Source organism: Belonocnema kinseyi, chromosome 2 (genome assembly GCF_010883055.1).
Source record: "Belonocnema kinseyi isolate 2016_QV_RU_SX_M_011 chromosome 2, B_treatae_v1, whole genome shotgun sequence".
Taxonomy (NCBI): domain Eukaryota; kingdom Metazoa; phylum Arthropoda; class Insecta; order Hymenoptera; family Cynipidae; genus Belonocnema; species Belonocnema kinseyi.
In genome coordinates, this window is record NC_046658.1 from 179,568,370 (window position 1) to 179,640,458 (window position 72,089).

A 72,089-nucleotide genomic window follows, 5' to 3' on the forward strand; every position below is an offset into this window, starting at 1 on the left:
AAAGTCATTTCTTTGGTTAAAACGTTAATAATTGATTGAAAATTAGTCTTTTTTGGTTGAAAATTAATTTTTTAACTGAAAATTTCACTATTCCATTTTTGGTGAAAACTTAATTTTTTTAGTACAAAATTTGTGTTTTGTTGAAAATACAACTGTAAATTATTCTTTTTGGTATAAAATTCATTTGCTTGGTTAACAATTTTAACCATTCATTGAAAATTAGTATTTTTTGGCTGATAATTAATTTTTTAATGGCAAAATTTCACGATTCCATTTTTCGTTGAAAATTCGTGTTTTTTGGTAAAAAATTAATCTTCTTGGTTTATAGTTTATCTTTTGGCTAGAAAATTCAACTGTTTGGTCAAAATTCTTCTATTTTGTTGAAAATTTGTCGTTTCGGTAGAAAATTAATCTTTTTAATTAAATTAAGATCAGTTTTTTTAAAGTAATGTTATTAACTGAAAATTTTGACTATTCCATTTTTGGTGGAAACTTTATTTTTTTTTAGTAGAAAATTTATGTGTTTTGTTGAGAATACAACTATTTTGTAAAAAAATCATGTCATTTCGTTGAAAATTAATTTATTTTTTTGAACATTTAAATACTTTTATTGAGAATGAGTAGGTTTTTTCTCTGGAAATTAATTTTTTTACCTGAAGATTTCACTATTATATTTTTGGTGGCAAATTTATCTTTTTTAGTTATCAATTTCTGCGGTTTGTTAAGAATTCAACTAGTTTGTTTAAAATTCTTGTCTTTGGGCTGAAAAATAATTTCTTTGTTTGAAAATTTAAATGATTTAATTGGAAATTGGTCTATTTTTTGGCTGCAAATTAATTTTTCTAACTGAATATTTTACTATTCCAGTTTCGGCTGAAAATGGATTTTTTGCAATTAAATATTGATGTATTTTGTTGAAACATTTGTCATGAATAGACCATTTTTAGGTTGAAAATTCATTTATTTGGTTAAAAATTTAAACAATTTATGGGAAATTAGTTTTTTTTAAATGAAATTTAATTTTTTAACTGGAACTGTCACTATTCTATTTTTTGTGGAAAATTGATATTTTAAGTTAAAAATTGATGTATTTTTTTGAAAATTTTGTCTGGTCGAATTTTTTAATGGAAAAGTTAATCGTTTTGGTTAAATATTCATTTTTTTTAGTAACAAATTTAAATAATTGATGATAAGTGTTTTTTTCTTGTTGAAAATTAATTATTTTCTTTTAATCAACTGTTTGGTTAAAAATTGATCTATTTTGTTCAAAATGCAAAACTTTTACGTTATTTGTTTAAAATTTGTATTTTTTTTTCGTTTAAAATTAATCTTTTTCGATAAAAATTTACCTTTTGCGTTAAAAATTCAACTATTTGGTAAAAATTGCTTGTCTTTGTGTTGAAAAATCATTTCTATGGTTAAAACTTTGAATACATTTATTGGAAATTATCATTTTTTTTTGGCTAAAAATTAATTTTTTCAACTGAATATTTCACTACTCCAGTTTTGGCTGTAAATTGATTAACTTACAATTTCACTATTTCACTTTAAGTTGAATATTGATCTTTTTAGTTAAAAATTAATTTCTTTAGTTAAAAATTTAAATAATGTATTAAAAAAGTGTGCTTTTTGAATGACGCTTAATTTTCTTAACTTAAAATTTCATTTTTGGTGGAAAATTGATCTTTTTTTAGTTGAAAATTTATTTTAATTTCTGATGATTTAAATACTTTTATTCGAATTTGGTCTATTTTTTCGCTAAAAATTAATTTTTTCATCCGAAAAAATTCCTTTATTTTGTTGAAAATTGGTCGTTTCGGTAGAAAATTAATCTTTTTCATTAATTTAAAATATGTTTTTAATTAATGTTATTAACTGGAAATTTCACCATTCCATTTTTGGTCGAAACTTTATTTTTGTATTAGAAAATTTATGTCTTTTTGAAAATTAAACTTTTGGTAAAAATGTTTTGTCATTTATTGAAAATAAATTTTTTATTTAATTGAAATACTTTTATTGCAAATGGGTCGGTTTATTCGCTGGAAATTAATTTTATTAACTGAAGATTGCACTGTTTTTTTTGTGGAAAATGTGTATTTCTTACTTAAAATGTATGTATTTTTTTTAATTCGTCGTTATGGTAGAAATTTTCATTATTCTATTTTTGCTGGAAACTTTATTTTTTATTTGAAATTTATGTGTCTTGATGAAAATCCAACTTTTGGTAAACATTTTTTTTTCATTTCGTTAAAAGTAAATTGTTTTTAAATTTAAATAATTTTATTGAAAGTGGGTCGGTTTATTCGCTACAAAATTACTTTTCTCAAATGAAGATTTCACTATTCTATTTTTTGTGGAAAATTCATCTTTTTTAGTTAGAAATTTATACGTTTTTTTATTAAAAATTCAACTATTTGGTTTAAAATTCTTGTCTTTTGGCTGAAAATTAATTTCTTTGTTTGAAAATTTAAATACTTTCCATTGGAAATTGGTCTATTTTTTGGCTGAACTTAAATTTTTTTTAAATCAATATTTTACTATTCTAATTTTTGCTGAAAATTAATTTTTTTAGTTAAAAATTGATTTTTTTTTAAATTAATTTTTTCGTTTAAAAATTCATTTCTTTGGTAAAATTTTTTAATAATTTATAGGACATAAGTCTGTTTTTTGTATGAAATTTAATTTTATTAACTTCAGATTTTATTTTTGGTGAAAAACTAGTTTATTTTAATTGAACATTTATGGGTTTGGTTGAAAATTCGTCTTTCCTGGCTTAGAATTAATTTTTTATTTTAATTTTAAAAATTGATTGTAAAAGTCTTTTTCACTTTTTGTGGAAACTTAAATTTTGTATTTAAAATTGAAAAATTTGTTTAAAAAACTGGCCAAATCATTGAAAATTAATTTCATTGTTTGAAAATTTTAATATTTTAATTGGAAATATTTGACTAGAAATTAATTTTTTTATCACAAATTTCGTGTTTTGTTGAAAAATCGTATTTTTTGGTAGGAAAATAATATTTTTAGTTGTAAATTATTTTTTTTTTGTTGAAAATGTATCTGTTTGGTTTAAATTCAAAAACTTCATGTTAAATTATTCTGTTTTTTGGCTGAAAATTCAACTACTTAATTAAAAATTCCTGTTTTTTATTGATTTTTTTTCTTTTGGGGTTGAAAATAAATCTTCTTGTTGTCCTGTAAGCTGTAAACTATAAATGTGACACCTCACAAGGGAAATAATCACAAAACTATACACAATATTAAACTTTATGGCATTTATTTTTAACAAAATGAAAGATACAAAAGGATATTAAATAATACTCTTATCGCCTATAAATTTAGCATTTCCATTTTGATTGCATTTTTTTTCTTTTCTTTGAATATTGCCATAAATTTGAAATGTACGTTGGCGTGTTACAAAGAGTTTTGATTAATTATCTTATGTACAAGAATTTGATTTCTAGGGAACTTAAGTTTCAATCTATTTTCCTTTACAGACACAAATACACATAATAAATGTTGGTTTTTTTCTCAGACGCATACTTCTTACAATCGATTTGGCACTTGGGTCAATTTACTATGACTATCCGCAATTAAAAAGGTGAACGGATGAAAGCAATCGAAATATTCCCTCAATAATATTTCAAATCAATCTAAATTTATGGAGAAAAAAAATTACAATTAAAACGGAAAATTCTCAAGCAATAATTATATCAATTATAAAACAATATCAATATCAATACGAAAAGTTTAAATTAATTGAAAGCACCTATCAATTCAAGAAACTACAAAAATGTGCAATATTTCTTTTTTTGTTGTTGTTTCGTCTTCTTTTTTTCTTTTTTCAAATTGCAATTTTCACACATTCACCTTTTCAATTAAATCACAGGTCGTTCGGACCTGCGCGAAATATGCGACGTCTTTCGAGTATTTGTTTTTCAAAAATCGAATATCGAATTATCCACCGAAGAAAAGACTACAAAATAAATATAACCGCGCGCGCAAAAACTACATCGTACTCTTAAATTGAGCAATTTCAGATTCGTTAAATTACGCGAATAAAAGATAAATAAAGTCGTCAACCAGAATGCCAAGCGCGAAACACAAGAGTGTCTTCGATCACGCAGGTCCTTGGACTTTAGTTTCTTTTTTTTTTTAATTTTATTTTTATTTTATTTTTTCGTCCTCACCCGAGATATCATCACCCGAGCATCTATCTTTTCGAGTTCATTTACACTGCCTGCACAGCCACATTTTCTCTTTAATTTCATGTTTAACAATAAATGCTCTGTTATCACGTTAAATTCATCAAAAACAAAAAAAAAAAAAAACAAAAAAAAAAAGCAAGGGACTAGTGAGCGGAAATGTGAGATAAAAAAGTATTTCCACTCGCACTTAATATATACCTATTTACATACAAATTTATAAATATTGCAATCAATCAAAAAAACAAAAATATATATATTATTTTAAACACTTTTTCTCGAGATTTAGGAATGTGCAGACTGCTATTTTATTTATTTTTTTTTCAAATAGCACGAGCAGACCTTTATTGATTTTTAGTAGGATCAACTCTAATTTTTTTCTTTTTTTTTTCTTTTTGCTAAAATTAAATGAGCAGCATCTACTTACTTTTTGGCACCGGCTAAAGGGAACAATAACGTGTCGGCTCATATTTTTCTGTTTGCAAATATACATTATCATGGGGGGAATGGCTCTTAAATAATTCGAGCGTACCCACGATCGAAGTTTTAATTTTCTCCCTCACAATCACAAAAACGTTTCCTGAATTTCAGAATTATAAGTAGCGGCCGGATCTTAAAGAGGCCCCTCTCTCTCTCTCTCTCTCCTCATCCAACATCAGTAATATTAATAATTATAATCGCTTTTACACATCCGTCATATTCACACTATAAAGAAAATAATACTAAAAAAACTTAATTAACAATACGCTTTTGACATTTTTTTTTTGTACACGGCTTTCGTTTCTCTCAGCAAAACTTTTTTTAATATTTTTTTTTCTCTATATTTTTATTTCAATTGAGTATCTTCTTCTCTCTCTCTTCATTAATTTTAACAGCAAAGAAAAATGCCGCAAGTTGGATGAAAAAAAAAAGATAAATAAAAAATTATCATTAAATATTCTTTTTCAACGGATTAACGAGATATTAAAATTTGTCTACACACTCATTTATACATAAAAAACAGTTAATTATACTTTTTCTTGGAGAAATTAACGAGAAAAATCAATCATTTTCACAAAGCGATATGTGATGTAGTAGCGACTAAACCGATCTCTATTTTATTTGCCATCAGTTGAAATACTGAAGCTACTCTCTAATCAATATTGTTTTTTTTTTCGTTTTTTTTTAATCTAGTCTCTGGTAATAGTCTTGTCAGTATTTTTAAGCTTACTTTTGTATTTTTTGAGTGTTTTTTTTTGTTTGTTTCAACCATTATTTTTTGTTTTCTCTAGCTAGAAATGAGGAGTTTTAGCTTGACGTGGAAAGAAATGACGAGAAGGCACCTTGTTACGTTTTTCGTTGAAGGACAGACATTCACTAGCATTCACGAGCGTTAAGACGACGACAACAAACAACAACAGAAAAATTATACCGAAAATTTTGCACTCTCACCTCAAAAACAAACAACTCCACAACTTTTTTTCACTCGCACTATCTTTTTTTTTTCTTTCTTTCTTCTTCTCCTCCTCATACTTTATTTATTAATTCATTTATTTATAGCTATCTATCTATATATATTTCCGTCATCCTGTTATCCTCGACTCGTTCACACCCTTTGAGATTATAATTAAATAGTCATTGGAAACTAATAGCACCTTTAATTTACCTCACACTTTGTACTAGATTAACGTTGCCGCAGGAGAAAATCTATTGCACCAGATTTTAGAGATATCACCCGAGATATATATATATATATATGTACATACATGTAAAGTATCACCCGAGCATCTATCTTTTCGAGTTCATCATCATTATCATGAAATGACGGAACGATATTCGAGAATCTTTTGAGTGGTGTAATCAATCATCTTTGAGAGCAGGCATTTTTTCGTTTTTTTGTTTTTTTTTTTTTTGCAGTTCCTTGAAAAAGGAGATTTCTCTACTCGATTGTGATATTAAGTAGAGGACGAAAAGAAGCTCGAAAAAGAAGCTCGAGCATCGTTTTTTGTTTTGTGGTTTTTGCATTGATTTTTCTCAAAGTTGAGCCCTAATCGATTATTTCAGTCGTAAAACTTTGAGAAACGCACGCACGCACGCACACTTTCCGGAAAGTAGAGGCGAGGCGTTTTAGGAATACATAATACATAAATAATTATGCTAACTAATGCCTACTCAGTGCTAGGTCAGAGCACGAGGTTACGTGGGCGCGAGGGACGGTTTCGACTTCACCTCGAGTTTCACGAAAATGCTTGAGAGCTTACGGGTCTCGGTCAGTCGCTGATAACTCAGCTTGAAGACCTGCTTGATCCTCACAAACACTTCCGGATCGTAGACCGACCTTGCTGTGTTCGTCTGATCGAAGGGCTCTGCAAAATTACGGTTTTTTTTTCGTTTCTTTTTTTTTCTTCATTTTCGAAAGGTTTCGAATTTTATTCTCTGTGATTTTAAGAAACTTGGATTTACAAAATCTAGCCAAATCAAATGATTTGATTTATTTTTTTTAATATTTTACAAGGATTTAAAAATTTCATCAGAATTTCAAGAGATTTCTATGGATTTAAGATTCCCCATAGATTTTCATTTCAAGATTTCAAAATATTTCACAGATTTCAGAAAATTTTCAGACTTTAAAATATTTTAAAGATTAAAAAATGTCCAAGATTTATACAGATATGAAAGATTTCAAAGGATCAGATAATTTTAAACTTTCATGTATTTGAAAGCAAATAAATCAGTAAATTTGGTTTATTACACAAAAATTGCAAAGATTTCAAGGATTTAAAGATATTTCAAAGATTTCGCAAATATTGAACAAAGATTGAAAAAATTCAAAGTATTTCACAACAATTTATGAGATTTCTAAGGAATTTCGCAAAGTTTTCAAAGATTTCAAGAAGGTCTAGAAGATTTCATATGGATTTCTAAAGTTTCAATATTTTACAAGAATTTAAAACATTTTGAAAAATAAAGATTTCACAAATATTTCACAAAAATTGAAAAACTTTAAATATTTCTAGCGATGTGAAGGATTTTTAAGGATTTAACCAATTTCACAATATTTCTGAAGATTTGACAAAAATTTCAAGATTTTAAAAAGATTACCCAAAATTTTAGGAAATTTGAATTTCTTTTTTTAATTTCAAATATTTCACAAAAACTTCAGCAATTTTCTCAATATTTCAGAAGAATTTGCAAAGTTTTCAAAGATTTTAAAAAGATTTTACAAAGTTTGCAAACATTTCAGAAACATTCTACAGAATTGAAAAATTTTAAAGATTTCTAACGATTTCAAAGATTTCTGAGAATTAAAAAATTGTTATTGAATTTCAGATATTTTACAAAGTTTTCAAAGATTTCACAAATATTCAATAAAGATTTAAAAGTTTCAAAAACAAAAATTCAAAAAAGTTACGAAGAATTTGAAAGATTTCAAAGATTTCAAAAGATTTTCAAGTTTTTAAAACGATTTCAAAAATTTTACTGAATTTCAAATATTTTACAAACTTTTCAAATATTTCCCAAATATGCAACAAGGATAGAAAATTTTCAAAAGATTTAAGAGATTTTAAAAGGATTTAAAAAATTTTACATAAATATCAAACATTTTTACAAATTTTGCAAAGATTTCACAAATATTCAACCGAAATTGACAAATTTCAAAGATTCCTGAGGATTTAAAAAATGTCTCAATATTTCCGAAGATTTAAAAAACAAATTCAATATTTTACAAAGATTTCTAAAAATTTAGTAAATTTTTTCTCTCGTTTTTAAATTTCAAATATTTCACAAAAACTTAGCGATATTCTCAATATTTCATAAGAATATGCAAAGTTTTCGAAGATTTCAAAAGAATTCAAAGATTTTAAAAGGATTTCCAAAATTTTACAAGGATTTCCATGATTTAAAAAATTTCAAGGATTTAAGAATAATTTCAAACATTTGTACAAAGTTTGCAAAGATTTCACAAATGCTCAACAGAAATTGAAAAATTTCAAAGATTTCTGAGGATTTAAATTTTTTTACTGAATTTCAGATATTTTACAAAGTTTTCAAAAAATGCACAAATATTCAAAGACTTAAAAAAAAATCAAAAAAATTACAAAGATTTTCAAAGATTTTAAAAGGATTTTAAAAATTTCAGATATTTTATACAAATTTAAAAAGAATTTGAAACATTTTATAAAGTTGACAAACATTTCAAAAAGATTTTAAAATTTCAAAAATTTTACTGAATTTCTGATATTTTACAAAGTTTCAAAGATATCACAAATATTGAAAGACGATTGAAAAATTTCAAAAAAAAAATCAAAAAAGTTACAAAGATTTTGAACTATTTCAAAGATTTCAAAAGATTTTAAAAGGATTTCAAAAATTTTACATGAAATTCAGAAATTTTACAAAAATTTAAAAAGAATTTGAATCATTTTATAAAGTTTGTAAATATTTCAAAAATATTTTAAAGATTTTAAAATTTTACTAAATTTCAGATATTTTACAAAGATTTCAAAAGATTTAAAAGTTTTTAAAAAGATTTCAAAATTTTTCAATGAATTTCAGATATTTTACAAAGAATTTCCAAGATTAAAAAAATTTCAAGGATTTAAGAAGAATTACAAACATTTTACACAGTTTGCAAAAACTTCAAAAATATTTTAAAGATTTTAAAAGGATTTCGTAGGTTTTGAAAGATTTCAAAAGATTTTAAACGGATTTCAAAAAATTTACATGAATTTCAAACATTTTGACAAAGTTTGCAAAAATTTCACAAATATTCAACAGAAAGACTGAAAGACTTTTAATATTTTTAAAGGATTTCCACAATTGTACACGAATTTCAGATATTTTACGAGAATTTTGAAGATTTAAAAAATTGCAAAATAATTTCAAATATTTGACAAAGTTTGCAAAGATTTCACAAAAGTTTTAAGATTTTACCATTTTTTCAAGGATTTCATAAGATTTTAAAGATTTTACAAGAATTTAAAAGTTTTTAAAGATTAAACAAAAATATTGCAGAAGATTTCGCAAACTTAAAAAAAAAGTCAAAAGATTTTAAGGATTTCTCATAAATTTCATATATTTGAGAAGAATTTCCAAATTTTTACAAAGTTAACAAAGATTTCACTAATATTCAACAAAGATGGAAAAATTTCAAAGATTAAAAAAAAATGCCTGAGGATTTCAAAAATTTCAAAATGTTTCAGCAGATTCCATTTAAAAAATCTCCAAGATTTTTTGAAAGATTTCGAAAAATTATTAGAATTTAGCAAAGTTTTCAAAGATTTCCCAAAAATTACAAAGACTTGATAGCAATTTCAAACATTTTACACAGTTCTCAATAATTTTATAAATAATCAAACAAGATTTCATAAACATTTCAGAGATTTTTAAATATTTCAAATATTTCAGAATATTTTGCAAAGTTTCTAAAGATTTCAATGATTTATTTTTTAAAATATTTTACAAGAATTAAAAAAATTTCATCAGAATTTCCAAAGAATTCTAAGGATTTAAGATTCGCGAAAGATTTTCATTTCAAGATTTCAAAATATTTCACACAATTTTTACAGATTTTAAATAATGTTAGGGATTTCAGGAAAATTTCAAAGATGTGCGAATACTTGTAAAGATTTTAAATAACTTTAGACTTCAGAAAAATTTTACAAAGTTTTGAAAGATTTCACAGTAAAAGTTTTCAGACTTCAAAGTATTTTAAAGATTAAAAAATTTCCAAGATTTCCAAAATTTTACAATATTTCAGAAGATTTAACAAACGCTTCAAGATTTTACAATATTTTCAAAAAATTTCACGAATATTCAACAACGATTGAAAAATATAACAATTTTGGATTTCCAAAATTTCTAAGGATTTAAAAAATTTCAAAATGTTACAGAAAATTCCATTAAAAAATGTTAAAAAAATTTTTAATCCTTGAAAAAAATGATATTTTAAAAGATTTCAAAGGTTAAATAAAAATTTGGAAAGTTTTGCAAAGATTTCAAAAGATTTCACAGAAATTGAAAAGATTTGAGAACAATTTAAAAATCTTTACACAGTTTTCGATCATTTTATAAATAATCAAAAAACATTACAGAATTTCTTAAAAATCTCAAAAGATTTCATAAAAAATTCAGATATTTCTAAATATTTCAAAGATTTCAGATAATTTTACAAAGTTTGTAAATATTTCACAAATGTTCAAAAAAGATTTGAAAATATGATAAAAATTTCAAAACATTTCACAACAGTTTAAGACATTTCTGAAATTTACAGAAAATTTCGTTTTAAAAAGATTTCTAAAGATTTCACAAAATTCTCAAAGATTTAACAAATTTTAAAGCCATTGAAAGATTTCAAACAAATTTAAAAAATTTTACAATAATTTCAAAGATTTTATAAAGTTTTCAAACATTTCACATAAATTAACAAGAAAATTTGACAAATTGAAAATAGAAGAGCAATAAAATTCTTAATTGTAAAATATATCTATTACCTTCGATGCAGAGAAATTTCCACTGGTGGGGGTCGTTTTTGTAAGATCGCGCCCATCGACACTCTTCTATTGGCACCTTCTTCGCTAGCCTCACTGATATCGCGTACTGGCTAAAACTAGCATTTTTAAAACGAAAATTAATTTTAACACACTTTTTCCCAAAAAATAATTTTATTCATGGAAAATTTTATTATTACATTTTTAGTTAAAATTGTTAATTTTCAACCGAGAAAAAGCGAATTTTAGCAAAATAGTTTAATTTTCAACAGAACTTATGAATCTTTGATTAACAAAAATTAATTATCAACAAACAGTGTAATAGTTGATATTTCCACCTGAATAATTAAATTTTCAACTAAAAAATACGAGTTTTCCAATAAATAAGTGAGTTTTAAACTGAAAAAGAACTATTTTCTGGCAATAATGGAACACCTACATTTTTAGTTTAAAAATCATTTAAAAAAAGCGAACTTTCCAATATAATTTTTTATATTTTTAAAGAAAGGAATTAATTTTTGTTTTTAACGAAATAAATTAAATTTAACTAAAATTATGCATCTTTATTTTAAAAAATTGTAAGCAAAAAGATTAGTTTTCTATATTTAAAAAATCATTTCTGATCAAATGTATAAATTTTCAATCACACTTTTCATTTTCTCATGGAATTTTCTAACCAATAGTTGAATTTGCAAATAAAAAAAAAAGAAAATCAAAAGAATAGTATAATTTTCAGTTAAAGAAATAAGTTTTTAAGCAGATAAAATAATTTTTTAACGAAATAGTTAAAAATTGTAACGAAACAAATAAAAATTCTTTTTTGTTATAAATTCAATTTTTGGGTTAAAAATGAAAAAATTTGTTGTTTTAAATTAAAATCATTTTATATTGAAATATCAACGATGACATTTTTAATTGAAGTCATCCTTTTGCGTTTAAAGTTTAGCTAAAAATACGATATTTTTTGGTTAAAAATTAATTTCCTCTACCTGAAATTTTAACTATTTTGTTGAAAATTCGTCCGATTGGTTGAAAATAATATTTTTTCTTAAAAATTCAATCGCTTTTTTGAAATTATTTAGTAAGAACTAAACAGTTTAATTGAAAATTATTTTCGTTTATTCCAAAATTAATTTTCTTAAATTAAAATTTAACTACCTAATTTTTTGGTAAAAATGGATCTTTTATGTGATGTACAAAAAGAGTTTTTTTTTATTTTTCTTGCAAATTTATTTATTTTTTTGTTGTTAAAAATGCAACTTTATGGTAGAAAATTTCTGTATTCTGTTAAAACTTTATCTTTTTAGTAGAAAATTATTCTTCTTGTTTGAAAATTCTACAATATTAAATTGAAATATTTTTTTCCTTGTTGACTGAAAATTTTTTTTATTAAAATTTCAACTAATTTGTTCAAAAGAACTATTTAAATTTTGCTCTAAAAAATATTAATTTTTAACAGAAAATGAAGCAGTTAAACTTTTATTTGAAAAATTAATTTTCAACTAGTTGAATTTCATACAAAAAAAATATGTTTTTTTAAACAATAAGTTTAATTTTCTACTACAAAAAATAAAACTTGTCAACAAAGTAAATGATTTTTTAACGAAATAGTTAAATTTTTAATTAAGAAGGACAAATATTCAACCAATTAGTTGATTTTTGAAATCAAAAAAAAAATTTTTAACAGAAAATGCATTAGTTACATTATTAGTTAAAAAACTAATTTTCAACATAGCTAATGAATTTTCAAACAATATGTTGAATCTTCGACTGGAATACCAGAATTTTAAACCAAAAAGTTGAATTTTCAACTGAAAAAGACCATTTTACAACCAAAAATTCAATAATTAATTTTTTGGTAAAAACATAAATTTCCAACCAAAGAGATGAATTTTTAACTAAAATTGTGGTATACGTAACTGGAATAAAATAGTTACATTTTCAGTTTAAGAAAAATAATTATTTCCGATCTAAAAAGTAACAAATTTTCAACACAGTAGTTAAATTTTTGGTAAAAAAAACTTCCTTTTCATCCAATGAAAAAACAGGTTTTCAATCAAATAGCTCATTTTTTAACCAAACAAATACATTTTTTATTAAAACGATAAATCTTTGTCCAATAAAATTAATTTTTAATAAAAAAATTTAGCCAGCAACCAAGTAATTTTATTTTCAACTAAAATGATAATTCTTGAACTGGAATGCATAAAGCGAAGAGAAGAATTTTTAAACAAAAAGATTTTTTAAATAAAATACGTGAATTTTCAATTAAAAAAGGTGAATTTTTAATCATAATGATTATTTTTTTACAAAAAAGACGAATTTTCCACAAATTACATACATTTTCAAACAAATAGTTTAATTTTTAAATAAAATATGAAAAAGATAAAAATTCAACAGATCATTTAAAAAACGGTTGAAATCAAACTTGGGACAGAATTTTTTTCTAAAAATTTGTAAAATTCCCGGGAAAAAGTAAATTCACTATCATTTCCCGGTTTCAAAAATTTACACAAAATTCAAAAGATTTCAAACGTTTTAAAGGATTTTTAACAAATTTCAGAGATTTGAGAAGAATCTCAAACCGTTTACAAAGTTTCCAAAAATTTTACGAATATTCAATAAAGATTGAAAAATTTAAGATTACATTTTTTTTAAGAATATCAAAAATTTCAAAGTGTTTCAGAAGATTTTGCAAAGTTTCTAAGTATTTCAAGGATTTCAATTTTTTAAAAGATTTTGCAAGGATTTCAAAGATTTCGTAAGAATGTCCAAAGATTTCAAATATGAAACCAAATATTTTAATTTTCAATGCAATTTTCTATCTAATAGTTAAATTTTAGATAAATTTTCAAAAAAATAAACAAAAAAGATAAATTCTCCATTATTAGATTTCAAAATTAAAAAAAAAACTATTTGTTCAATTTAAAATTAACAAAAAATGTTTAATTTTTAGTTTGAAAAATTGATTTTTATCAATAAACACAACTTTTCAACTAAAGTGATTAATTTTCAACGAAAATTATTAATATTCTTCTGGAATAGATGAATTTTACACCAAAAAAATTAATTTTTAACCAAAGAGTTTAACTTTGAACTAAACCATTTTATTTTCAACCAAAAAGATTAATTTTCAACTAAATGTTTGAATTTTGAACTAAAAATGGTCAGTCTTCTACCAAAAATTGAATTGTTTAATTTTTAGATAAAAAAATTAGTTTTCCGCAGAAAAATATACAATCTTTCAGTGAAAGCAATTAATTTTTAAACAAAATTATGAAAGATTTCAAAAGGTTTTACAAGTATTTTACAAATTTCAAAGATAACAAAATATTTCCGAAGATTTCAGAAGGTTCAAAAAAAAATTCAAAGGAGTTCAAAAATTTCACAAGGATTTCTAAAGATTTCCAAGATTTGAGAAGAATTTCCAAAAATTTTACAAAGTTTGCAAAGATTTCACAAATATTAAACAAAGATTGTTAAATTTCAAAATTTCTAGCGATTTCAAAGATTTCTAAGGATTTAAAAAATTGCACAATATTTCAGAAGATTTAACAAAAATTTCAAGACTTTACAACGATTTCCAGAATTTTGGGAAATTTCAAACTTAAACAAAAATTTTTCATATTTCACAAAAACTTCAGCGATATTCTAAAGATTTCAAAAGATTTTACAAAATTTTCAAAGATTTTGCAGTATTTCAAAGATATCAAAAGCCTTTACAAATATTTTAAAAATTTCAAAGGTTACAAAATATTTCAAAAGATTTCACAAAGTTTAAAAAAATTCGAATAATTTAAAAGATTTCACAAGGATTTGTAAAGATTTCAATATTTTACAAGAATTTTAAACATTTTACGAAATTTTCAAAGATTGAAAAATTTCAAGATTTCTGAGGATTTCAAATTTTTTGCAATATTTCAGAAGATTTAACAAAAATTTCGAAACTCTACAAAGATTTCCAAAATTTAAGAAATTAATTTCTTTTCGAATATTTCACTAAAACTGCAGCGATTTTTCTAAAGATTCCAGAAGATTTTGCAAAGTTTTCAAAAATTTTGAAAGATTTAAAAAGATTTTACAAGGATTTAAAAAATTTCTAAGATTACAAAATATTTCAGAAGATTTCAGAAAGTTTAAATAAATATTTAACAAAGATTGAAAATTTTCAAGATTTCAAAGATTTCTAAGGATTTAAAAAATTTCACAATATTTCAGAAGATTTAACCAAAATTTCAAGACTTTACAAAGAATTCTTAAATTTTAAGAAATTAAATGTTTTAATTTTAAATATTTCACAAAAACTACCGCGACTTTCTAAACATTTCAGAAGATTTTGGAAAGTTTTCAAAAGATTTCACAAGGTTTAAAAAAAATTCAAACGTCTTCAAAGATTTCAAAAAGATTTTAAATATTTCAAAGATTTGAGAAGAAGTTCCAAAATTTGCAAAGCTTTCACAAAAAAAATCGCCAAAGATTGAAAAATTTCCAGACTTATAGCGATTTGAAATATTTCTAAGAATTAAAAAAATTTCAAGATTTTACAAAGATTTCAGAAGATTGAACAAAAATTTCAAGATTTTATAAAGATTCCCAAAAGTTTAAGAAATTTGAATTTCTTTTTGAAATATCAATTATTTCACAAAAACTTCAGCGATTTGCTTAATAATTTAGATTTCAAAAGATTTTGAAAATTTTTTAAAGGATTTCAAAAATTTTACATGAATTTTCGATATTTTACAAACATTTCAAAAAGATTTTAAAAAGATTATAAACATTTTCTTCAATTTCAGATATTTTACAAAGTTTTCAAAGATTTCACAAATATTCAACAAAAAATTACAAAGATTTTCAAAGATTTCAAAGACTTAAAAAATGTCAAGGATTTAAGAAGAATTTCAAACATTTTACAAAGTTCGCGAAAACTTCAAAAATATTTTAAATAGTTTAAAAGGATTTAAAAAATTTTACATGAATTTCAAAGATTTTTACAAAGTTTGCAAAGATTTCACAAATATTCAACACAAATTGAACAATTTAAACGACTTCAAGGATTTCAAAAAGATTTAAAAGAATTCAAAGATTTGTGAAGCATTACAATATTTCAGAAGATTTAACAAAAATTTCAAGACTTTATAAAGATTTTCAAAATTTTACAAAATTAATTTTTTTAATTTTAAATATTTCAAGAAAATTGCAGCGATTTTGTAAATATTTCAGAAGATTTTGAAAGATTTACAAAAATTTAATGAGGATTATACAAATTTTAAAGATTACAAAATATTTCAGAAGATTTCATAAAGTTTAAACCAAAAAATTCAAAAGGCTTCAAAGATTTCATAAGAATTTCTAAAGATTTCAAGATTTTACGAGACTTTCAAAAATTTTACAAAGTTTGCAAAGCTTTCACAAAAAAATTCAACAAACATTGAAAAATTCCAAAGATTTCTAGCGATTTCAATGATTTCTAAGCATTTAAAATTTTTTCACAAATTTTAAGAAATTTGAAATTAAAAAAAAAATCAAATATTTGAGAAAAACTTCAGCGATTTTTTCAAGATTTCAGTAGATTATGAAAATATTTCAAGAGACTTCGCAAAGTTTAAAAAAATTCGAACGACTTCAAAGGTTTCAAAAAGTTTTTAAAGATTTGAGAAGAATTTCAAAAATTTGACAAAGTTTGCAAAGATTTTGAATAATTTCAAAAGATTTTACAAGGATTTAAAAAATGTCAAAGATTACAAAGTAATCTTTAATATTTCAGAATATTTTACGAACTTTAAAAAAAATCAAACGATTTAAAAGATTTCACAAGGATTTCTAAAGAATTCAACATTTTACAAGAATTTGAAACATTTTACAAAATTTTCAAAGATTTCACAAATATTTAACAAAGATTGAAAATTTTTCAAGATTTCAAAGATTTTTACGGATTAAAAAAATTTCACAACATTTCAGAAGATTAAAAAAAAATTCAAGACTTTACAAAGATTTCCTAAATTTTAAGAAATTAATTTTTTTCTTTTCATTTTAAAAATTTCAAAAAAACTGCAGCGATTTTCTAAAGATTTCAAAAGATTTTGCAAAATTTTCAAAGATTTTGTAATATTTCAAAGATATCAAAAGTCTTTACAAGTATTTAAAAAATTTCAAAGATTACAAAGGATTTAAAAAATTTCACAATATTTCAGAAGATTTAACAAAAATTTCAAGATTTTACAAAGATTTCAGAAGATTGAACAAAAATTTTAATATTTTATAAAGATTCCCAAAAGTTTAGGAAATTTGAATTTATTTTTGAAATATCAAATATTTCACAAAAACTTCAGCGATTTGCTCAATAATTTAGATTTCAAAAGATTTCGAAAATTTTTTAAAGAATTTCAAAAATTTTACATGAATTTCAGATATTTTACAAAAATTGAAGAAGAATTTAAGGATTGAATGTAAGGATTTTAAAAAGATTTTAAAGATTTGCGAAGAATTTCAAATATTTTCCAAAGTTTGCTGCAAAGCTTTCACAAAAAAAAAAACAAATTCAAAAAAGCTTAAAAAATGTCCACAGATATCGCAAAACATTTTCGAGACTTTACAAAGATTTCTTAAATTTTAAGAAATTATATATTTCATTTTAAATATTTAACAAAAACTGTCGCGATTTTGTAAACATTTCAGAAGATTTTGGAAAGTTTTCAAAGCTTCTGAAATATTTCAAAAAGATTTTAAATATTTCAAAGATTTGAGAAGAATTTCCAAAATTTGCAAAGCTTTCACAAAAAAAATCACCAAAGATTGACAAATTTCAAGACTTCTAGCGATTTGAAAGATTTCTAAGAATTAAAAAAATTTCACAATATTTTAGAAGATTTATAAAAATTTCAAGATTTTACAAAGATTTCAGAAGATTGAACAAAAATTTTAATATTTTATAAAGATTCCCAAAAGTTTAGGAAATTTGAATTTCTTTTTGAAATATCAAATATTTCACAAAAACTTCAGCGATTTGCTCAATAATTTAGATTTCAAAAGATTTCGAAAATTTTTTAAAGAATTTCAAAAATTTTACATGAATTTCAGATATTTTACAAAAATTTAAGAAGAATTTAAGGATTGAATGTAAGGATTTTAAAAAGATTTTAAATATTTGCGAAGAATTTCAAATATTTTCCAAAGTTTGCAGCAAAGCTTTCATAAAAAAAAAACAAATTCAAAAAAGCTTGAAAAATGTCCACAGATATCGCAAAACATTTTCCAGGGTGTGAAAATATTTCAAAAATTAAAAAAAAAGAAGAAAAAAGAAAAAAGGTGAAAACTTACTCGAAGGAGACGTAGTATTTGAAGAATTGAACTAAAAGTTCACCGAGACTCAGATGATTGGGTGGCGGCATAACATTGATTGGTATGTTCAAGTTTTCGTGGATGTCGATCGAGTGGATGTCGGAGAGAGGATCGAACTTGTGTTTGAAAATCGATTGCAGGCATGGCAAGACGGCCGGAATAGTTCCACCTAAATTCCCAGCAATTATTATTCACCCTTCAAATCAAATATGCCAATATGCTAATATGCGTAAAAAAAAAAATAATAATTAAACTTTTTAAAATTACAACTTAGAATAGTTTAAAATGAGGGGGGAAAAAAGTGAACTAACATTGCAAAAAGTGTATGACCATGAGCGCCAGAGAGTAACTCGATATGGTCATGTTCTTTGCGTTGTTAATGTTTTGACACTGTGCCCAGAGCTTCACAACGAGAACCAGAGGTCGCACTCTCCAGTCGACTAAAAATATTTTAGAACAAGAGAAATAAAAACAATTAAAAATTTATGAAAATATGGAAATTGAAAGAGACAAATACAAACTGTGGTAGACTCACTTTGCGAATAACAGTACATTAAGTGCGTATTTCTAATGCCGACCGAATTGTTGCAATTTAGATCGATATCTATGTTGTTGAACACATCGTGGAACTTGAGGATTGGTACTTTGGCTTGGATAAGTTCCAGGTTCGTTACAAAATCTGCAATTACAGAGATAAATTGCAAATCTCAAAGCACTACTATTTGAAAAAATAGTTATATTTCGGGCATTTTTTTTTTTTTTGCTCAATAAAGAGAAGAATCGAAATTTTGTAAATTGGAATTTATAATACTAATAATAATAAAGTATAGAGAACATTTTTTTTTTAATTCGCTAATGACAAAATGGCGACTGCGCAGCATTTCTCTGTTGGCGCTTTTTTTTTTAAGGTGCACTTTTGAAAATAAAATCATATTTTTTTTATTTAAAATTTAACTATTCTAGATGATAATCTTCTTGGTTTGAAATCATCTTTTTTAATTTAAAATTCAACTCTTTGGTTGAAAATTGATCTTTTATTTTATTTTAAAAGTCAACTATCCCGGTAAAGATTCATGATTTTAGTTAAAAATGCATCGATTCAGTTGAAAATTAATATTTTTTATTAAAAATTTAACTTCCATTTTTGATTGAAAATTTTTTTTTCATAAATAATTTATTTTCTTGAAATATCGTCTTTGTTAGTATAAATTAATTCTCTCGTATGGAAATTTATCTTCTTGCTTGAAAATTCAAGTATTCGAATTAAATATTCATAATTTTAGTTGAAAATTAATGGCTCCGATTGAAAAATCGTATTTTTTTCTGTGGAAAACTAATTTTTTAATCTAAAACTTAAACAATTCTATTCCTGAAGAAGATTTATAATTTTATTTGAAAATTAATCAATCTGGTTGAAAAATTAAGTTTTTTGTGGCGAATTAATTTTTTAAACTGAAAATTAAACAGTTTTTGTTTAGTTTAAATTGAACGAATTGATATTTTTAGTTTAAAATACAACTATTTAGTTGAAAATTTTTCTTTTTTAAATTTGAAAATCTAACAATTTAGTTAAGGATTAATCTAGTTTAAGCAAAATCATCTATCGTCTTAAAAATGCAAATATTTAAACTTTAAAACTTAGGAATTTGAAGCGGTTTCAGTTGAATTTTTAACTAAAATGATAAATTTTCAACTCAAAAGATTAGCTTTATAACAAAAAAGACTCATCTTTAACAAAGGAAATTAATTTTCATCTTAAAAGGAACAATTTTCAAACAAAATTAGAATAGTTGATTTTAGAAAAATAAATGTTTATCCAAAAAAAAGGAATTTTCAACAAAATAATTCAATTTGAAATCCAAAAAATGAATTTTCTACTAATAAAGATACAGTTTCAATAAAATATATAAATATTCAAACTTATTTTCAGCCCAAGAAATTAATTTTTAATCACAGTGATGAATTTTCAAAGAAAAATATGAATTTTGGACCAAACAGTGGCTTTTTCAACCCAAAAGATCAGTTTTCTATGAAAAAATCGAATTTTTAACTTAATATTTATTTTTTTCCTACCAAAAAAATGAATTCTTAACAAAAAATAGAATATTTAAATTTTCTACAAAACATAAGATACATTTTTTAATGAAAAAAATACGTTTCTATTGAAAAAGGTACATTTTCTAAATTTCCTATAAAAAATAAAATACTTAAATTTTCAGTTAGTAAGATAAATTTTCAATAAAAAAAGAAAGGAATCTTCAACACAATAGTTAAATTTTCGCCAAAAACAAATAAATTTTCTACTAAAAATATAATAATTATATTTTCAATAAAAACATTAATTTTCAATAAAATAAAAGTAAATTTTCAGCCAAATAGTAAAGTTTTCAACCAAGAAGATTACATTTTTATCAAATTTTCAGTTAAATTAATTAGTTCTAAATAAGAAAAATTTAGTTTTCAAAAAAAAGATGAATTTTTCTACCAAAATAGACAAATTTTTAACAGTACATGAATATTTAACCAAATAATTGAAATTTTAAAGGAATTTTCAACCAAAAAAAGAAATTAGTAACAAAGAAGTTTAAATAAATGCATTTTTTAAATTTTAAATTCAACTATTCCTGTTAAAGATTCATAATTTTAGTTGAAAATTCATCAGTTTAGATAAAAAATTCGTCGTGAAAAATCAATTTTGTAATAAAATTAAATTATTAAATTTATTATTTTTGGGAAAATAAAAGTATTCGAGTTAATATTTACAATTTTAGTTGAAAATTAATGGCTTTGATTGAAAAATTGTAATTTTTTTCGGTGGGAAATTAATTTTTTTATCTAAAAATTCAACAATTGAATTTTTGGTTGAAAAATGTTTAATTTTTAGTTCAAAATCCATATGTTTAGTTTAAAATTGATTTGTTTCAGTTGAAAATACATCTGTTTGGTTGGAAAATAAAATGTATTCGTTCAAAGTTAAACTCTTTAGTTAAAAGTTAATACTCATAATTTTAGTTGAAAGTTAATCGTATTTTTTCTTTGAAAATTCATCTTTTTGGTTGAAAATTAAATTATCTTATTTAAAAAATCATAATTTTTAGTTAAAAACTAATCTTTTTTGTTAAAAATAAAACCATTTTGGTTGAAGGTTAAACTATTTTGTGAAAAATTGATCATTTTAGTTTAAAATTCATGATTCTCATTCAAAATAAAACCAACTTGTTCAAATTTAAACGCTATTGTTTAAAATGCATAAGTTTGGTTGAAAATAAAATTTTCCTGACTGAAAATAAAGCTTTTTCATTCATGGTAAAAATCGATAATTTTTTAGTAAAATTTGTTAATATTTGGTTTAAAAGTGATCTTTTTTGTTTCAAAATTCAATTATGTAGTTGAAAATTTGTCTTTTTTAGTTCAAAAGTCAAATATTTCGCTGCAAATTAATGTACTTTGTTGAAAAATCTTTTTTTTTTTGGTAGAAAATTCTTCTTGTTTGAAAATTCATCTTTTCGGTTTAAAATTCATCTATTTCAGTTGAAGATTCATCATTTTAGTCGAAAATGCATCATTTTGTTTGAATTTTTTTCTGACTACTGAAATTTTCTAAGTAAAAGTTTAATATTCCATTTTAAAAAAACGGATAGTTTATTTTTTATAAACAGATTTGTAACGATTTTTTAAAATAAATTTTAATTTTTTAAGGTGCATTTTGAAAAAAAATTTAGTTTCATTTAAAAAACCGTTAGAAAATTGTTTATAAACAAAAAAATATATGCAATATAAAAAAATTCTACGTAAGTCGCTGGGGAAAGCACTTTTAAATATATTTTTAAATTTCCAGATCGATCGGTGAGGATTTGTTCGAGTATAAATTTTGTTATACTAAAAACGTTACTAATAACTTCTTGAATTTGTCTCTAAAGTCCATGAATTTAAATAATATTTTAAACAAATTTTTATTTGATCTTACACTTAAAATTTAGTTGAATTTTGAACTGAAAACAATCCTTTTTTTTTAATGGAACATTGAACTTTTTCTTCAAAAATGTAAGTAGCTATAAAAAAATTCAACAAAAGTGATGAATTTTCAACTAAAAAGATTAATGTTTGATTTAAAAAAAGTTTAAATTTCAAGCAAGTAGTTTTATTTTCAACTAAAAATATGAATATTAAAAAAAAACTATGAATCTTGACCTAAAATACCTGAATTTTCAAACAAGAAAATTAATTTTCTGCCAAAAAGATGATTTTTTAACAAAATACATGAATTTTCAACGAAATATTTGACTTTTGAACTAAACAGACAAATTTTCAACCATATAGTTGAATTTTGAACTAAAAACGATCAGTTATTAACCAAATATTAAAAATTTTTACTAAAAAATGATCGATTTTCAACCAAAAATGGAATAGCTAAATTTCTAGCTAGGAAAATTTTATTTTCAATCAAACTGATGCATTTTGAACAAAAGAGTTTAAATTTGAACAAGCTGGTTTTATTTTTGACGAGAATCGAGAATTTTAAACTAAAAAGATCATTTTTTCACAAAATAATTTAAGTTTCAACCAAATAGTTTTATTTTTAACAAACAAAAAAAATGAATTTCCAACCAAAAAGATGCATTTTCAACTGAAAAAAATCAATTTTCAACGAAACAGATGGATTTTGAACTAAAAATTATCACTTTTCAACCATAAAATTAAATTTTTTAATTTTAATGTAAAAAAATTAATTTTCCACCAAAAAAAAGACAAGATTTCAATCAAAGAAATTAATTTTCAACTCAAATTATAAATATTTAACTCGAATACTTGAATTTCCAAGCAAGAAAATTAATTTATACCAACAAAGATGATTTTTCAACAAAATAAATTAATTGTCAACTAAATAGTTGAATTTTGAACTAAAAAAAGCAGTTTTCAACCAAAAATCGAATAATTTAATTTTGATCACAAAAGTCATTTTTCACAACAAATTTTTTATCTAAAGTGGTTAATTTTTAACTAAAATGATGGAATATTCATTTAGAATTGTTATATTTTCAGTTAAAAAAATATTCTAAAAATGATAAAAAAACTTATTTGCAAAAAAACAGTTACATTTTCAAAAAAAAAGTTGAATTTTAAATTTAAAAAAACATGATTTTATTTAAGCTTTTTGTTGACTGATTCCTCTTTTTGGTTGAAAATTTATGTACTGTTAAAAATTTGTCTATTTTGGTAGAAAATTCGTCTTATTGGTTGAAAAAATTTTTTTTCTTATTTAGAATTAATTATTTTAACTTGAAATGTGATAAAAATTTAGTCTTCTTGATTGAAAACTTTACTATTTGGTTGAAATTTTACTTTGATTTTATTGAAAATTAAGGTTTGTGAAAATATATAAATTCTATTTTTAGTAGAAAATTTACTAGTTTTAGGTGATAATTCAACTATTTTGTTAGATTCCTTTCTTTTTTTATTGAAATTTTATTTTACTAATTGAAAATTTAAGACTTATTTTTGATGGGAAATTAATTTTTTTAGTTGAAAATTCACTCTAACTATTCTATTTTTTCGGAGAAAATTTACCTTTTTTAATATAAACGTAATGTTTTTCGTTAAAAAATATATATTCCGTTTTGTAAAAAATTTAAATATTCTGCTTTTTGTTAAGAATTCATTTCTTTGGTAGGAAAAAATCAATATTAAGTTAAAAATTCGATTTTTTTCATAGAAAACTCATCTTTTGGGTTGAAAAAACCACTATTTAGTCAAAAATACATATTTTTGGTTGAAAATTCATCACTGTGATTAAAAATTAATTTCTTTGGCGGAAAATGTATATATTTTATTGAAACTGTATCTTTAATGGTCGAAAATTCATCTTGTGGGTTTAAAAAATAATTTTTTTGGATGAAACAACAACTACTTTGTTGAAAATTAGGTTTTTTTTTTATTAGACATTTATTTTTCTAAAATTAAATAGTCTAATTTTGTTTCAAAATTGTTCTTTTTAAGATGAAAATTCATTTCGTTTGTTGAAAATGAGTCTTTTTTGTTAGAAAACTAATCTTTCGGGTTGAAAATTTATCATTTTAGTTAAAACTTCAATTGAAACCGTTTCCAATTGTTAAGTTTTAAAGTTGAAATATTTGCATTTATAAGAATAAACTAAAAAAGAAAAATTTTCAACTAAATAGTTGTATTTTGAATAGAAAATATCAATTCGCTCAATTTAAACTAAACAAAAACGGTTTAATTTTTAATTAAAAAAATTTATTTCCACAAAAACCTTAATTTTTCAAATAAATTAATTTTCAACTAAAATCATGAATCTTCTTCAGGAATAGATCAATTCCAAAACAAAAAGATTAATTTTGAACTAAAAATTATAAGTTTAAAAAAAAATGAATTGATTAATTTTTAGATAAAAAAATTAGTTTTCCACCGAAAAAAGACGATTTTTCAATCAGAGCCATTCATTTTTAACTAAAATTATGAATATTTAATTCGAATACTCGAATTTTCAAGCAACAAGATAAATTATCATACAAGGAAATTAATTTATACCAACAAAGACGATATTTATAGAAAATAAATTATTTATGAAAAAAAATATTTCAATCAAAACTGGAAACTAAATTTTTACTAAAAAATATTAATTTTCAACTAAATCGATGCATTTTTAACTGAAATCATGAATCTTTAACCGGAATAGTAAAATTTTAAAATAAAAAAAAGATCAATTTTCTACCAAATAGTTGAATTTTAAATTAAAAAAGATGATTTCGAACCAAGAAGATTATTTTTTTACTAAAAACAAAAACAATTTTCAACAAAATACATGAATTTTTAACTAAAAAACATAAACCGTCAATCAAAATATGAATAATGCATTCAAATATTTGGTTGAAAGTTCAGGTACTTTTTTTTTTAATTTGTCCATTTTGGTATAAAATTCGTCCTATTGGTTGAAAATTGATCTTTTTGGTTAAAAATTAGTTTTTCCTTATTTAAAATAAATATTTATAACGGGAAATACAACTGTTCAATTTTGTGTCAAAAATTTATATTTTTTCACAAAAATGTAATCTTCTTGGTTGAAAATTTACTTTAATTTGATTGAAATTTATGTTTTTTTGCTAAAAATTTCTCTGTTTTAGGTGGAAATTCAACTATTTTGTTCAAAATTTCTTTCTTTTTTGGTTGAAAATTTATTTTACTAACTGAAAATTGAAGTATTTTATTTTTGATAGAAAATTTATATTTTTAGTTGAAAATTCATCAGTAATTTTTGTATGGAAAATTTACCTTTTTTGGTTTCTTTGGTTGAAAATTCGTTTTTTTTTTTTATAGAAAATTCATCCTTTGGGTTGAAAATTCCACCAGTTGGTTCAAAATTCATAGGTTTCGTTGAAAATTCATCACTGTGATTAAAAATTAATTTCTTTGGCTGAAAATTCGTTTCTTTTTAGCGGAAGATTAATTTTTCCAGTCTTGCTTGAAAATTTATATTTTTATTTGAAAATAAATTAAGTTGCTGAAAAAACGTTTTTTTTTTTAATTTACTTTTTTTAGTTGAAAATTTATCTTTTGGATTTAAAACTTTACCATTTCTTTGAAAATTTATTTTAGTTTTAATGAAAATTAAGGTTATTAGTGAAAATTTAATTATTCTATTTTTGGTTGAAAATTTATCTGTTTCAGGTGAAAATTCAACTATTTTTTTCAAAATTTGTTTTTTTTTTGGTTGAAAATTCACTTATTTAATCCAATTTGTGCGGAAAATTTACCTTTTTTAATAAAAATATCAACTTTTTCGTTAAAAAATATATCTTCTGTTTTGTAAAAAATTTGACTATTCTTTCTTTTGGTTAATAATTTATTTTTTTGGTTAAAAACACATATTAAATTTAAAATTCTTTTTTTTAATAGAAAATTTATCTTTTGAGTTGAAAAAGCCACTATTTGGTCAAAAATTCACACGTGATTGAAAATAAATTAATTCAGCTAAAAAATCGTTTTTCTTTCATTTAAAATTTGCTTTTCTTACTGTAAATTGAACTATTTTAATGTTAGTATGTAAATTTAAAAATTTATATAATTTACTTAAACTATACCTTTTTTGGTTAAAAGTTGACTGTTGTGATAGAAAATATAATTCGTATATTTTTGTTTAAAAAATCATTTCTTGAAAAAAGACTACTTTGTTGAAAATTCGTTTCTTTCTTTTTTGCTTTAACATTTATTTTTCAAAAAATTCAACTATTCTAATTTTGGTTGAAAATTCATATTTTTAGACGAAAATTCATGAAACTTGTTCAAAATGAGACTATTTCGTTGAAAATTTACTTTGATTTTATTGAAAATTTAGTTTTTTAGTCAAATTTTAATTATTCTATTTTTAGTTGAAAATTTATCTGTTTTAGGTGAAAATTCAACTATTTTGTTGAAAATTCGTTTCTGTTTTGGTTGAAAATTTATTTTACTAACTGAAAATGTAAGTATTTTATTTTTGATGGGAAATTTATTTATTTTTTTTGAATTTTTAACTATATAGTTGTATTTTAAAATAAAAATTAACAGTTTTTAGCAAAAAATTGAATTGTTTAATTTTCAAATAAAAAAATTAGTTTTCTACAGAAAAAAGATGATTTTTCAATCACTTTTTTAACTTTATTTCTTTGGTTGAAAAAAATATAATAATTGGTTACAAATTCGTTCTTTTTTTCTAGTAGAAAATTTCTCTTTTGGAATGAAAATTCCATCAATTGGTCAAATATTTATATTTTTTGTTGAAAATTCATCACTGTGATTAAAAATTTTTTTCGTTGGATAAAAACTCGTTTCTTTTTTGTTTGATATTTACTTTTCTAACTAAAGATTCAAGTATTTTATTTTTGATAGAAAATTAATCTTTTTCGTTGAAAAGTCACGTATCATTTTTGTGTGAAAAATTAACCTTTTTAGTATTAATGTAATTTTTTTCGTTAAAAATCTCAGTTTTTTAAACTTGGTTCTTTGGCTGAAAAAAATGGTTGAAAATTTGCTTTTGTTGTTGTTTTTTTTTTTTAATAAAAAATTCATCTTTTGGGATGAAAATTCCACAAATTGATCAAAAATTAATATTTTTGGTTGAAAATTCATCACTGTGATTAAAAATTATTTTCTTTGGCTAAAAATTCCTTTCTTTTTAGCTGAAAATTTATTTTTTTTAACTAAAAATGTAACTATTCCAGCTTTGCTCGAAAATTCATATCTTTAGTTTATAATTAATTAATGTGGTTGAAAACTCGTTTTTTTGTTTTGTTTAAAATAGAAAATTCATCTTTTGGGATGAAAATTCCACAAGTTGGTCAAAAATTTATAGTTTTGATTCAAAATTCAGAATTCATTTCTTTTTAGCTGAAAATTAATTTTTGTAACTAAAGATGTTTTGCTTGAAAATTTATATCTTTAATATTAATTAATTTGATGAAAACACGTCTTTTTGTTTGAAATTTACTTTTCTAACTGCAATCATTATTATAGTTAATTATTATTCTAGTTTTTTTTTAAATTATCTTTTTTTCGTTGAAAATTTATCTGTTATAGATGAAAATTCAACTATTTTGTTGAAAATTCGTTTCTTTTATGGTTGAAAATTTATTTTACTAAATGAAAATTTAAGTATTTTATTTTTGATGGAAAATTGAGTTTTTTATTTGACAGTTCACTGTAAGCATTCTATTTTTTTTTGAGAAAATTGAACTTTTTTAATAGAAACGTAATCTTTTTCGTTAAAAAATTATCTTCTATTATGTAGAAAATTTAAATTTCTGTTTTTTGTTAAAAAATTAATTTGTTTGGTTGAAAAAACCACTGTTTGGTCAAAAATTCATATTTTTCGTTGAAAATTCATCACTGTGATTAAAAATTAATTTCTTTGACTGAAAATAAGTATCTTTTTAGTTGAAAATTAATCTTTCTAACTGCAAATTTCATTATTCTAGTTATAGTTTGTAAAATCATCTTTTTAAGTTGAAAATTTATATATATATTTTTTTTTAATTGATTATTTTAACTGAAAATTTAATTCTTCTATTTTTGGTTAAAAAATAATATTTTTTCTGTTGAAAATCAATCATTTTAGATAAAAATTCACGTCCTTTATTGGAAATAAGTCTTTTTTGGTAGAAAATTAATCTTTTCTGTTGAAAATTCAACTATTTGGGGTTAAAATCTCAATTCTCAGATCAAAAATTGATATTTTAGATTTAAAAACTCAACTAAAACGTGTTAAACATAAAAATGTGGTGTGACAACTTACTGCACTTTTTCAGACTTCTTAAAATTTGGTCTAGGTGAAAAATGGCTTCGTTTCTTTGGTCCATTTCTGTGTGTTTGATTAAAAGACACATATCTACATCGCTGCGATTTGATCCAAACCCATTCATCGTCGAACCCACCAGGAACAAGCCATACTTTGGAAATTCATTCTGAAATATAAACTTTATATGTTGAATTTAGTTTTTTCTAAATCAAATTAACTAGAATTTGATCTTCTGAGCAAAAAAAAAGGATAAAAATTCACATTCAGGGTTGCTACAAGCGTTTCAGTTTAAAAATTCCATGACTTTTCCCAGATTTTTAAATTAAAATATTAAATTAACATTAAAACAAAATTTATGTTATTTTATAGTAAATATTATCTCGAATAATTTTTTTTAAATATCATTGTATTTTTGTGAAAAATACTAATTTTAGGCGAAAAATAATGACATAACTGAACAAAAAATTGTGTTATTATTTTATTACTTTTTTAAAAAATTTACTTTATTTATATTTTTTGTGGATTTAAACATTTATTCAATTCTCATGTAAAATTGTGTGTATATTACATTTTCAACCCTCGTTTTTAATATAAAATTCGATTTTTTTTTTTTAATTTTCAACATTTCTAAAGTGGAATTTTCTATTTTTATCATTTTTCAAATAGTTTAATTGTCAAAGGTTGAATTTTAAACTGTAAAAAATTGAACAAAATTGAATTTACAACATTTAACATTTATATTTACAGTTTTATTCTATTTTTCATTTTTGATAACTCAATTTCCACTGCCGAAAAACACTGACAAAATCCAAAATTGTTAAAATATTCCAAATTTTGTTCAAATTATAATGACTTTTATTTCGAAATACCAATTTTTTTTATTAAAAACGCTAGTTTAACTTGAAATTAAATATTTTAATTCATTAAAAATTCTATGGTCCGGTTAAAAATTAATTTTCTATGGTTGAAAATTCAATTTTTTGTTGAAAATGTACAGTTTCGGGTTGAAAATTAAACACTGTAAAAAAACTGAATTATTTGGTTAAAAATCGATGTATTTTGTTAAAAAACCATCTTTGGTCAAAAATATTTTGTTTGTTAAAAAATCTACTGATTGGTTAAAAATTAATTTTCTTTGGTTGAAAATGGACTTTTTTTGTTAAAAATTCACATTTTCGGGTAAAAAATTAAAAAATTTGGTTAAAAATTGATGTATTTTGTTGAAAAATCCTAGTTTTTTGTTAGAAAATCAATGTTTTTTTGGATCAAAATGCAACTGCTTCCTTAAAATGAATCTACTGTATTTGAGTTATTAAACATTTAGTTAAAATTCGTTGTTTTTTTTTTGTTGTTCAAACCAACTTTTCAAACTTTTTTGTATAGAAAATTCATCTGTCTTAAAATGTCAACAATTTGGTACAAAAACAAATTGTACTGTAGAAAATTCGTTTTTTTTTGTATCTTTTTTTGTAGAAAGTACAACTATTTGGTTAAAAATTGATGTATATTGTTGAAAAATCGTCGTCTGCAATAAATAAATCAACTATTTGGTTAAAATTAAATTTATTTTGTAAAAAATTCGTCTTTATGGGTGAAAATTATTCGATTTTGGTTGACAATTACACTTTTTAGTAGAAAATATACGTATTTCGCGGAAAACCCGTTCTTTTAGGTAGAAAGTCAATTTTTTTTGGTTAAAATGAAAATATTTTATTGAAAATTAATCTATTTTAGTTCAGGAATCAATTTTTTTTTATTTGAATTACTCGCTTAAAAGTTCACTTTTTTTAAAGATTCATAATTTCAGTTGGAAATTCAGTTTCGTTGTAGTAGAAAAATAATTTTTTTCAACTGAAAATTCAACTATTTGACCAAAAAATTTTCTTTCTGTCTTTTAATTTAAAAATTTGTTACAAAACTAGATTTTTTTGTTGAAAATTAGTTTTTTTTATATCAAATCCTACTGTTTGGTTAAAATGTTCAACTACTTTTTTTAAAGTTGTGTTTTTTCTTGTTAAAGATTCATAATTTTAATGGAAAATTCGGTCTTCTTTTAGTTAAAATTTTTTTTTACTGAAAATTGAACAGTTCCATGGAAAATTCGTGTTTTTTTTGTCTTGAAAATTTCACAATTCGGGATAAAATTCAACTATTTGGTCTTTTGTAGAAAATTTTACTGTTTAGTTAAAAAATTTTATATGTTCTGAAAATTCGTCTTTGCAGATAGAAAATTAATCTTTTAAACTGTTTTAGTGGAGGATTCAAGTATTTTGTTGAAAATTCGTTTCTTTTTTATATATACTCAACTATTCTTTTTTTTTTATTAAAAATTTAAATATTTTTTTTTAATTAACTATTACATTTATGTAGATAAATATTTTAGTTTTGATTGAAAACTAACTTTTCTCAATGAAAATTTAAGTATGCAATTTTTGGTTAAAAATTGATATTTTCTAACGTAAAACTTCAATTGTTTGGTTGAAAAATTATGCTTAAATAGATGAATTTTCTACTAAAACTATGGAAAATTAAACTGGGTTAGTTGAATTTTCAACCAAAAAGATACATTTTGCAATAAAATTATAAATATTTTATTGGAATACTTGAATTTACACCGAAAATGATAAATTTTCAAACAAAAAGATTAATTTTATATTAAAAAAATACGACTTTTCAAGAAAATTTAGGAATTTTCAAAAAATCAGTTACATTTTTACTAAAAAAAAAAAAAAATTTCAACCAAATAGTTGAATTTTAAACTAAAAAATATCAACTTTTAGCCAAAAATGAAAAAGTTCAATTTTTAACTAAAATTATGAATCCTGTAAAAAGTTGATTTTTGAATAAAAAATATGAATTTTTAACTAAAGTGACGAAATTTAACTGGATTAGTTGAATTTTTCAAGCAAAAAAAATTAATTTCTGCAAAAAGACGATTTTTCAATGAAAAAAATACCATTTTTCAAACCAAATGTGAATAAAAATTTTTTAGTTAAGAAAAGTACTTTTAATCGAAACAGATAAAATTTTAATTAAAATTATGAATTATTCAATTGGAATAATTACATTTTCATTAAAAAAAAATAATAATAATTTTCATTAAAAAAACACGAATTTTCAACAAAATACTTAATTTTTCAACCGTAATAATTAGATTCTCAGTAAGAAACATTAATTTTTGGCAGTAGTTGATAGTTCAATCAAAAAAGTATTTATTTAAATAGATTATTTAAATTTTAGTTTAAAAAAATTAATTTCAAGAAAATTCGCTTAATTTTTATTGAAACATAATTTTATTAATCACAATTTAAATAATGATTCAATATTCAGCCAATTAGCAAAATTCAAAAACATTTTTTTTTTTTTTTTTCAGCAAAAGTAAGTTCTCTGTTTGGTTAAAAATGTATATATTTTGTTGAAAATTTGTCGTTTGCCATAGGAAATTCAATATTTCGGTGAAAAAATGAGGTATTTTGTTGAAAAATTGTCTTTTGTCATAGAAAATTCAATATTTTTGTTAAAAATTGATGTATTTTCTTTAAAATTCGTCTTTTCTGATAGAAACACAATTTTTAAAATTTTAAAATGCAATCTTTATCTTGAAAATTAATCAATTTTAGTTCAGGATTTTCGAAAACTCATGTTCTGAAATTTCTATAAAATTAAACTATTTCGCACAAAATTAAAGTATTTTGTAGAAAATTCTGTTTTGTAAAAAATGTATGTATTTTATTGAACGATAATTTTTTTTTGTAGAAAATTCTTCTTTTATCATAAGAAATTCCATATTTCTGTTGAAAATCATGTATTTTGTTGAAAAATTGTCTTGTCATAGAAAATTCAATATTTTTGTTAAAACTTGATGTATTTTCTTGAAAATGTGTCTTTTCTAATAGAAAAATTTTTTTTTTTTGTTAAAACTGCAACCTTTAGGTTGAAAATTAATTCATTTTAGTTGAATAATTTAAAAAACTTGAATGTTAATTTTTAAATTAAATATTTATCCTTTTTACCTTTATTTAAAATATAAAAATTTTGATAATGAAAGAAAAACTATGAAGTATTTTTTTGATTGAAATCCAGGTTTTTTTTCAGGTTTATAACAAATAATTCTTTTTTTTCAGTTTTTAGGGATTTAACTGATTTATTTAATAATTAAGTAATATTAAAACATAACAATTTATTTCTTGAATTTGTCTCTAAATTACCACATGATTAAATTTTGAACTGAAAAGGATCAGTTTTAAACCAAAAATGCAAGTTAAATTTTTAGGTAAAATAATTAATTTTCCACCAGGAGAAGGCAGCAAATTTTCAACCAAATTGATGAATTTTCAATTCAAATTTTAAATCTTTATCTGCAATAAATTAGTTTTAAACCAAAGAGATTAATTATTAACAAAATAGTTTAATTTCTAACCAAGTAGTTTTATTTTGAGCGAAAAAATATGAATTTTTAATAAGACGGTTGAAATTTAAACTAAACAATATCCATTTTTACCCATAAATAAAATTGTTAAATTTTCAGTTAAAAAAAATTAATTTTCAACAAAAAAAAAAAAAACACAATTTTCAACAAAATGGCTAATTTTTCAATCAAAGTGATGAATTTTTATTATTATTTTTAACTATAATGATGAATCTTTGACTGAAATAGATGAATTTTCTACTAAATCTATGGAATATTAAACTGGGTTAGTTGAATTTTCAACCAAAAAGATACATTTGCCAATAAAATAATGAATATTTTATTGGAATACACGAATTTTCAACGAAAATGATACATTTTCAAACAAAAAGATTAATTTTCTTCCAAAAAAAGAGACGATTTTTCAACAAAATATATGAATTTTCAACGAATTAGTTCATTTTTCCACCAAAATAATACGAATTTTCAACAATATGCATGAATTTTAAACTAAAAAAGATAAATTGTCAACGAAAATTCATTATTTTTGTTAAAAATTTAACAATTTAACTGCAAGTTTGACTATTGTGTTGAAAATTAATTTCCTTTTGTCTTAAAAATTCAATTTTTTGGTAAAAAATTTTACGGTTTGCTTAAAAATGTATGAATTTTGTTAAAAATTCGTCTTTTTTTGTAGAAAATTCTACTATTTGGTTAAAAATGTATAAAATTTGTTCAAAATTTGTCTTTCTCTATAGAAAATCAATTTTTATTGTTAAAAATGCAACTGTTTTGTTGAAAATCAATCTATTCTATAAAACTAAACTATTTGGTATAAAATTAAAATACTTTGTAGAAACAAATTTTTTTGTAGAAAATTCTGTTTTGTTAAAAATGTATGTATTTTGTTTAAAATTCATCTTTTTTGGTAGAATATTCTTCTTTTGTCATAGAAAATTCAATATTTTTGTTAAAAATTGATGCATTTGCTTGAAAATTCGTCTTTTCTGACAGAAAATGAATTTTTTTTTTTTTGTTAAAAATGCAACTCTTAGGTTGAAAATTAACCTATTTCTGTTGAAGATTTTAAAAAACTTGACGGTTTATTTTTAGAATAAATATTTATCCTTTTTACCTTTTTGTCTTTATTTAAAATATACAAATTTTGATATTTAAACAAAAACTATTACATTTATGGGGAAAATGTGTAATTTTAGATTGAAAATTCAACGGCTTCAAAGAAAATTCGTTTACTTTTTATTAAAAAATAATTTAATAATTCTATTTTTTGTAAAAAATGTACACAATTTGTAGAGAAATCATCATAAACAGTACGAAATTAATCTTCTTGGGCAAAAATGCATATTTTTTGTTGAAAATTTAACAATTTGATTGAAAATTCAGCTGTTCTGTTGAAAATTAATTTCCTTTTGTCTTAAAAATTCGTCTTTTTTTGTAGAAAATTCTACTATTTGTTTAAAAATGTTAAAAATTTGTTCAAAATTGGTATTTTTCTATAGAAAATCAATTTTTATTGTTGAAAATCAATCTATTTTAGTTGCGGGTTTTTTAAAACTCATATTCTTCCGTTAGAAATTCAACTCATTAGATGAAATTTGAACAACTATCTTAAAAATTCAATTTTTTTGTTGAAGATTTATGATTTTAATTGAAAATTCCTTTTTTTTTTGGCTTAAGAATTGCACAATTTGGTATAAAATTAAACTATTAGGTACAAAATTGAAATATTTAGTAAAAAAAAAAATTTTTTGTGTATAAAATTCTGTTTGTTTAAAAATGTATGTATTTTGTATAAAATTCATCTTTTACGGTTGAAAATTCTACTATTTGGTTAGAAGTTTATTTATTTTGTTAAAAATTCGCCCTGTGTGATAGACAATTTAACTATTTGGTTGAAAATCCGTATTATCCGGAGAAAGTCAACTTTTTTTTTTCGTTAAAAATGCAACCGTTTCCTTGAAAATTAATTAATTTTTTTCAGTTTCAACAGTATGGTAAAAAATTCAACTATTTTGTAGAAAATTCGTTCAATTTTTATTGAAAACTAATTTTAATAATCACAATTTAAATATTCCATTTTCAGTAAAAAGAACTCGATTTAAAAGTTCAATTATTAAAAAATTTACGTAATTTGTTTTATAATAATGTTAATATTTTAATATTTATTATTAAATGTTATAATATTTATAATAATGGCCAATTAGCGAAATTTAAAAATAATTTCAGGGAAAAATAAAGAAACAGTGGCATTAGCAAAAATTTGTGAGAAAATATTTATATATAATAAAAAAAAAAAGAGATAAAAAAAATCTAGATTTTTTTTGTTTTGAAAATGAATAGAATTTTCCTCGTTTTCGAGGCCTTGTAGCAAATCTGACTGTAAAAAGGAGAGACTGTAAAGAGAGAATTTTGAAATACCTTTATAGAAATAAACAAGTATTTCCAGAGCATCATCTTGTTGATGTAGGTCTTTTCCGTCTGCTGATTCGAGACGAACTTTTCCCACATGTCCTCGGACAGGCCGTCAAAAATCGAGTTCGTCAGTAAGTTGTCCGGCCTTTGGGTGACTTCGACGAGGTGAGACCTCTCTAAAAACCGATCTGGTGCCATTATGTATCGCGGATAAAAGTAAGTCGGTGCTATTATTTGAGAGAACTTATTTCTATTCCTTTGCATCCTCTGTTGAGGCGGACTATTCCTCCCTAAACAAAATTACAAACAAATTTCAAGCATTTATAATATTTGCATAAATTAAAAAAAGAAATCTACTAAAAGGAACTACTTTGTTAAAAATGATTCTTTTTTTCGTTGAAGATTCATAATTTTAGTTGAAAAATCTTCTTTCTTTATCAAAATTTAAAGATTTTGTTAAAATTCTTTAAATCCTATTTATTTATAATTAATCCATGTCTGGGTAAACATTTATCCTCTTCAGTTGAAAATTCAATTATCAGAATAAAAATTCTATAGAAAATTAAAGTATTAAGTTGAACATCTATGCTTTTTTTTTTTAATTATACTTTTTTCGTATAAAATTAATCTTCTACGTTGAAATTGTGTTTCTGTGGGCGAGAACAAGGGTTTTTTTATTAAAAATAAACTTCACTTACTAAAAAAAGTTAACTGTTACATTTTTGGTTGAGAAATTTGGTTTCTACTGGTTGAACATTTATTTTATTTGGTCAAAATCTCATTTCTGTGAATTAAAATTTAATAATTCTATTTTTTATTGAAAATTTATACTTTTTAGTTGAAAATTGGCCTTTTTTGTAACAATATAACCTTTTTGATTGAAAATTCAATTAAGAATTTTAATATTTGTCAAACAATTCATGTATTTTGCACAAAATTAATTTGTTTTGTTGAAATCTCCTTTCTTTGGTTTCAAAATATATTTTTTTAATTGAAAATTAATTTTTTTTTAATAAAAAGTTGACTTCAATTATTTATCGATTTTTTTACATAGAATCTTAATCTTTTTTATTACTTTTTTTTGAATTTAAAAAAATTTTTTATTGAAAATTAATTTTGTCACTAAAAAGTAGACCATTAAAAAATATTGGTATAGAAATTAAAAAATTTACCTTTCTTTTAGATAAAAACTTATTTCTCTAACTTAAAACTCAAATAATATATTTTTTGTTAAAAATTTATCTTTTTTTTTTTGGATATAAAATTAACCTTTTTGGTTGCAAGTTTTATTAAAAATTAAAATATTTTCTTGAAAATGCATGTATTAGTTTTAAAATTATTCGTTTTTGGTAAAAAAAAAATAATTTCTTTCGTTGAAAATTAATATTTTTAACTAAAAATGTAGCTATTTCACTGTTTTCGATTTTTTTTCACATTTAATCCTTTCGGTTGAAAATTTAATTATATCGTTCTCTTTTTTGTTAAAAATTTATATTTTTGAATTGAAAATTGATCTGCTTTTGTTGAAAATCTGTCTTTTTCGGTAGCAATATAATATTTTTGGTTGAAATTTCAACTATTAGGTTGAAAGTTGCATTAAAAATTAAAATATTTGGTTGAAAATTCATGTACTTAGTAAATTTTTTTTATGGAAAATTAATCCTTTCGGTTAAAATTTCATTTCTTTGGTTGAAAATAAGTTTTTGAAGGAAAAATTAATTTTTTAAACTAAAAATTTAAATATTCCACTTTATACTGATATTGTTTCCTTTATACATTTAATCCTTTGGTTGAATATATAATAATATAATATAAAATGTTTATTAGAAAGTCATTATTTTTGGTTAAAAATTCGTCTTTTTGAATTTAGAATTCAATTTTTTTCGTAGAAACTTATTTCTTGTTTAAAAATTGATATTTTAATATTGAAAAAGTCAACTGAAATCATTTTTAAAAGAAAATTCAACTATTTTCTTGAGAATGTCTCTTTTTTATTTAAAAATACAACTGTTTTAGTGGATTTTTTTTTATTATTGGTTTGAAATTTAACTTTTTAACCAAAAAGATAACTAAATAATTTATATTTACAATTTTTGACAAAATAGTTAAATTTTCAACCAAAGAAATGAATTTTCAATTTTAAAAAAGCTGAATTTTCAAAGAAGAATTTTCTACAAAAAAAAATGAATTTTCAACCAAATATAGAAAATTTCAACCGTACTGTTGAATTTTGAACCAAAAAATATAAATTTTCAAGCCTTCTTTTTGGTTTAAATTCAATTCTTAAACTGAAAATTTAACTTCTATTTTTTTCAAATTTACCTTTTTTTAGTTGAAAATTCCCCTTTTTTGGTAAAAAAAAATTTCTTGGTTTGAAATTTCATGTTTGTTGTGCAAAAATGCATAAGTTTCATGGAAAATTAATTTTTTGCCGAAAAGTCATACATTGGTTTGCAAATTTAATTTTTGTACAGAAAATTCATCTTTTACCTTGACGGTTCAAAAATCTATATAAACATTCATGTCCTTTTTGAATGAAAAATCTTTATTTATTGAAGATTCGTCTTTTTGGTTTGAAAATTCTTTTTTTTTTGTGTGCATGATTTTCCTTTTTTTCTTTTTTGAAATATAGACTATGACGCTTTTTTGTTGGGGATTTGATGAGAAAGTCACTATTTTTTGTTAAAAATGCGTCTTTTTGGATGTAGAATTCAATTTTTTTCGTAGAAACTTATTTCTTGTTTAAAAATTCACATTTTTATCGTGAAAAAGTCAACTGAAATTTTTTTTAACCGAAAATTTAACTATTTCTTTGAAAATTTCTATTTTTTATTAAAAAATTCATCTGTTTTAGTAGAATTTTTTTTTTACTAGTTAGAAATTTAATTTTTTCTTTAATTTTCAGGTAATTAAATGTCAATAAATATATATATAGATGGATTTTCAACCAAATAAAGAAAATTTTAACCATACAATTGAATTTTCAAATAAAAAAGATAAATTTTCAAGCTTTAAAAAAAATGGTTCGATTTTTAAGCAAAGAATTGATTTTTCAACCCAAATAGATTAATGTTTACCAAGAACATTCATTTTCAACGAAAGCTGGTATTTTTAATAAAATACATAAAACGTGAAACGAAAAGTTTCAATTTTTGAAGTAAAAAATATCAATTTTCAAGCAAAAGAAATACGAACTAAAAAAAAACAGTTTCAACTCAAACAATGATTTTTTTAACCCAAAATATAACTAAAATAACAATTTTTGACAAAATAGTTAGATTTTCAACCAAAGAAATGAATTTTCAAATGAAAAAGATAAATTTTCAAGAAATAAAATAAAAAAGAATTTTAAAAAATAGTTCGATTTTTAAGCCAAGAATTGATTTTTCAACCAAAATAGTTTAATGTTACCAAGAACATTCATTTTCAACGAAAAGGAAGTATTTTTAATAAAATACATCAAATTCGGAACGAAAAGTTTGAATTTTTGAACTAAAAAATATCAATATTCAAGCAAAATAAAAACGAACAAAAAAACAATTTCAACCAAAGAAATGATTTTTTAAACGAAAAAGATAACTAAATAATTTATATTTACAATTTTTGACAAAATAGTTAAATTATCAACCAAAGAAATCAATTTTTAATTTTAAAAAAGCTGAATTTTCAAACAAGAAGTATAATTTTCTACAAAAAAAAAGATGTACCGTTGAATTTTGAACTAAAAAAGATAAATTTTCAAGCCTTCTTTATGGTTTAAATTTAATTCTTCAACTGAAAATTTAACTTCTATTTTTTCAGATTTATCTTTTTTTAAATGTAAATTCCCCATTTTTGGTAAAAAAAAATTTCTTGTTTGGAAATTGCATGTTTGTTGGGTAAAAATGCATAAGTTTCGTAGAAAATTAATTTTTTTTCGAAAAGTCATATATTTGTTTGCAAATTTAATTTTTGTTAAGAAAATTCGTCTTTTGTCTTGATTTTCGGCTTTTTGTTTTTAAAATTATTTTTTTTTGTTATCGATTTTATTTTTTTGTTGAGAATTTTTCTTTTTAGTTTTGAAAATTCAACTATTATGATAAAAATTTAATTATTTTGTCAAAAAGCAACCTTTTATAATAGAAAATACATTTTCTTTGTTTAAAATAAATTTATTAATTTACCATTTTTTTTTAAATTTAAATTTGAAATACTGTTTTATTCCATTTCTCAAAGATTTCACGTTCAAATTATTACAAGATTAAAATGCTGGCTTTCAAATCTGAATTCTCAAGGAAAATGTCTAAATCTACTAGCAATAACTAGCAAGAAAATTTATAAAAACAAAAAATTACGTGCAATAATTTGTTTCTTCATGTAAATCAAGTGCGCCTCCTTAATTAAAAAAGAAAAAAAAAATTTGCAAATCGGATAGAAATTGTGGTCGGGAAAAAAATGTCGGCAGAAAATATTGGGCGGGAAATTAAAAAAAAATATTTACCAGAGTGATATCTTCTTTTGTTTTGGTAGTTTTGTACTGGCGCTCTAGGTCCCTGAATAGGACTGTGATAACAGTTGACAGGTCGCTGGCTTTGGTAAAATTGGTGGACAGTAGTGCTCGAGATAAGACCTCCACGATTAATACTACTAGAATTATGCATATGGTGGACATTGGGATGGACCTCCTGCAGACGTCTGCAAAATTCGAAAAAACTTTATTTATACTTTTCAGTTGATTCTCAGCCATTTTTTTTTCCGACGAATATTTATGAAAGAAAAAAGTTACTTAGTTCCCTGCTCTCCCTGAGAATTAATAGAATCCCTCTCGTCCGAACTTTCCGTCAGACTATCATTCTGGTGCTTGTTTGGCGTCGGCGACCGAGAACTGAATCCACTGTCGCTGTTGTAAGCTTCTTTTGGTGAAAATGATTCTCGGTTCGCGTTTCTCTTTCCCGCTTTATTGTAATTCGACTTTTTCACGGATCCTGTGCTCGCTGGTCGAAAATTCACTTGGGATGGGGGGGGCATTGTGGGCACATTTTGTGTCGGGCTCATTCGTTTTGCCCAGCTATTATTCGACGTGCCATTTCCATGCATATTACTGTAGTTTACACGACGAATTTCTTGTACGTTCACACCCATTAGTTGAATCAATTCGATTGGGTAGCATCCAGTTTGGAGGGAAGCGGCCTGAAATTTTTTTTTTTTTTTTTTTATTCCAAAATTATTCGGAATTTACACCGTTTCCATATCGGCAAGCATTCAAATAAGAAATTTTTCTATTTTAAATCAAAATGATTACTTGCTAAACAATCAGATTTCATTTGAATAATAGGATAATTTTTTATGAATTTTAGTGTTAGTCAAACAGCAACTTTTTTTCAAAAGCAGGGTGGTGGTGGCCGTTTTAATCGAGGAAAAAAAATGCCCGGTTCGCAACAAATTTTCACGGTAAATTGATATTAAAAAATCTAATTGAGAAATTAAAAGACTGCAAATTAAAACAGTCGTATCTTTATTGGAATTTAAGCTTTTAAAATTGAAACTTCAAACATTTTTAATTCAGAGATTTTCAAATTAAACGCTCAATAATTATAGGAACGAAACTGAAACTTTTCCGTTAAATTTTTAATTTTATGACTAGAGCAGTTCGAAAAAAGATTGGCCTCTTCTAATTTACAAAAATTTCCGCCAATCCAACTCTATACAAATCTTAAAAATAACCAAATTTTTCTCTTCCAATTCATATAATATTGAAAACAAAAATTCCCTCCTTTGAATCTCAACGAGAATGATAAAAATAAAAAATTATCCTTCTTTCAATTCATAAAATAATGAAAAAAAATTCTGCCTTTCTATAACAATAAAAACTTTATAAATATTAAAATGTCCATCTACCAATGAAAAAAAATAATAAAAAATATAAGTTTCCTCGTTTTACAATCAATAAAACTTTTACAGATAGCAAACGTGTCCCGTGCCTCCTCAATAAAAATGTAAATAACAAGAAAGTTTATCTTCAAATTCACAAAATAATAAAACCAAAATTTCCTTCCTTCCAAGTTTCTAAAAATCATAAAAACAAAAAATTAGCCCTCGTCCAATTAAAAAAAAATTAAATCGATATGAATATTTAAAAAAAATTATCCTTCTTTCAACTTTTAAAATATAAAATATTTAAAACAAAAATTTCCTCTTTTCCAAATTGATCAAAACTTAAAAAATATTAGTGTCCTTTTAGCAAATTCAATAAAAATTTTCTTGTTTTAAATTCAATACAAATCTTTAAAATAGCAAATTTCTCCGCATTTAACTCAATAAAAATGTAGAAAAAGTTCTTCCAATTCAGAAAAAAAATGAAACAAAAATGTTCTCCCTTGCAAGTCGCTAAAAACCATAAAAACTAAAAATTAGCCCTCTTCCAATAAACAAAAATTAAATCGATATGAAAAAAAAAGACTTCTTTCAACTTATAATATATTTCAAACAAAAATTTCCTCTTTTCCAAATTGATCAAAACTTTGAAAATATGAAATATAAAAACAAAAATTTCCTCCTTTCCAAATTAATCAAAATTTTAAAAATATTAAAGTGTCTTTTTAGCAAATTCAATAAAAATAAAAATTTTCTCGTTTCAAATTCAATACAAATGTTTAAAATAGCAAATTTCTCCGCCTTCAACCCAATAAAAATGTAAAAAAAGTTCCTCTTCCAATTCAGAAAAAAAATTGAAATAAAAATTTCCTCCCTTGCAAGTCGTTAAGAATCTCAAAAACCAAGAAATGTCGCTCAGGCAATTTAGAAAAAAAATTGAATACAAAAATTTCATCCTTACCAACTCAATCAAAACTTTAAAAATATTTAAATTTACTTTTACGAGCTCAAAAAAATCTAAACTAAAATTCCCTCGTTATAAAATCAATAAAAATGTAAAAAACATAAAAGTTTCTCTTCCAATTCAGAAAAACTTCAAACCAAAATTTTCTCCCAAGTATCTAAAAATTTCAAAAATACAAAAATGACCCTCTTCCAAGCCAGAAAGAATTGAATATGAACATTTTACCTGTTCCCAATTCAATTAGAATATTGAAAATAACAAAATTATCCTTCCAATTAATAAAATATTGAAAAAAAATTTCGCTTTTTCAAGTCGAAAAATTTAAAAATATTGAAATGTTCTTCTGCCAAATTCGACAAAAATAAAAAATGTCTGTGTTTCAAACTTAATAAAAATGTGAAAAACAAAAAAGTTCCTTTTCAAATTCAGGAAAAAATTAAATACCAAAATTTTAAACATAAATCATTTTAACTTCAATTATTAATAATTATTAAATTGTTATGTATACACCCAAATTCAATAATTTCATTTAAAAATAAATATAATTTATGGAACTGTAAAAATTGTAACGGTTCAGTTTCAAATATTTGATTTATCATTTCTCATTTGAATTTTTTTAAATAAAAAAACATTTGAATAAGATTTGAAATTAAATAAAAGCGTTTAAATACGAAAAAGTTGAATTGTCAATGTTAAAACCTGTAAATCTTTTATTTCTCAACAGATTCAAAATCATTAATTAATATATATTTCCAGTTAATCAACTTAAAACTTTTTTTACCTAAAGTTTTCAAATTTAAAAACTTCATTGAACAATTCTTTAAATTGTAAATGCACGCTTAAAAAAGAAAAATATTTTGAAAATTAGGCACTGGAAACTGGATGACTTAATAATTGAAAAAATTAAACAATTGAACTGAACATTTATACAAAAAGTGAAAATCGAACTTATTTTTAATTGCATAATATTAAATATTTAATATGAAATATTAATTTTAAATACCAAGATTTATCTTTTAAAAATTTGTGAAATTCGCGGTCAAAAGTAAATTCACTCTCATTTCCGGGTCTGAAAAAAATCCCTGTTCCGGTCCAGCGGGCCACCCTGCAAAAGCGATCAGGCCAAATTCCCGAAATTCAAAATTTTTGTTATAAAAACCAGAAAAAATGGGTCCAGGCTGTGAGGCCCGGATGAATGATGCCAAAAAATTATTTGTAAAAAGCTGTAGTAATTTTTAGTATTCTAAACCACAAACAAAAGAAAAAAGAAGTAATGTTACTTGAAAAGTGTAAACCCATGCAGTGTAAACTAAAGCATAGAAGTAAAAAAGCAAATGCAGATTTTTAGTGTTGAATCTCTATCTGAGATGAATCTATCATCCAAGTTTACTTTCTTTCAAGGACGAAGATATTTCCTCTATTTCAAATTCTGAATTAGTTGTTTTGCTAAATTTACGAGGGTACCTAAATAATTACACAACAAGTCATAAAACGAATAAAAATGATAAAATCTACCAAAAATAAGTGAGAAATAATGCGAACAGGGATCACAGCGCAAAATAGGAAATGGGGTAATTATTTTTTAAGAAAAAGTGGGATAATAGATTAAATATTTAGTTTTAAATGTCAATTGTTACAACATAAAAAAATTGAACGATTTAACATTTTTATTGAAACCGAACACATTTTAAATTAAACTATTTTAAGTCCTTTCAAATTAATCATTATTAACTGGTTATTAAATTTATATATCAAAATTTAACACTTTGATTTACAAATAAAAAATTTAGAAACTGGAATAACTAAAACTGTAACATTCACAGTTTAAATTGTTAACGATTTAAGGCTTTTTATCTTTAAAAAAAATGTTTATCATTGTTTACTTTTGGACCAATGTGTATATATATGAAGTTGCAAAGAAGAAGAATTTTCTACCAGAAAAAAGATAAATTTTCCATGAATACATACATTTTTAACTGGCAGATATCAATTTTCAAGTAAAGTACATTTTTTTAAAATAAGATTAATTTTCTCCCAAAAAAGGCACATTAATTTTCTACGAGACATATTTTCAATAAAATTCAAGAATTTTCAATTAAAAAAGAACAAAAAGATACATTAACAAGAAAATCAATTTTTTTTAAATTTACATTTTTAAGCAAAAATTGACTTTTCAACCAAAGATTTGAATTTAAAGTAAAAAAGAACAATTTTTATGCAAAAGAAAAACGAATTATAAAAAAATAAATGATCAAACATTAAATACTTGAATTTTCAGAAAAAAATTAATATTCAACAAGCCAAATCTGTAACAAAATAATAAAATGTTCAAACAAAGAAATGAATTTTCTACAAAATATATAAATTTATAACCATTCAGATGAATTTTTAACAAAAAATATAAATTTTTGAGAAAAACAAAAACAAATTTTAAAACATAGTTAAATTTTGAAGCATAGCATTGATTTTTTAACTAAAATAGATGAATTTTTACCCAGAAGATACATTTTCTACAAAAGACATATATCTTCAATAAAATACAACAATTTTTAACCAAATGTTTGAATTTTCAAATAGCAAAGATGAGTTTTTAAAGAATAATTTTCAACTAAAAAATAAAAATTTTTATCGAAATACAGAAAACAAAAACGAATTATTAAAAACATAGTCGAATGTTTAATAGAATAAATTAATTTCTAACATATAAATTATTGTTCCATTTTTAGTACTAGTCACTAATTAATTTATATTTTTAGTTGAGGTGAAAGTTCTGATATATCATGTGATGACAAATGTAATACAAAAATGTTTAGAAGAAAAAAAAATAATATTAAACATCCAAATTTTAACAAAATAGTTCAATGTTCAACGAAAGAAATTTATTTTAAACCATAAAAGATTAAATTTCATACAAGAAGAATAATTTTCTGCCAAAAAAGATTAATTCTCAAGGAAATATGTATTTTCAATAAAATATATAAATTTCCAACCAAATGTTTGAATTAAAAGTGAAAAAGTCAATTTTCAAGCAAAAGAACAATGAATTAATAAACATAGTTACATTTTCAACCAAAAAAAATATTTCTTAGCCCAAAGAAATAATTAAATCATTTATATTTACAATTGATATGAAATTTATTATATTTCAAGTGATTAAAAATTAAATACTTGATTTTTCAGAAGAAAAAGTAATATTAAAAAAACAACATTTTTAACAAAGCAGTTAAATTTTTAATCAAAATAATTAATTTTACACGAAAAATGATAAATTTTTAAACAAGTATAATAATTTTCTACTAAGAAAGATGAATTTTCAACAAAATGTACAAATTTTCAATCAAAAAAGATCAATTTTCAGACAAGGAATTTATTTTTCAACCAAAATATACAGATTTCTATACAGAACAATTTTCAAGTAAAAAACATCAATTTTCAAGGAAAATAAAAAAGAATTCTAAAGAAAAAATAGTTACAGTTTTAACCTAAGAAATGGTTTTTTTAACCAGAAAGACAACTAAACAATTTATATAACAGATGGTATAAAATTTACGACACTTCGGGTGATCAAAAATTAAATAATTAAATAACAAACAACATTTTTAACAAGATAGTTGAACCAAATAAATTAATCATCAACCAAAGAAGATGAATTTTCAAATAAGAATAATAATTTTCCACTAAAAAATATGATTTTTTAAAAAAATACAGAAATTTTCAACCAAACAGTTGAGGTTTCAATAAAAAAATTTATGAAGTAACAAAAAAACGAATTTTAAAAAATGGTTCAAATTTCAAACAGAAAATTGATTATTCAACCACAAAAGATAACTCAATAATTTATATTTACAATTAAAATGACATTTATGATATTCCAAGTAATTAAACACGGAATACTTAAATTTTCAAGAACAAAAAAAAATTAACTTCCAACAATCAAATTTTTTAATAAAACATTTAAGTGTTCAACCAAAGAAATGAATTTTCGATAAAATATATGAATTTTCAACCACATTTTTGAATTCAAAGTAAAAAATATCATTTTCCTAGTAAAAGAAAAACGAATTATAAACGATAGTTTAAAAAAATACAGTTTCAACTAAAGAAATGATTTTTGAACCAAAAAGATAACTAAATAATTTATATTTACAATTGACATGAAATTTGCGACATTTTAAGTGATCGAAAATTGAATACTTAAATTTTCAGAAAAAAATTAATATTGAACAACGAAACAGACAAAATTTTTAACAAAATAGTTGAACGTTCAATAAAAAAAAAGAATGATTATCAATCAAAAAAGATTAAATTTCAAAAATACAGAAATGTATAACCATATATTTGAAGTTTTAACAAAAAAATAAATTTTTAATCGTAGAATTGATTTTTTAATCAAAATAGATGAATTTTTAGCCAGAAGATTAATCTACTACCAAAAAGACATATTTTTAATAAAATAAATTAATTGCCACTGAAAAAATATCAATTTTCAAGTCAAAGAAAAACAAATTATTTAAAAAACTGTTACAGTTTCAACCAGAGAAGTTATTGTTTAACCTAAAAGATAACTAAATAATTCATATTTACAGTTGATATAAAATTTATGTTATTTCAAGTATTCAACAATTAAATAATTGAATGGTCAGAAAAAAATAATATTCAACAAACAAACAAACATATTTTTTTAACAAAATAATTAAATGTTCAATGGAAAAGATGAATGATTTGCAATGAAAAAAAATTAATTAAAAAAAAATGCAGAAATTTATAACGATATATTTGAGTTTTTAACAAAAAAAGATAAATTTTCAAGAAAAAGAAAAACAATTTTTCAAAAACAGTTAATTTTTCGAGCGTAATATTAATTTTTTAACTAAAATAGATGCATTTTTAGCAAAATTATTGTTCAATTTTAAGTACTAGTCACTAAATTAATTTACATTTACAGTTCATAAGAAATTTCTGATATTTCATGTGAGCAAAAATGGAATACAAAATTTTTCAGAAGAAAATAATTGATATTCAAACAAAAACGAAAAGATTTAACAAAATAGGTCAATGTTCAAACAAAGAAATTAATTTTTACCAAAAAAGAACGTATGTAAAAAAGACGTATTTTCAATAAAATGTATGAATTTCCAAAAAAAAAAGTGAATTAAAGTCAATTTTCAAGCAAAAGAAAAACGAATTAAAAAAATAGTTGCAGTTTCAAAAAAAAAGGATTTTTTAACCCAAAAAGATAACTAAATAATTTATATTTACAAAAATATTAATCTTAAACTAAAAAACATCAATCTTCAAGGAAAATAAAAACGAATTCTAAAAAAAAGTTACAGTTTTAACCTAAGAAATGATTTTTTAACCAGAAAGATAAGCAAACAATTTATAGATACAGTTGATATAAAATTTACGACATTTCAGGTGAAAAAAATTAAATAATTGAATTTTCCGAAGAAAATTAATATTCAACAAACCAAAATTTAAAAAGATAGTTAAGTGTTCAACCAAATAAATGAATTTTCAACCAAAGAAGATAAATTTTAAAACAAATAAGATTAATTTTCAAACAAGAGCAATAGTTTTATTTTAAAAAAGATGAATTTTCAACAAATACTGAGGTCTTCAACAATACAGTTGAATAATCCAATAAAAACGATTAATTTTCAAGTAAAAAATAGATTTTTCAACCAAAATAAATAAATATTTAACAAGATTGATTTCCTTGGAAAAACCCGTATTTTCAATTAAATACACGAATTTTCAACAAAATATTGGAATTTAAAGTAAAAAAGATCAATTATCAAACAAAAGAAAAACGAATCGTAGTAAAAAAATTTTGTTTCAACCAAAGAAATGATTTTTTTAACCAAAAAGATAACTAAATCATTTAAATTTACAACTAACATGAAATTTATGATATTTTAAGTGATCGAAAATTGAATAATTAAATTTTAAGAAAAAATTAATATTCAACAAACATGATTTTTACCAAAATAGTTAAATTTTTAAAGAAAAAATGAATGATTTTCAATAAAAAAAAGTAAACTTTAAAAAAATACAGAAATTTATAGCCATATATTTGGATTTTTAACAAAAAAAAGAAGAACGAATGAAAAAAAAAAAATTTTCAAGCGTAGAGTTGATTTTTTAACCAAAATGGATGAATTTTCAACTAAAAAAGATCAATTTTCAATCAAAGAAAACAAAAACGAATTATAAAAAACGTAATCAAATGTTAAATCAAAGAAATTAATTTTTACGATACAAATTACTGTTCGATTTTTAGTACTAGTCACTAATAAATTTATATTTACAGTTGATGTGAAATTTCTGAGTTTTCATGTGAACAAAAATGGAATACAAAAATTTTCAGAAGAAAAAAGTTGATAATCAACAAAAAGAAAAAACGTTAACAAAATAGTTCCATGTTCAATCATAGAATTAAAATTTAAACCATAGAAGATGAATTTTTAAACAAGAAGATTAATTTTCTTTTAAAATGGATGCATTTTAAGCAAGACTTGGAGGTTTTCAATCATATAGTTGAATTTTAAAATAAATAAAAAAGATAAATTTTCAAGCAAAAAATAAATTTTGTCGACCAAAATAAATTAATGTTTAACCAGAAGATTATTTTTTTATGAAAAAGACGTATTTTCAATCAAATATATGAATTTCCAATCAAATGTTTGAATTTAAACTGAAAAAGGTAAATTTTCAAGCAATAGAAAAATGAATTTAAAAAATAGTTGCAGTTTCAACCCCAAAAAATGATTTTTTAAGCAAAAATAATACTAAATAATTTATAATTTATATAAAATTTATAATATTCTAAGTGATCATAATCGGAATACTAAATTTTCAGAGAAAATTACTATTCAACAGACAACATTTTTAACAAATTAGTTAAATGTTTAACTAAACTAATTAATTTCAAAACGAAATTTAAAACCTGAACTACATAGTTGAAGTTTCAAATAAAAAAGATGAATTTGCAAGAAAAAAATAGATTTTCCCATCAAAATAAATAAATATTTAACAAGAAGATTAATTTTCGATGAAAAAGATAAATTTTCACGGAAAATAAAAATCAATTAATTTACTTATATTTTCAATTGATATAAAATTTAGGATATTTCAAGTGATCAAAAATGGAATTAGTATTCAAAAAACCAAATTTCTAATCAAATAGTTTAGTGTTCAATCAAAAAAATTAAATTTCAATAAAGTTAATTAATTTTCAAACAAATGTTTGAATTTTTAATAAAAAAAAAAAACAATTATCAGGCAAAAGAAAAACGAATTGTAGAAAAAATACTGTTTCAAAAAAAGAAATTATTTTTTTAACCAAAAAAAAAACTAAATAATTCATATTTACAATTGACATGAAATTTATGATGTTTTAAGTGATCGAAAATTAAATACTTAAATTTTAAGAAGAAATTAATATAAAAAAAAATATTCATCAAAATATTTAAATTTTCAACGAAAAAAAAAAAAAATGATTTTCAATGAAAAAAGATTAACTTTCAAAAAATACAGAAATTTATAATCATATACTCGAATTTTTAACAATAAGAAAGATAAATTTTCAAGAAAAACGAATTTAAAAAATAGTTAAATTTTCAAGAGTAGAATTTTTTTTTTAAACCAAAATAGATGATTTTTTAGCCAGAAGATTAATCTTTTACCAAAAAGACATCTTTTTAATCAATTAAATAAATTTTGAAATACATGTGAGGCCTTTCAACCAAAAAATATCAATTTTCAAGTAAAAGATACATAAATTATTTTAAAAAATTGTTACAGTTTCAACCAAAGAAGTTATTGTTTAACCAAAAAGATAACTAAATCAATTATATTTACATTTTATGCAATTTGTGGTATTTCAAGTAATAAAAATTTACCTTTAATTTTCAGAAAAAAATTATATTGAATAAAAAAAACAAATTTTTAACAAAATAATTTATTATCCAACGAATGAAATTAATTTAAAAAGAAACAAGATGAATTTTCAAATAAAAAATACGTATTTTCCATCGAACACATATGAATTTTCAACCAAATGTTTGAATTTAAAGTGAAAAAGATAGATTTCCAAGGCAAATAAAAGCCAATTAATTTACTTATATTTACAATTGATATAAAATTTATGATATTTCAAGTGATCAAAAATGGAATATTTAAGTTTTAAATAAAAAAAAAAGTATTCAATAAACCAAATTTCTAATCAAATAGTTCAGTGTTCAATCAAAAAAATTAAATTTCAATAAAGTTAATTAATTTTCAACCAAATGTTTGAATTTTTAATAATAAAAAAAAACAATTACCATGCAAAAGAAAAACGAATTGTAAAAAAAATACTGTTTGAACAAAAGAAATTATTTTTTTATACAAAAAAAAAACTAAATAATTCATATTTACAATTGACATGAAATTTATGATATTTTAAGTGATCGAAAATTGAATACTTAAATTTTAAGAAGAAATTAATATAAAAAAAAATATTCAACAAAATAGTTAAATTTTCAACGAAAAAAAAAGAATGATTTTCAATCAAAAAAGATTAATTTTCAAGAGTAGAATTTTTTTTAAAACCAAAATAGATGATTTTTTAGCCAGAAGATTAATCTTTTACCAAAAAGACATATTTTCAATAAAATAAATAAATTTTCAATTACATGTGAGGCCTTTCAACTGAAAAAATATCAATTTTCAAGTAAAAGATACATAAATTTTTTTAAAAAATTGTTACAGTTTCAACCAAAGAAGTTATTGTTTAACCAAAAAGATAACTAAATCAATTATATTTACATTTTATGCAATTTGTGGTATTTCAAGTAATAAAAATTTACCTTCAATTTTCAGAAAAAAAATTATATTCAATAAACAAAACAAATTTTTAACAAAATAATTCATTATCCAACGAAAGAAATTAATTTAAAAAGAAACAAGATGAATTTTCAAATAAAAATACGTATTTTTCATCAAATACATATGAATTTTAAACCAAATGTTTGAATTTAAAGTGAAAAAGATAGATTTCCAAGGCAAATAAAAGCCAATTAATTTACTTATATTTACAATTGATATAAAATTTATGATACAAGTGATCAAAAATGGAATATTTAAATTTTAAATAAAAAAAATCAATTATCACGCAAAGGAAAAACGAAGTATAAAAAAACACAGTTTTAACCGAAGAAATGGTTTATTAATCAAAAAGATAACTAAATAATGTATATTTACTGGTGATGTGAAATGTCTGACATTTCAAGATTGAATATATATTTATATTTTTAATTGTTAAAATTCCCGCTCAAATATCGTATCTCAAAAAAAAAACAACAAAAAAACAAAAAAAGGAAAAGGGGAAAAAGTCTGTGAACCCTGTGTGAATTTAAAATATGAAAATAAATAATAATAAAAAAAATGGATAACAGAACATACCTGCATAACAGGATGCCTGTTATGATTAGAAGCATCAGGAACGTACTGAGTATATTCCGTTTGATGCAAGGGACTTGCACCATTATAATATGCCGTGTGATTCTGTGCAGGCAAACATTGTCCGCCTGCTTGCTGGCCACCCTGGCCACCCATAATCTGCACCATTGTGTGAGGTGAGTACGTGGTGTGATACATAGTCAAAATAAATAGGTAAAATCTGATCTGCGAGTCTGCGATCAGTCTTTTTTTCTCAATTGAAGAACCAACGACACAACTCAGTCTACTGCTCTAGCAAAGTGCCTTCTCAACAAGAACTTTGGCCAAGAGCATTTCCACTGAATCTCTCAATTTTTCAATCGATTTTTCAAAAAAGCTAATCCACGTGTGCTGGACAGAAAGTGGTTGAAAATAAAAAAAAATAAAACTTTCGTCTCCTTCAGTCAGACTTTGCTCACCCTCTTTCGCCACGCTATCTTTCTCTCACTTTGTTTTCCTGTCGATTGGGCCATCTATCAATCAGTCCACAACAGAAGGAATTTTAATTAAATGTACTGAAATTCGATTCAAAATGTTTCATGCATCCTATGTCATAACGGTCATTTAACTATTCGGAAAATAAATCACTGGAAAACTGGGAAACGCGATGGTAAAAAAACCGGCTCAATCGGAAAGAAGAGTCGATTCTTTATATTTGTCAAGCGACACTGATATTACTTTTGAGCTCTGGAGATAACGAGATCCCGAATTCATTATTCGAATAACTAAATTTCACTTTCCTATCGCATGCTTCTGCCTCTTATCACCTCGGAAAAACTGCGCGAAAATGGAGCCGTTTTGGCAGTCTTCAGATTTCTAGGTTAGGTTTGACAGGTTTCGAGCTTTCAAAGTGACATCGCGGGGTTTAATTATCGCGAGGGATATTATTAAATAGGGCGGAATGAGAGACGAGAGCCTTCGGGGCTCGAATGAATTTTCCAATTTTCGAATTTTCTTTCCTAGAGTTGAGTATGAGACTATTAACGCAGGCAATTATGCAATATGCAAACAGCAAAGCAGTTGATTCGTCGGATGAAAAGAGGTGAGAAAAACGTGAGTGGAATTAACACAAGCGAGGACAGTGAAGGTCAGTGAGTCGGACTGAATCCGTTAACGAAGCTAGCACCGGGTGATGGACTAAATACCTGTTTTTGGTAGACTCAAAATACCTGTGCACAATCAAGCAATCGCCATGTTGGGAATATCTATAGCGCGATGGTGGATTCCATTGACAAGTTTTGCTTTTGCTTCCCTTTTGGCTAGTTCCGAACTGATAATGTAGGACATCCGCGTTATTGAAATTGTTCACTCTCTGATGAATTTTCTCGCAGCGATTTCCCGATCGTTGAGTCTGTCCCCGACCCGCGTTGGATTGATCCAAAACTGACGTCCGCTGAGGCAAGTTACGCACGAAAAGTTCACGATTCCCACCGCCGGATCAGACCGGGTTTGGACCACTCAGGACCACCACTCGATCATTTAAAATTTTGAATTTATGACGTTTGCACGTCAACGATCACTGTTCGCGCTTTTCAATAGAGATGGCACTTTTCTCACTTTTCAGAAACCGGGAGATCTGTCGACAAAAGAGGTGGACAGGTGGCGGCACGTTGACATTTTTTGATCGTCTTCGGGAGGGTACTAACTGCTAGGTGGCGCTAGCTGTACGGGTCCGAGTTCCGCGAAAATTCAAATTTAATTATGAAAAGTAGCTTATTTTTTACGAATTATTGATCAAAGTTTATAATTTATTCGCAAAATAGAGTGCAAACGTGAATTATTAAGTTTGCAAAGCAAAAATTGTAATACTTTTAGTTTTGTTTGCATAGTTCTGTATTTAACAAACATATCATTCGCATTTACTGAAAGAACGTTTTATAGTACATGTTTCCAAAGTTTTCTATTTTTCGATAGCGAAAACTAGAAAGTTAACATTTCTTCTGTTTGGTTGGAAACCTATATAATTTTTATTTTTTAATTTTTTTTTTACTAAAAACTAATCTTTTTTATTTAGAAAAATACATTATTTGTAAAAAAAATGTTGGCTTAAATATAAACTATTACATTTTACTTTTTATGTTAAAAATTCATCCCTTTAGTTAAAAATAATATATTTTGGTAAAAATCAGTTCTTTTCGTTAAAAATTGGCTAACTCAAAGTTTAAATTTTCATTTTCGGTTAAACATTCGCTTCTCTCAGTTTAAAAATGAAACATTTGGATGAAAATCATTCATGTATCTTATTGAAAATGTGTCTCTTTTAATTTAAAATTAATCATGAAACTTAGCAATTAATCTTTCTGGTTAAAAAATCATTTTTCGGCTAAAAATGTAACAAATTTTAAAAAATCCTTATTTTCTCTTAAATTTTGTTTAAATATTAACTATTACATTTTATTTTGCTTGTTGAAAATTCATCCCTTTAGTTAAAAATAATATATTTTGTTGAATATCAATTCTTTTCGTTAAAAATTGATTAACTAAAAGTTTAAATTTCCATTTTTGGTTAAACATTCACCTCCCGCAGTTAAAAAAATAAACAATTGGAGGAACATTCATGTATCTTATTGAAAATGTATCTCTTTGAAATAAAAATTAATCATAAAACTTAAAAATTAATCTTTTTGGTTAAAAGAATCATTTTTTGGCTGAAAATTTAACAAATAAAAAAATCCTTACTCTTCTCTTAAATTTTTCTACTTTTTATAGCGAAAAAAATTAATTAAAAAATCAACTGTTTTTGAGAAAAATCGTCTTCTTTCTTTTTTTTTTTTTAATTAAACGGTTATTCATAAACAAAATTCCGTTGCATTTTCTTCCCTTTGGTTTAAAATTTAGTTATTTTGTTGAAAATTTGTCTTTTATTAATTTATTTATCTATTTTTTTTTGTTAATAAATGATTTTTTTTTAATTTGGAAAATTACAGGATATGTTGAAAATTCACCATTTTTGGTTGAATTCAACGGTTTTTTATCAAAAATATTTTTTTGGTTGAAATATCAGCTATTACGGTTTACTTTTATTTTACGGTGTTTTGCTGATGGTTAATCTTTTTGGTTATAAGAAATCATTTTTCGGTTGAAAATTTAACAAATTAAAAAAAATCATTATTCTTCTCTTAAAAATGGATCTTTTTAGTTATTTATTTAGTCATTTTCAGTTATGGTTTTTTGTAAATTCATTTATTTTGATTAAAAATTTAACTTCTTTGTTAAAAATATTAGTTTTTGGTTAAAAAATAATTATTTAATTAAAAACTCAACTTGTTGACAGAAAATTAATATTCTTGTTTAAAAATTCATATTTTTTAGTTTACAATTTATTTCTGGTTGAAATTTTACTTTTCAATTGATAATTCGTCTTGAATTTTAAAAAACTAATTTAAAATTTTTTAAATTGATTTATTTTTTATTACATGTTTAAGAATTGTAATAATATCTTTAATATTAAAATAAGTTCATTATTTAATTTTAAGATTAATTATATTATTATATTCAATTTTAATTTGATTAAATTTAAATATATGTTTCATAAATCAAGAATTTATGCAATAATAATTTTTTTAAATTTTATAGATACAAAGTTGGACAATAAAAATTTTTTTGAATTAAAAATTGTTTTTTAAATAACTCAAGGCAATAAAGCAAGTCAAGTTGAATTTGAATTCATATTTTAATAATTTTATTTATATATGCATAAAAATAATTATAATTTAGAATTTATAGTCAAATAACTCAAGTTTTTTTCTACTTTGAAAATTCATTTTTTTCATTTGAAAATTTAAATATCACGTTCAAACCTTCTTTTTCAAAATTACTTTTTAAAATGAAAATTAAATTATTTCATTTTTGGTTAAAAAACTCTTTTTTTGTTTATTTGTAAAATTTCCTACTTTCGATGAAAATTGAACTATTTTATTAAATATGTTTTGTTATAGTTAATTTTCCAACTTTAGTATTAAGCATTTTATTTAAAATTTCCCTTCGTTATTTAAATTAAACTGTATTTTATTTAATATTAAAATATTTTTAGGTAGGACTATTAACTATTTAATTTTTCGTAGAAAATTCATATTTTTTCAGTCAAAGTTATACTACTTTGTTGGGACATAATTTTGTTAGTTAAAGATTCATTACTTCAGTGGAAACTTCATCCTTATGGTTAAAAATTAAACTACTCTATAAAAAATTGCACTTTTTTTGTTGAAAATTAATTTCTTTACCTAAAAATTTGGTCAGATATTGTTGTTGTTTAAAATTTAAGAATTTTGATAAATATTCGTTTTCTTCTAGTAGAAAATTTACCTTTTTTAATTAGAACTTTAAATATTTAGTTGGAAATTTATGTATTCTATTGAAATTTGTTTACTTTCTTTGTAGAAACCTAATCTTCTTGTTTGAAAACTCATCATTTTTGTTGAAAATTGACCTATTACATTTTTGGTTGAAAATCCAAATGTTTCATATTTGGTCCAAAATTTATCTTTATTAGTAATTTTTCACGTATTAAATTTAAATTTTGGCAGATCTTCGACCCGAACAGATCGCGCACTCTACAGTGCTAAACTGCGCCTTTATCAACTGCTAGGTGTCGCTAGCTGTTCGGATCCAAGGACCGCGAAAATTCAAATGTAATATATAAAAAATAGCTTTTCAGATACAATTTATCAACAAAAGTTTATAATTCATTCATCAAATAGAGTGAAAGTGCCATTTATTCCGTTTAAAAAGAAAAACTTTATTATTTTAATCACTGGTCACTTTTTCTTAGCTAGTTCTGAATTTCACAAATATAATATATTAATAATAATCACTGGCGGATGTTTACTGAAAGAACGTTTCAATAAATATGTTTTGAAGATATTCTATTTTCTTAAACGTAAAAAAAAATTTATTAAAAAAACTGCTATTTTATTGGAAATTTGTCTTTTATTTTTGCTTCAGGACTGATCCTTTTTATTTGGAAAATTATATGTTTGTTGAAAACTCGCCTTTCTAGTTGAATTCCACGGCTTTTAGTTTAAAATATGTTTTGCTTAAAATATCAACTATTCCATTTTAATCTGATTTTACTGTGTTTTTTTACGATTCATCTTTTTGGTTTAAAATCAACTGTTTTTGTGAAAATCAGTTTTTTTCGTTAAAAATTTGACTAACTGAAAATTTAACTGTCCCTTTTGGGTTAATAATTCGTCACCTGTAGTTTAAAGATGAACCATTCGGATCAAAATTCATGTATTATTTTTTTTTTATTTGCAAATATATTTCTTTCGATGAAAATTAAACTATTTAGTTTATAATATCTATATTTTTGAAAAATTAAGTATTTCATTCATTCATTCATTCAAAAAACAGTTAAATTTAAATAATTATTTAAATTTAACTGTTTTTTATTTAATATTTAAATATTTAAAATCTTTTTTGGTTGAAAGATCACTTTTCAGTGGAAAATTTAGCTGGTTTATAATAACTGATTGTTCTTTTCTTGACAATTCTCCTTTTTGTTTGAAAACAAATGATTTTTTCTTGAAAATTTATGTATTTTGTTCAAACCTTTTTTGCCTCTGCAAAATTAATTTTTAAGTAAAAATTTAACTATTTCGTTTTTGGTTACAATTTTTTTCAGTTGCAAATTCATTTCTTTTGATGAAAATTGAACTGTTTATTTTATCAAATATTTTTTTTCAAACATTAATTTTCAAATTGAAAAACTAAGTTTTTCATTTCAAGTTTGTATCTTTTTCTGTTAAATTTAACGGTTTTTTATTCAATATTAAAACATTTACAATCTTCTTGGGTTGAAAAATCATTTTTCAGTGTAAAATTTGGTTTGTTTATAAAAACTGGTTGTTCTTTTCTTGAAAATTCTTCTTGTTTGTTGAAAATTCATTATTTTGTATTGAAAGTTTAATTTTTGTGTTCAAATCTTTTTTTTTTATTGTTAAAAATGATTTTTTTAAAGTAGAGATTTAATTATTTTATTTTTGGTTCCAAATTTTGTTTATATGCAAATTCATTTCTTTCGACGAAAATTAAACTGTTTATTTCATAATATATTTTTTTTCAAAAATTAATTTTCAAATTGAAAAATTAAGTATTTCATTTCAAATACGTCTCTTTTGTTTAAATTTAACTGTTTTAAATTTAACTGTTTTTTATTCAATATTAAAGTATATTGTTAAAACCTTTTTTGTTGGTGCAAAATTATTTTATGAGTAAAAATTTACCTAGTTCATTTTTCGTTAACAATTTTTTCTTTAGTTGAAAATTCATTTATTTTGATAAATTTGTTGTTCTTCAAAATTGATTTTTGAACTGAAAATTTTAGTATTTTATTTAAAGTTCGTCTTTTTTGTTTAAATTTAACTGTTTTCTATTTGAATTATCAAATATTCAATTTTTTTATCTAAAAATTAATCTTTTTTGGTTGAAAGTTATACTAATTTATTAAAAAGTAATTTTTTAATCAAAGATTTTATTTTTTTAGTTGAACATTCATCTTTATGGCTGAAAATTCAACAATTTCACGGATAGTTCCACTTTTCTGTGTTGCAAATGCACTTTTTTTGTTTCAGATTGAACTATATTGTCGAAAATTAAATTTTTCTACCTGAAAATTACACTATTGCATTTATTGTTGAAATTTTATCTTTCGGTTTGAAAATTTCAAAATTTTTTGAAAAATTTGTTTTCCTTTGGTAGAAAATTTACATCTTTTATTTCAAACTTTAAATATTTAGTTGACAATTAATCCATTTTGTTGAAAATCGGTCTTTCTACTATAAACTTAATAGAGAATATTATAAAAAGACGTAATTTGAATGGTTTATATGAAATTTTTTCTCTTTAAACTAATTGACTTATTTTTTTTACTTCAATTCACAAATTAACTATAAACTTTTATTCATAATTTATATAAAAAAAAGCTTTTTTGATTTATTAAATTTAAATTTTCGCAGAACTTGGAACCCGACAGATCGCGCACTCTAGTGAGTGGTAAACTCCGCATTTGTGAACTGCTAGATGGCACTAGATGGTCTGCTAAAAAATCCGCGAAAACTCAAACAGGATAAACAAAAAATTCATTTTTTAATGCAAATTGAAAATAAAGTTTTATATTTTATTTATGAAATAAAGTCAAAGTGTCATTTATTTAGTTTGAAACAAGAGCGTTTTAAAGTATGTGTTTTCATAACTTTTTTTCTCTTTCTTACACAGAATTGTTACATTCTTGAGTAATAACGATAAATTCTCAACCAAAAAACGATGTAACCAAATTTCAATTTTCTACTAAAGAAATGAATTTTCAACTAAGAAGATAATTTTTCAACTGACCAGAATATCAACAAAATAGTTCAATTTTTAACCAAAGAAATTAATGTTCAAACTAGAAGAATAATTTTCTACTAAAACAGATGAATTTTAAACAGAAATTTCCAACTACATAGTGGAATTTTTAATGAAAAAGATCAATCTTTAAGCAAAAGAAAAACGCATTTTCAAAAAGTTAGTTAAATCTTCACGGAGAAATAAAAGAGTTGAGTTTATCAGTTATAAAAAAAAATTATTAAAAAAAGTTAATTTTCTGCAAAATTGTTAAGTTTACAAATGAAGAAATGAATTTTCAAACAAAAATCAAATTGTTGAATTTGCACTTAAAGAAAATTTTGAACAAAAAAAAAAGGAAGTTTCAACAAAACAGTTAAACTTTTAACCCAAATGATGAATTTTTAAACTGAAGAAAAATAATTTTCAACCAAAAAGATAAATATTTTTTCAACTGAAGAAAAAATAAACTTATTGAAAAAAATGGATGATAAAAATTTTCAATAAAAGAAATCAATTTCCAACCAAAAAATAAATTTTCGACAAGGTCATTAAATTTTTAACGAACAAAATTAAATTTCAACAAAAAAAAAATAATTTTCATAAAAGAGGAATAATTTTCTATAAAAAAGAAAAACAATTTCCAATTAAATACATGAGGTTTCAACCAAATGGTTAAATTATAAACTAAAAAAGGACAAATCTTCAATAAAAAATGTAATAGTTAAATTTTTAGTTGAAATTTTGGTTTAACAACGAATTTTCATTAAAATGGGTAGTTTTTCAATAAAATATATGTCTATATTAATTTCTAACGAAAATTGCGATTCTTAAAAAAAATTATTATTTTGAATCAGAAAGATTAATTTTAAACTAAAAACGATAAATTTTTAACAACAAAAAAATTAATTCAATTTTTAGTCTAAAAAATCAATTTTCAACCGAAAAAAACGATTTTTCAACTAAATTTTTACATTCTCAACAAAGAAATTAATTTTCAACCAATATATAAAGATGAATTTTCAAAAAAAAGAATAGTTTTGTACTAAAAACTATGATTTTTCAAGGAAATAGATACATTTTTAACTACAAAAAGAACTTCAAACAGAAGAAAAACAAATTTTCAACAAATATTTCAATTTCCAAGAAAAGGAATGCATTTTCAAACCAGAATAAAATTCATAAACAAAAATGTAAAAGCTAAAAATTCAGTTAAAAAAGAAATTTTAAACATAAATTTGAATTTATAAAAAAATAGTTAAAATTTCAACTAAGGAAATAAACTTTAGGTCAAATAGATGAGTTTTCCACAAAGAAGAATAAACTATTACCAAAGATAATGAATTTTTAACAAAATACAAAAAATTTCAATAATTCATTTTTAAGCTAAGAAAATTAATTTTTCGGCAAAAAAAAAATAGTACAATTTTGGGTTAATTGATTTAAATTATTCCATTTGCATCCAAACAGATTTTCCAGTGAAAAAAGTTAACCAAATTGTTAAATTTTGAAGCTAGAAAGGCGGAATTTTGATAAAACAGTTGAATTTCTATTTCAAGAATATGGCATTTGTTATTTTTTGCCACAAAAAATAGAAAAGCTTTGAAAACTTATGCTTTGCAAATTTTAAATTTCTGAAATTTAGTACTGCGCAAGAAAAAATCGATAATTTATTATTGAATTTTTTTAAACTGAGTCATTGAATTTTTGCTTAATTTCATAAATAAAGTAACTAATTTTTTTACTAATTTGCATTCAAAAAAAAGTTTTTTATGCATTAAATTTGAATTTTCGCGGAAGTTTTACTACAGCAAAGTGCGCCACCTATCGCCTTGTAAACAACCCCCCTTATCCCCTTCCATAAAAACATTTGCGTGTCGTTCCGAAGAACGGGAAATTAAAAATAAAAGGTGTTATTTTTTGAGAAAAAAATGGCTTTTACATTATGGACACTTTTTGAGGCTTCGCTTTTGTGCCTAAATGCTATCTGTGTTTTGCACGAAGAAAGGTTTCTTTTGAAAAGTAAGTTTTTGAGAGCATAATAAAAAGTGAGGTTAGGTTCCGAAACTCAAAATGTGTGAATTTCCCTTCTTTTCCAGGTGTAGTTAGTCAAAGACTTTTGTCACATATATTTTTGATTTAGCTTAGTTTAATTATGTTTAAAAGAGCCGCATAATTAGGGATTTCAGGGATTTCAGAGCTAGAATAAATTTTTTAGGTTAGGATCTTTAAACCCTCTTTTCGGTGTTTCTTTTTAAATTTAAATACAAAACGTATTTGAGAAAAACAAAATCGAGTGTAAAACACGTTCTCCCTTTTTTTAAGATTCCCTAATATATTTTTCGTTAGTTTGCATCAATTTCAAGAAGGAATATAAACAGAACTTTAAATAAAAAGTTTCTGTATTTTGTTTGAAAATTGAACAATATGGCTCAGTTGTATTTATTCTTTAACTATTTCTTATGGGGGTTCAAAAAACATGATTTTTTAGCCAAGTTACTGAATTTTCAACTAACGAAAAAATTAATCTCAGACCAAACAGTTGAATATAAAACCGAATAGTTGAACTTTAAAGAAAAGAGACGAATTTAAAAAAAAAAAACTGTTTTAACTTTCTGCCTTCAAATACAAATTTTAAACCAAACATTTTTACCTAGAAGATTAATTTTCTAAGAAATTGATATATTTTTAATGAAATACATGAATTTAAAAAAAAATGTTTGGATTTTCAACCAAAAAGGATGAATTTTCAAACTTGAGAATAAGTTTCTACCAAAAAAGATGAAGTTTCAAGAAAAAACAGAAATTTCCAACCATACAGTTGAATTTTCAACAAAAAATTATAAGTTTGCAAGAAAAATAAAAAGGAATAAAAAAAATAGTTTACTTCTCAGCCAAAGAAATTAATTTTTACCCAATATATTGTTCAATTTTTAGTACCAGGCACTAATTAACTTATATTTACAGTTGATATAAAATTTATAATATGTCACGTAGTTGAGATGAAATATAAAATCAAATAGTTGATCAGACCAAAAATAGACGCCTTCGCAGCCAAAGACATTAATTCTAATCTAGAAACTATCAATTTTCTAATAAAAAAATATAAATTTAAGTTTAAAAAATTAATTTCGAGAAAAAAAAGAATGAATTTTCAACCTGAAAATGTGGATTTTTAACAACAAATTCAATTTTTAATCAAAGAGTGGAATTTTCAACCCAAAAGACGAATTCCTAACAAAGTAAATGCATTTTCAAACAAAAAAGATGAATTTTCAACTAGAAACGATCAATTTTCTACCAAAAATAGAATATTTAAATTTTTACTTAGAAAATTAATTTACAACAAAAAGAGTTTTCAGCCCAAAAAGACTAATTTCCTACAAAATGTAGACGCATTTTTAACCTAAGAGATTAATTTTAAAGTAGAATCTATTTTCCAAAAAAATAAAAGAAATTAAAGTTAAAAAAATTAATTTTCTCAAACAAAAAAAAAACGAATTTTCAACCCGAAAGTGTGGATTTTCTACAAAAACCGACAAATTTCCAACAAAATAGACGCATTTTCTAACAAAGAGATTAATTTTCCAAAAAAATATAAATTTGAGTTATAAAAATTAATTTCCAACAAAGAAGAACGAATTTTCAACCCAAAAAGGTGGATTTTCAATAAATAATTTAATTCTTAATAAAAGAGTTTGTTAAAAATTAATTTCTTAGTCTAAAATCGGCATTTTCGGGTGGAAATTTCCTTGTTTTTTTTCTTGGAAATTAATAAAAAAATTTGAACAAAAAATAAGCGAATTTTCAACAACAAAAAAAAAGGAATTTTCAACTAGAAACCATCAATTTTCAACCAAAAAACAAACGAATTTTTAACTTGAAAATGTCAATTTTCAACCTAAAATTTAGTTTTTAACCAAAGAGTTAAATTTTCAACCTAAAAAGACGAATTTCCGACAAAATAGACGCATTTCCAACGAAAGATATTAATTATGATATGAATTATCATCCAAAAATTTTAATTTTAAACAAACTCGTTTGTTAAAATTTAAATTTTTAGTTGAAAAAAGACATTTTCAGTTTGAAAATTCGTTCTTTTTTTTTTATTTAAAAAGTTAACTTCCAGCAAAAAAAGTTTTCAGTCCAAAAAGACGAATTTCCAACAAAAGGTAGACTTATTTTCAACCAAAGACATGAATTTTCAACTAGAAACGATTAATTTTCAACCAAAAATAGAATATTAAAATTTTTGTTTAAAAAATAATTTCCACCAAAAAGATTTTTCAGCCCAAAAACACGAATTTCTGACAAAAAGTAGACTTATTTTCAATTAAAAAGATTAATTTTAAACTAGAACCGATTAATTTTCCAAAAAATAAAAACTTAAATAAAAAAAAAAATAATTTCCAACAAAAAAAGAACGAAATATTAACTTGAAAATCTGGATTTTGAACAAAAATATTTAATTTTTAATAAAATGTTTTGTTAAAAATTAAATTCTTAGTTGAAAATAGGCATTTTCGGGTTAAAAATGATTTATTTTTTTCTTGGAAATTAATCCAAAATTTTCAACAAAAAATATTGAAAACCAAAAAAGATGTATTTTTAACTAGAAATTATCAATTTTCAACCAAAAAAAAAATATTTAAATTTTGACTAGAAAAACTAATTTGCAAAAAAAAAGATGGAATTTTTAAATCGAAAATGTCAGTTTTCAAACTAAAATTTAATTTTTAACTGAAGAGTAGAATTTTCATGTCGAAAAGAAGAATTTCAGACAAAAATAGACGCATTTGCTACCAAAGAGATTAACTTTAAACTAGAAACGATTGATTTTCCAAAAAAATAGAAATTTAAGTTAAAAAAATTAATTTCAAAGAAAAGAAGAACGAATTTTCAACCAAAGAGATTAATTTTAAACTAGAAACGATTAATTTTCCAAAAAATAGAAACTTAAGTTTAAAAAAATTAATTTCCAACAAAAAAAGAACGAAAGATTAATCCGAAAATGTAGACTTTCAACAAAAAATTATATTTATATTCATATTTTCCCCTTTGATAAAAAAAAATCGTAATAAAAAAAAAACTAATTTGTTGCAGTCGGGTGGGGAGCGCAACAAAATATTCAAGGATTTGGTGAAGCTCCCACTATAAAATCCCAAATGTTGAATCTTGTGCGATCAATTAGAACAGTGGCAAGGTGTAAGTAAAATTATTTTTCTATTTATATTTTTCATTACGTTAGAAATTATTTTACAAGCTCTTAAGAATTTTGTCGTTAATAATTTTAGAAATTTATCATTTTTCTTTATAATCTTTCGAATTAATGTATGAATTAACATATTAGTTGAATTTTCAGTCATCACAGGTCGTCCATAATTACAAATTTTTCATGTTTTTTTTTTATTGATAGATCAAAATTTTATTTTAATTTACAAAACTTTGTAAGGCTGACCGAATATTGCTTTAAAGTTGACGAAACATTTTGTTCTTGAAAAGAAACAAAATAACATGCGTTTTATGTTTAGAAACAATTTTTATGAAAATATTATGAATATTTAAATCCCACCAAAAAAAATGCGGTTTAAAAAATATGTCAACTACGTGAATTTTTGAAATCAAAGTTAGCCAAGTAATTTTGGAAAAAATATTTATAAGAAACAGTTAAAGTCTCAAATTGAATTTTTCCAATAACAAATTTACAAATATAAATTTGACCTGTTTCAAATTGAACTATGTATGATTTAATTTTAATAAAACTTGAAGGCCAAATTATTTTTTCGCCGAATCTATACAAAGAAAATAATTTTAGATTTGTCGCTGATCCTGGAATTTATTGATACAATTTTTTTTTTAATTGTTGAAGAATAATCTATTGAATTCATTGAAATATCACAAATTTTATATTACATGATATAATGCCATTTAAAATAAGTTCGATGTCAATTTTTGAAAATATTAAAATCAATTGTTCATTTTTTCAATTATGAAATCATTCAGTTTACAAGGGGATATCTGAAAATTCCCGAATTGAAAGAATACATTTTTTAAAAATAAAGATCGTTTATTTCATAAAAATACAATAATAAAATATTTTGATAAAAAGACAAATATTTTTAATGTTTCAATTTTCTAAAATTGTTTAAATAAAAAAAAAACGATAATTTAAAAACGTATTTCTAGATGAAATATTGTTTCAATTATTGTTATTTTAAATTTAAATAATAATAATTTTAGCAATTTTATTATTTGGGAATATTATTGTTTGTGAATTTCAACTAATAATAAAATTATAGAATTGGAAAATTCCCGAATAATTAAATTTGCGAATTGGAAGATTCTTGAATAATAAAATTTACGAAGAATAAAATTTCCGAATTTAAAGTCCCAAATAATAAAATTCCCGAAAAATAAAATTCTGGACTTGGAAAATTCCTGAATAATAAAATTTCCGACTAATAAAATTCTATAATTGGAAAATTCTCGAATAATAAAGTTTACAAATAATAAAATTCGAATATGGAAAAATCCCCCAAGAATAAAATTCACGAATAATAAAATTCCCGAATAATAAATTTCTAAAATTCGAAAATTCCGGAATAATAAAATTTCCGTTTAATAAAATTTCTGAATATTAAAATTCTAGAGTTGGAAAATTCCCGAATAATAAAATTTTCTAATAATAAAATTTTCAAATAATAAAATTCCTTAATAATAAAACTCCCAAATAATAAAATTCCCGAATAATAAATTTCTAGAATTGGAAAATTCCGGAATAATAAAATTTCAGATTAATAAAATTTCTGAATATTAAAAATCTAGAATTGGAAAATTCCCAAAAAATAAAATTTTTAATCAAATAAAATCCCCGAAAAATAAAATTCTAGAATTCGAAAATTCCCGAAGAATAAAATTTCCGAATAATAAAATTTACTAAGAATAAAATTCCCGAATTATAAAATTACCAAATAATAAAATTCCTTAATAATAAAACTTCCAAATAATAAAATTCTAAAATGGAAAAATTCCCGAATAATAGAATTTACGAATAATAAAATTCCTGAATAATAAATTTCTAGAATTGGAAAATTCCGGAATAATAAAGTTTCCGATTAATACAATTTCTGAATATCAAAAATCTAGAATTGGAAAATTCCCGAAGAATAAAATTTTCTAATTGGAATATTTTCGAATTATAAAATTACCAAATAATAAAATTCCGGAATAATAAAATTCTTGATGAATACAATTTCTGAATAATAAAATTCTAGAATTGGAAAATCTCGACAAATAAAATTTTCAAATGATAAAATTCTCAAATAATAAAATTCCCGAATAATATAATTCGCAAATAATGAAATTCCCGAATTGGAACATTCTCGAAGAATAAAATTCTAGAATTGGAAAATTCTCGAATAATAAAATTTTTAAATAATAAAATTCTTAAATAATAAACGTCCGGAATAATATAATTCTCAAATAATAAAATTTTTAAATAATAAAGTGCCCTAATAATAAAATTCCCGAATTGGAACATTCCAGAAGAATAAAATTCTAGAATTGAAAAATTCGTGAATAAAAAAATTCTAGAATTGGAAAATTCTCAAATAATCAAATTTACAAATAATAAAATTCCCGAAATATAAAATTCTAGAATTGGAAAATTTTCGAAGAACAAAATTTCCGAATTGGAAAAATTCCGAATAAAAAAATTTCCATTTGTAACATTAGCATATAATAAAATTTAAAAATCATAAAATTCCCAAATAATAAAATTCCCGAAAAATAAAATTCTAAAATTGAAGAATTTCCGAATTGGAAAATGCTTGAATAATAAAATTTACGAATAATAAAATTCTCGAGTAATAAAATTCTAGATTTGGAAAATTTCTGAATAATAAAATTCCCGAATAATACAATTTCTGAATAATAAAATTCCCGAAGAATAAAATTCGAGAATTGGAAAATGCATGAATAATAAAATTCCTGATTAATAAAATTTCGGAATAATAAAATTCTAGAATTCGAAAATACCCGAATAATTAAATTTACAAATAATAAAATTCCCAAATATATTTGGGAATTTTATTATTCGGAAATTTTCTAATTCTGGAATTTTATCGTATAAAATTCCTGAAAATAAAACCAAGAATACAGCGACCAAATTTGGACAACCACCATAAAATGCTCCTATTACAATTCAAAAAATATCCCCTTTGAATAAAATTCCTTTATAAAAAATAATTTTAAATTAACAAGTATTGCTAAATATTAAAAAATTGTACAATGGAATATTTTTTACTGAGACAATAATTGAATAGAGTATAAAGTTAAATAAATGCGTCTTGTAAAGTTAATTATCATTCAATCAATTCATATTTACAGTTCGGGACTTCTGAAAAATCCCGAAAAAAATTCCCGACAGAAAATTGTCGCATTATAAAATATGCGAACTAGAAAATTCAAAAATTGGAAAATTTTCGAATGATAAAATTTCCGTATTAGGAAATTACTGAATAATATGATTTCAGGATAAGAAAATTCTAGATTTTGAAAATTCCTGGATAATAAAATTTCCGAATTGGACAATTACCTAAATATTAAATTTCCCAATTAATAAAAATAAAAATTTGGGAAATTCATTTTCGAATAAAATAAATTTCAAAGTCCTATTTAACGTCCAATAATCAAGTTAATGTATAAAATTACTGAATATAAAACCAAGGATCCAATGACCAATTATCGTGATTTATAAAAAAGGATTCGCGTTAGGAAAAATATTTCTTTATAATCAAATTCTTGGACAAAACTATCTCATATTTCTTTTTTTTTTTATTTTTGTCCAAGGATTTTTTTAAAAAGGAATTTTTTTCAAAGGGGATATTATTTTAACTTATAATAAGAGCATTTTATGGTGGTTGTACAAGTTTGTTTATTATTATTGGACGTTAAATAGAATATTGAATTCCATTTTAATCAAATTTAAATTTCTTAAATTTTTATTTTATTCGGCAATTTTTATTATTTGGGAATTTTATAATTCGGGAATTTTCATATTTATCAATACTTGTTAATTTAAATTGAGCAATTATAATTCAAATATTTAAAACCAAAACAAGTTGAAACTGGTTTGAAGTAGCAAGAATTGAGTTGGTAAAATTTCAGAGTGCTAAATTTATAATTCGAACGTTACAATTTTATGTATTTATATTTTTATTTTCAAGTAAGGGTGTTGAATTTTGAACAATTGAACAGTTATTAATTTGCAACGACTCAAGTTAAAAATAATTTTACTTCTAATTAAAAAAAAAGGTTCAGTTAAAAAAAAATGAATCGTTCAATATTTAATGTTTCCAACATAAAATTGCTTAAAAAGATACAATTTTGAGCTTAAAAAATCTATTGAAATCTCTAAACTGCTTACTTTATAAAAGTTTAAACTTGATGTTTTTTTAAAAATTGAAAACACTTTAAAATTGTTTCTTCTTTTCTATATGTAAAAATAAATGTTAAATCTTTCCCCTATTTCCCTCTTTTTTCGTTAAAAAATTACCCTTTTTTCTTTTTTTTAAATAATGACAATAGGTACTGTGATGACTGAAAGTACTTATAAATAATATAATTATAACTAATAGAGCTTGGGGCAAAAATGTGAAAATTTTTTTATTTTCAGTTCCACTAATATTTCTCAATATATTGACTATAATCGTCAAAATGGTACTCGGATGAAGACGAAAATTATTGAAAATGCATTCCAGCGACGCACTGTACATAATATGAATGGCTGCGAATATAAAATTTATACTACAATGTAAATTAAGCATGCAAATCTTTATATATTTATTCTGCCAACCTAACTAAAGTGAGGTAAATAAACAGATTTTTTTACCCAAATATAAATTTTTATCTTATTTTGTTATCAAACTTTATTTATCTACTCTTTTCTTTTTTTTTATATCAAAATTCATTTCTTTGGCTTAAAAATTATATTTTTTTAAATTTTAAATTGATTTTTTAAACGAATATTTATATAATTTGGCTTAATATTTGTTAAAAATTCAACTATTTGTTTGAAAATGTTGGTATTTGTTGAAACTTTGTCTTTTGTGGTAGCAAATTTTTTAATTTTTCTAAATTTTTTGTGGTCAAAAATTGCATTTAAAATTAAAATATTTGTTTGGAAATTCATGTATTTTGTTAAATTCTATTCTATTTTTTGTTCAAAATTAGTATTTTTTTGGTAGAAAAAATAACTTTTTATTTGAAAAGTCATTAAAAATTAAAATATTTACTTGAAAATTCATGTATTTGTTTAGAAATGATTCTTTTTTTAATTCATGCAGAACATTAATCTTTTTGGTTGAAATTTTATTTCTTTGTTACAAAATTATTTATTTTTTTATTGAAAATTAATTTTGTTAACTAAAAATGAAATTTTTTTTTGAAATTTTGTTTATGAAAATATAATCTATTTTGTTGAAAATTTTACTATTTCGTTGAAAATTTATTTTATTTGTTTAAAAAATTATTTCTCTAACTTAAAATTAAACTATACGATTTTTTTCTGAAGTTTTGTCTTTTTCAGTATCATCATTTTAAAATGAATAATTTGGAAAATGATTTTTTTAAAATTAAAAATGTAGCTATTTAAGTTTTGCTAAGATTGTTTGAAATCCTCAAAATCGAAACTTTTTTAAAAATCTTTTTGAATAATCTCTAAAAATTAATACAAAAAAATAAAAAATCCTTTTTAATTTTCCTATAAATCTTTTTTAAAAAATTATTCTTTTAAAACCTGTCACAGAACTGAAAAAGCTTCTACATTTTTTGTTCGGAATTTGCGAAGAATTTACATTTTTATAAAAATTTTCTACAAAAAAATGTAATAAAAGTAAATTAATTTTCAACAAAACAGGTCAATTTCTAACCAAAGAATTGAATTTTGAAACAAAGGTATACATTTTCAACCAAGAAGATAAATTTTCTACAAAAAAAAAAGAAACATTTTTATCAAAATTTGGGAATTTTCCTTATAATAGTTGCATTTTTATATAAAAAAAAGTATAAATTTTCAGCAAAAAAGACGAATTTTCAACCAGATACATAAATTTACAATTAAAAAAATAAATTTTGAAAAAAGGATTAATTTTCAACGAGAAACATTAATTTTCTACCAAAACAATGAATTTTTATCAAAATACACGAATTTTCAACAACCAATATTAAATTTCTACCAAATAAGACGAATTTTTTGCCAAATTGATAAATTTTTAACCAAGAGGATAAATTTTTTACAAAAAAAAAGAAATTTTTATTAAAATACGTGAATTTTTCTTCAAACAGTGGCATTTTTATCAAAATGGATAGATTTCTAGAAAAAAAATGAATTTTAAACCAAATACGTAAATTTTCAATTAAAGAAATGAATGTTCAAACCGAAGGTATATTTTCAATCAAGAAGATTAATTTTCTACGAAAAAAAAAAAAGAATTTTAATCAAAATACATGAATTGCCCTTCACAAAGTTGCATTTTTATCAACGAAGAATAAATTTCCAGCGAAAAGGGCCAATGTTCAACCAAAAACGAAAATGTTCGATCCAATTCATGAATTTTTTAACAAAGAGAATTCATTTTCAAACAAGAAGATTAATTTTTTATAAAAAAGGCATTTTTAAACAAAAAGATAAAATTTCAACCCAGAAGATTAATTTTCTATATAAAAAAACGAATTTTTGACCAGATAAATAAATTTTTAACCAACGAATTAAATTTTTGAACAAATGGATGAATTTTCAACAAAAAAAATTAATTTTCTAATAATAAAAGGAGTTTTAATCAAAATCCGTGAATTTTTAACAACAAAGATTAAATTTCTAAAAAAAAACGAGTTTTTGACAAGATACATTTTTAACCAAAGTATTGAATTTTTAAACAAAGTGATAAATTTTCTAAAAAAAAAAAGAAATTTCATCAAGATGCGTGAATTTTCCTTCTAATAGTTGCATTTTTGTCAACAAATAATAAATTTACAGCAAAAAAGCGAACTTTTAAGCAAATACGTAAATTTTAAATTAAATTTAATAATTTAATTTAATAATTTTTAACCAAAATTTAATAATTTTCAACCAAAAACGAAAATGTTCAATTAAAGTATTGAATTTTTAAACAAAGAAAATATATTTTTAACCGAGAAGATTAATTTTCTACCAAAAAAATGGATTTTTATCAAAATAATTGAATTTTAAACAAAAATATAAATGTTGAACCCAGAAGATTAATTTTCTATGAAATAAACGAATTTTTAACCAAATAGATTAATTTTCTATCAATGAATTAAATTTTTAAACAAAAGGATGAATTTTCAACGAAGAAAATGAATTTTCTACCAAAAAAAAAAGGAATTTTTATCAAAAGAATTAAATTTTCAACAACAAAGATTAAATTTCTACAAAAAAACGAGTTTTTAACCAGATAAATTTTTAACCAAAGTGTACAACATAAAATTTAATCAAAATACATAAATTTTCAAACAAATACATGATTTTTAAATAAAAATGATTGAATTTGTACCAAAAAAGACGAATTTTTAATCAAACATGTAACTTTTCAATTAAAGTAATGAATTTTCTAACAAGAAGATGAATTTTCAACAAAGAAGATTAATTTTAAACCAAAAAAAAAAGGAATTTTGATCAATAATTGAATTTTCAACAACGGAGATTGAGTTTCTAAAAAAAGAAACGAATTTTTAACCAAATGGATAAATTTTGAACTAAAGAATTGAACTCTTAAATAAAAGGATAAACTTTCAACCAGGATGATTAATTTTCTACAAAAAAAAAAGATTTTTCATAAAAATACGTAAATTTTCCTTCAAATAGTTGCATTTTATCAACAAAGAATAATTTTCTATCAAAAATGGCCAATTTTCAACCAAAATAGAAAATGTTCAACTAAAGTATTGAATTTTTAAACAAAGAAAATACATTTTCAACCGAGAAGAATAATTTTCTACCAAAAAAATTAATTTTTATAAAAATAATTGAATTTTCCACAACGAAGATTTAATTTCTATAAAAAAAAGCATTTTTATCAAAATACGTCAATTGTCAATCAAATAGTTGCATTTTCATTTAAAAAGATTAAATTTCTAGCGAAAAAGACCAATTTTCAATCAAATAGTAAAATTTTTATTAAAAAAGTAAATTTTCAATAAAAATACATGCATTTTAAAAAACAAAGATTAAATTTCAAACAAAAAAGGCGAATTTTTGACCAATTAGATAAATTTTCAAGCAAAGACTTGAATTTAA

The 72,089-nt window shown here is 22.5% G+C and overlaps 2 protein-coding genes across 10 annotated transcripts; one reads left to right on the top strand and one right to left on the bottom strand.

Annotated features, from left to right (window-relative positions):
• Window positions 1-3,264: 3,264 nt before the first annotated feature.
• Window positions 3,265-52,985, bottom strand: LOC117183036 (poly(A) RNA polymerase gld-2 homolog A-like). Of its 9 annotated transcripts, none has more exons than XM_033376187.1 (12): window positions 52,615-52,985; window positions 51,865-51,918; window positions 51,410-51,565; window positions 39,911-40,314; window positions 39,626-39,837; window positions 35,152-35,321; window positions 28,302-28,482; window positions 18,549-18,692; window positions 18,325-18,453; window positions 17,993-18,182; window positions 10,679-10,794; window positions 3,265-6,550 (listed from the first exon to the last, which is right to left on the bottom strand). In XM_033376187.1, the coding sequence occupies exons 2-12, from the start codon at window positions 51,916-51,918 to the stop codon at window positions 6,381-6,383; spliced, it is 1,926 nt and encodes a 641-aa protein (XP_033232078.1). In that variant the 5' UTR covers window positions 52,615-52,985; the 3' UTR covers window positions 3,265-6,380. The 9 variants fall into 9 exon arrangements, with proteins under 9 accessions (XP_033232078.1, XP_033232071.1, XP_033232072.1 ...); XM_033376180.1 differs by having other exon boundaries at window positions 35,152-35,435; window positions 52,615-52,982; XM_033376181.1 differs by having other exon boundaries at window positions 35,152-35,435; window positions 52,591-52,982.
• A 7,621-nt stretch (window positions 52,986-60,606) lies between these two features.
• LOC117183038 (immediate early response 3-interacting protein 1) lies at window positions 60,607-68,668 on the top strand. Its single transcript, XM_033376190.1, has 3 exons — window positions 60,607-60,793; window positions 63,875-63,976; window positions 68,448-68,668. Exons 1-3 carry the CDS (start codon window positions 60,703-60,705, stop codon window positions 68,501-68,503), a joined length of 249 nt encoding a protein of 82 aa, XP_033232081.1. The 5' UTR covers window positions 60,607-60,702; the 3' UTR covers window positions 68,504-68,668.
• The last annotated feature ends 3,421 nt before the right edge of the window (window positions 68,669-72,089 follow it).

What these genes read in the sequence shown, in the direction of transcription:
- LOC117183036 (XM_033376180.1), bottom strand. Translation starts at nt 51,918, where the DNA reads ATGGCCCAATCGACAGGAAAACAAAGTGAGAGAAAGATAGCGTGGCGA. An exon ending in AGATAGCGTGGCGAAAGAGG is followed by an intron (nt 51,566 to 51,864) that starts GTGAGCAAAGTC and finishes ACAATGGTGCAG; the next exon opens with ATTATGGGTGGCCAGGGTGG. An exon ending in AAATACTACGTCTCCTTCGA is followed by an intron (nt 10,795 to 17,992) that starts GTAAGTTTTCAC and finishes TAAAAATGCTAG; the next exon opens with TTTTAGCCAGTACGCGATAT.
- LOC117183038 (XM_033376190.1), top strand. Translation starts at nt 60,703, where the DNA reads ATGGCTTTTACATTATGGACACTTTTTGAGGCTTCGCTTTTGTGCCTA. An exon ending in AGAAAGGTTTCTTTTGAAAA is followed by an intron (nt 60,794 to 63,874) that starts GTAAGTTTTTGA and finishes AATTTGTTGCAG; the next exon opens with TCGGGTGGGGAGCGCAACAA. An exon ending in AATTAGAACAGTGGCAAGGT is followed by an intron (nt 63,977 to 68,447) that starts GTAAGTAAAATT and finishes TTTTATTTTCAG; the next exon opens with TTCCACTAATATTTCTCAAT.